Below are 72,089 nucleotides of genomic sequence, written 5' to 3'. Positions count from 1 at the left end.
AAAGAACTACAGAGTGATGGCAAAGGATAAAATAATTGTGCCAAGATGGAGGGTTCTGATAAAATTTTCCCTAAATTTACAGTTTTTCAAGATCCTGGGAATCCCTCCAATAATGGGAGTTTTTATACTGTGTAAGGTTTTTAAACCTTTTAAAGAGAGAAAGCTTTCTCTTTATTCCTAAAGCCCAATGTTTCATGTGTTTAAGATATATATTTATCTAGTTTTAGGACATTTCAGTCATATTTGGCAGCTGGGGAAAATACCTTACATAACTATATGCATAAGGTTCACTTTTTATTTATCAGCACATCCATCTGTTATCCACACAGAGTCAATATACATTTATGAAGTACTTTATTAAATCACCACGATAAGCAACAAAGAATAAAAACATGAACATTATTTTCTCTTGACATATCATTCTTGAGAATATCCAGGGTATCAATGATAAATACCATTTTGTTTGATTCTAAATCTGTATCCAATGCTGCCCTATGATATAAGGACCTTTAAAAAACATTAAAATACAATTTGGTTACTATCATTTGGTTATCCACTGCTTTTGTTGTTACCATTCTTGGTCCTTTTATAGCATACAATTGCCTACATTTGGTGTCAATACTTTCCCTCCTCCCACTCTGACTCAAATCAGGCAACCAGCTCTATCAATCTATTGGAAGACCTTTGTCAAGGTTGCCAATAGACTACCAGATTGTTACATCTTGATCAATTTTTAGCTCCCATCTCACTTAACACCCATTGACAACATTGGACACTCCCCTCATGATTCCTGGACATTATTCTTTCTTGGTTGTCCCTCTATTTCTTTGTTAGTGTTTTTGTTTGTTTTGTTTTGTTTTGTAGATCCTTCTTGTCCTCATGTCCTCTATAAATGGGCACAAACTTCAGATGCCTTCTCTTCCTAGATAATCTCATTCAGCCTCATGAAATTAAATAATATCTAAAATCATGATTCACAAATTTATTATTTCTAGCCTAGACATCTCACATAAACTTCTAACTTTTATAGCTAATTGCCTACTCAACGTCACTATTTGAATATCTATCTAGTGCTAAAACTAACTCTTGGTGAGTAGTAGCTTGCTACTATTGAATTCTTAAGATAGGCCTGAAGTTCAAGTCTTCACTATGGAACTTTGTGGAATAAATCACGGTACTTGCTCTCAAAAGATAACGGAGATCAAAGAAGGGAGCAAGATATGTGAGAATAGATAGTAGTAAAATGCTATAGGGATTCAGAGTAGACAGAGGTTAATTTTGGGTGGAGAGGTTGGTCAGTTTTCATAGTAGTAATGGATTTGAACTTAACCTTGAAGGAATGTTAAGTATTTTATAGTGAAAAATAGGGGAGAATCACCCCCACCAGGCTGTGTAAACAGGATGAGTAAAGGCAAGAGGAATTTGGCATTTGGCATGTTTGAGAAATGATGAATGATTCAAAGTGATTAAACCATGAGACCAGTCCATGAGACCAGTCATAGCTGGTAAGGTAGATTGGAAGTTAAATTCTGAAAGTCTACTGTGAAATACTGGCCAAGAAGAAATAAAGAAACTTTTTCAGATAGGTGAGAGCAATTGAATAGGCAATCCCCCTTTAAGACAATGCTATATGCTTGCTGTTCCTGATACCCTCAGATGATACCTGTTTTTATGTAGGCTATTCCCCCTTCAATTGCAAATTCCTATTTTGCACTCACTTGCTACTCCTTTACTCCTGATAACTCCACCTCTGTCTTGCCTCTCACTTTTATGTTTGTTATAAAATTAGTCCACTTGGACCATTGTTTTTCAGCTCTCTTTCACTATTACCCCTAAATTCAGCAAGAACTATCTATAACACTACGCAAAAAACGTTGAAACCCCCTTTGTACACTGTTCCAGAAACATAATGTATTTTACAAAACAGATATAGATATTTTATAGTTTCCATGGCTGAATTATTAATTTCTTAAATCTATCACATGTAAATGTAATTCCCCTTCATAACTGTCAACTCTGAGAGCTAGAATACAAAAAGTGTACTACTGTTGGAAGAGATTGTTGATTTCCTTTAAAATTAACCACCTCAACTAACCATATATTCCAAAAGTTTGGAGAGAATTCAAATTCCTGATCCAAAGGTAAAAATAGTCCCAATAAACTTGGTCTTTTATTCCAATCAGATCTTCACCTCTCCAGTGTGTTGGCTGCTTCATCTCATAGGATTCAAATATTTTGAGTCTCCCAGGAACAGAGAGCTTCAATGGTAACATATTAAGGAGACACAGATATTTCTCAAAATTGAAGATTTAATTTTGCCAAAGGATACATACTGGTTTCAATATTAATCTTTCTAGATTACAAAGTTTAAAAATACAGATGTCTATTGCACTGACACTATCTTCAAAGTAAAAGTTTATCAGCTTATGTAATAAAGAGCTGGCTTCACTTAAGGAAATGTTTACACAGTTTGAGTCACTGTCTGGAAGAGGAACGGAGGCACTCACACACTGAAAGAAGAGTCACACACGCAAACAAAAGAAATACGAACCAATGTGAAAAAAGATAATGATATAAATTGACTGAAGGAATATAGAAGAGAGTGTCAACCAATTTAAACAGGAGAGACTGAAGATTTTGCAGAGTAGTTAATTTGAACTGGGTCTTAAAGCCTTTGTGTAGGGGTTGGGGAGGTAGAAGAAATAAGTAAGGTAAAACAGGAATATGTGGGAAAATGTGGCACATTTAGGGAAAGTATATAATTAAGAATTTATCATACAGGGTGCGTTAGGAGGAGTCTAGGCAGGGATGTGCTGAACTTGGATCAACAAGTACGAGCATTGTATGTCATAAGGAAGAATTTCAACCTCATCCCAAAAGCAATAAAAAACTACTATAAGCTTTAATGCAACGAAGAAGATTTGTGACATGCAATGCAATGCAACTAGATTTGTGACATAGAGTGTTGCTTCTTATGGCAGAGACATGTGTATTAGTGGAGGTGGAAAAATCTGTAAAGATGATAAGTCCAGGCAGAGCATCAATGCAGGAGCTCAAGTATGGTGTTATGATAACGTGTAATAACCAGACTTAAGTCAATAACGAGACTTAAGTCAAATTCAAGAGAATTTAAAAGAAAGATCCAAATAGTATATGATGGCAAACAAACAAAAACTGGATGCAGTTTGTGAATAATTGCTGAATAAGCTAATTGCTCAAAAGATAAAATGGACAGAGGGCAAATATCAATTATTTCAAATAAGCAAATTTGGGGGGCACCTGGGTGGTTCAGTCGGTTAAGCATCCGACTTTGGCTCAGGTCATGATCTCGCGGTTTGAGAGAGCCCCGCATTGGGCTCTGCGGTGACAGCTCAGAGCCTGGAGCCTGTTTCCGATTCTGTGTCTCCCTCTCTCTCTGCCCCTCCCCTTTTCACGCTCTGTCTCTCAATAATAAATAAACGTTAAAAAAAAATTTTTAAAAAGCAAATTTGGTACATGATGGTGTCACTGGTGATATAAGGTCAAGTAAAAGGATCTGTATTAATGTATGTGGCACAAAGTAGGAGAAAAGAGGAAGAGAATGGAGAAATCCCGAGTTGAGCTATTTTGGAGATATGTTTGGTCAAGTTCCATAATTGTGGGAGTTAATTTATAAATAGCAGGCTGAATTTTGCTTAATGTCAGTAAAATTTATCATAGTGTTTAAATCTATCATTGTCATTTTTAGACACAGCCTACTTTGAGCATACATATAGAATTTATAAATTAAATGAATACTCAAAGAAATAATAAGGTTATGTCAGTATTTGAATTCTACCTCAGCACATAATTCTCTGACATTGATCAAAATCTTTATTTAGGTTCAGTTTTGTCCTCTATAATGTAGGAAAACAATTCTTAACATGCGTCACTGAAAGGAATAAAGAACATTACATGTAAAACTCTTAGCCAGTATGTCTAGCACAAAATGAGTACTCATTAGATAATATTTATTACTCTTAATAGAAAAGACCTTGAAAGATTTCTTAGTAAATTCTTACTGATATTTCCTGGAACTTAGCTAAATCAGAGTGGGAGGGTAAATTTTTTTCTATTGAAGGAATTAGAAAAAACAAACAATATTTTACAAGTGTTTCTTTGGGCAATGGACTTCATTATATTCTAAATTATAACCTTCCCTATCACCAAATAATACTCTTTCAGTGAACACTCAATAAATCACAGCTCACTCTCTTAAAAATGTGAATTCCAAATTTAGTTTTTTCTTGTTTCTTAATCTTTTCCATAGTATTATTTTACACACATATATGCCTCATTATTTCTACTATTCCTCAGAGATTCATTCCCTAGGATCATGGTCTTTGTTCTCTTGCCTTCTCCTTCTCTTTTAACAAGATTCTGTAAACCTTTATAGCTGTAGCTTATCCACACTTCCTTTCACACAATCCTTGCCAATTGGCTCCAAAAGTGTTTTTCTATGGCGCACTCAGAGACCAGGTTTTGCTGTGTCTCAAAATTTGAAAACCTCCCTGTGAAATGTATCTTAAGTTTTAGGTGGTCAAGAATATATTTTCATATTTAAATGGAATTCCCAAAATTTAAATTAAACTTGGTCATCACAGAAGAAAAAAGGTGATTACGTCAAGTTCATCTGCTTCTTAGAAACCATTATTATTATTATTTGAAAATAATCTGTTTCCTTTGCAGTGTTCTCAACCCTGTCTGACTCAATGACTCCTTTAAAAACCATACTATAATGCCAAATCTATTATTCTAAAATTAAATTAAAAGATAATATATGCTACACATATACATAATTTTATAACAATAGTAATGTCCTCTGTAATATAATGGGGGCTAAAAGAAAAATAATGTATAATTAAATTAAATGAACTTTAATATATAAATGCTCTGATATCACCACACTGGAAAACAAAATAAAGTGGCCACATATTTGCACATACTCATTTTATGAAAAATAGTATTAGAAGTAATGCCAATAAAAAAAGATTTATATTAGAATAAAAACTGTTGTTTTAATAAGTTAATAAAGGACCAGACTTTCTTGTGTATGGTAACAGAAAGAGGAAAAATAGCTTCATTTAAAGTAGAAATGTTATAGCAAGTTGAGAACTTTCAAAGTAGAGAAACCAAGAAATATAATGTCGTCCTAAATGACCTTATTGATAAGGAGAGTGTCTGCATGATTCCGTACGTTATGGCATAGCGTGTGTTATGTAAACAAGTCTTCTATCCTGAATTCTCACTACCTGTCAAGCATATCTTCAGATTCTAGAACTTGAAAAAATGAAAGGAAAATATTGATGAAGGGTAACAGAAGATGAGCTGGAAAGGAAAAGTAAGCTAAGAAGGTATAGAAAGTGAATTCCTCTGAACACATTTCAGAAGACTAAAATAAATAGGCAACCCCAAACAGGTGAACATTTCAATACATAATGTTCACAATGTGTATTTTTAATGTTATAATTTTTAAGTGTATTGCAATTTTACCATTATTACATTTCTTATGTTTCTTATTTAATACTATTTTGCTCAAATTTATTAAAATTGTGGTTTATGGGACTCAGTGGGTAACTATATGAATGACTAAGAAGACATTCAGAGCTATGTTAAAATTGGGAGAATTTTTCATTTTGTGACACCATCCCACTAATTTCAGTGGTGTTCCTCCAATAACTGTAGCAACCCAAATGCTTTTGCAGATTTCAAAAATGCTTTCTAGAAGAGGGGTAGTATCACCCATATTGAGAGCACAACTATATCTTCAGCTCCTTTCTGAGATTTATAACATGGAAACTTTTTTAGAAGAATAGAGACAATGTGGATGAGTCTATTATAAAGAGGCAACAAGGCATATGGTTTCCTTAAATCAGACAAGTAAGGTTCAAACCCCAAATTTCCAAGTAAAAGTCTATGATATTGGCCAAGTTAATTATCCTCACTGATGCTCTGTTCTTGGGTAACCAACCATCCTGGTTTGCTTGAGATTTTCCTGGTTTTAAAACTGAAAGACCCATGTCACAGGAAACCCTTAAGTCAAAGGCAAACCAAGCTGGATAGCTGGTTACCCTAATTTCCCCTATTGGCAAAATAGAATGTCCTCATTAGATGTTTATGAAGTTGAGTCATAAATGAGAAAATATTTGAACACTACTTAAAACAAAGTCTAGCACATACAAAGAAAATTGCACATACTATTATTATCATTATCATTATTTGATCCTAAATAGGCAATCAAGTAAAATAACTGGGAAAGTGAATATATGCTTTAATTTCAAAGCTAAAATCTCAATTTACATTTTCCTGTATATTGAGCACCTTAACATCTAGGCTAAATGATAAAATCTACAAAAGAACAATAGTAAGTGATAATTAATTAGTATTCTTATATATAGTGGAGACTCTTTTAACAAGTTTGACTATTTCATTTTACTTTCATAATTTTCTTATTTTTCTCATTAAAACAAACAGACTTAGTGATGTTAATATTTGCCAAAGATTACACAGTTATAAAACTGAAATAGGACACAAAACTTCACATTGATTGGACTCTCAATTCTTTGCTTTTTAAGCAACCTGCTCAATGGTCTCTTTTAAAATTTTTAATGTTTATATATTTTTGAGGGAGATAGAGGGGGGAGAGGCAGAGAGAGGGGGAGATATAGAATCTGAAGCAGGCTCAAGGCTCTGAGTTGTCAGCACAGAGGCCAACACAGGGTTCGAACTCGCAAACCGAGATATCATGATCATGACCTGACCTGAAGTCAGACACTTAAGCAACTGGGCCACCCATGCACCCCTCAAAGGCCTCTTTTAATGAAGGGAAAGGAAATTACAAATCGTTGAAATGAAGACCAAATTTCTCAGACTATGGTACTAAAATGTTCAGCTTCCTCATTGTCATAAATTATACATTTATATTCCCGGTCAAATGTACCTTGCTAGTGAGCTTGAAAGAAGAGAAAGCAGAATCACCACACAGGATGGGAAAAGATTCTCAGATTCAATGATTCTTTGAAAATAGTATGTATCAACGAAATCCCAGCATTTCAGGTTATATTCCACCAGTAGCCGAGTCTGTGACAATCAGTTGAGAGTGTTTAGCTTATTTAAGTGTAATCCCAAGCAACACCAAGAAAGAAGAAATGTAAGAAAGGAAGAGGACAGCCAATAAAGAATGCACTATCAAGCCCAATATCACGAGGCAACTGGAAGCTTATCCTGCCAGGGAGCGCAAGGAGCCAGTGTAGAACATGTGACAGAGTTGTCCAGCGAAAGGTGACGGAGCTGGAGCATCAATCCAACAACCATCTCCAGTCACAAGCAGAAGGTAGCTCCCAGTAGACATTTACTCTCTACTATTTTTCTTCCAGAGCAGGCTTCGGCCACCAGAGAGAGCCCTCAGACAGTTGAAAATAGGTCAGGATGCACTAAAATACACAACCCAAGGAGATCTGGCCAGGCAACAACAGTGTCTGCTACACCATGGCAGTCTACTTATCTTTTCTCAATGCTACTTCTATTTGGACACATTCAAATACATTCTATTATCTACTCGGCCAGATACACTAAAGGATTTTAATTTTCTATGTCCTTGTTGAAGCTGTCCAGTCTTTGCTAAATCCCTCCATTTCTCTAGTTGGAAAAAGCATACTCTAAAAAACTTGTCTTAAATATAACCACTTCCATCCTCCTCTCTGGCTTCTCTGAGAAAAAAAGAAAAAAAAAACACCTAATTTTTCACTTACGTTCTCTTCATATTATTCATGTCTTCTTTTTATATATATATAAACAAATTAGTATTTATGTATGTTTCTAAATCACTCAGAAGCTACCTGCCAATTTTGATCTATTTGAGAAGTTTCAAAGTACTATTCTGACACATTATATATATATGGTTACTTATACCTATACTACCTAGTACTTACCATGTGTTCAATAAAAGTCAAATTGGAACAAACATAATCATCTTAACCATTGAAATCTCAAATAATGGCTAAGTATTTTGATTACTAATGTAGATTTCTGTTCAATAAATGGTTAGTATAATATTGCCCATCGTTTAAAAATATTTACATGAGATTAATCTCAGAATAGCTTTTCCTGATTCCTAATTGTATATTTTAAAAAATTACTCATAGAATATATCTGAAAATTAATCCTCAGGTTAATTTTTCTGTATATTTTCACCTTTGTCTAGGTTGATTTACAAATATCACCATCTAGGCAGACAGTTTTTGGAATTTTCCTTTGAAAGTCTTCAGAATAAATATTTTTCAAAGCCTAAGGACACATAGGGACATACGTTTAATATTCTAAGGTTATTTTTCCGTAATTTTCAACAGATTTTTGTACAGAATATCAAACTTGTATTATGAAAGTGTTTCTCATGCCAACGCAATTCACTACTGATTTTCTTCAAATCTCAAGTCTTGATCAAAGGCAAAGGACACCACAATGATTTCCCCTTCATTAAGCAAATAATTTTCTGTAAATTTACTTCTACTCCTTCCAGATTAATTTTAAAGCTACTATTAGTTTACCTTAATGTAAGTAAGCTGTCTTTCACACTGAAATTTCTTGGTGTTTCAGAATTTATATCCAGAGGTACAATTGTAAAGGACAGGTTTATGTTTTTCTTCTAAGTATACCAAAGAGAAACAGAAACTTGGATGAGGAAGGACATGAAACATCATGTTTTGGTATAATATAATCACCATATAAATGATTTTTATTTAAAATAAAAAATTATTGGAAAGCTTTCCTAACCATTTCCACTAGATCTTTGTATCACCCTATTATGAGACGGTATAAAAATGTTAATCTATATACATTAAGATGCTTCTGACTTCAGCATGATGCATTTCATAATTTGACTTTATATTATGCATTATAATAATAAATTTGATTTCATATTTAAAAGATTAAATAAAATACAAAATTGTAGAATGTACAGCCAGAAAGATCTTAGTTCACCCCAACATTTTCATTTTACAAATAAAGAAGACGATGCCCTGAGAAGAGAAATTCTCGTAATATTGAAGGCTAAAAAAAAAAAAGAAATTCTCATCCTTCTGGTCTCCTAATCACATTTATTTCAATACGCAACCTCCCCCTGATCTTTTCTTAAGTCAAGCCAATTAAGAAATCAGTCACAGGAGATGATAAGGGGCAGTCAAAATGGTTCAATGGATGTAATCTATCAATCCAATAACCACACTCTTTTTTCATGGGGAAGTATGAATAAGGAGCAGGAAGTGTTACTAGAATTATTGCCCTAGTGCAGTGGTTCTCAAACTTAGACTCAGGAATCTTTTAGACTCTTAAAACTACCAGGTACTCCAAACAGCTTTGATTTAACTAACTTTAAATCCATTGATAGAATATAGGAAATTTAAACTAAGAAATACTTAATTTAATTAATTGTTTAAAATAATAACAAACCTATTACATGTTAAAGTATGCTTTTTATGAAAAATACCTATATTTCAAAAAACAAAAAATACTTTTATATTTTCCCATATCTCTTTACTGTCTTCTGTAGTAGATGACTAGATTCTTATCATGAGAGAATGAGCGTGGAAAAAGAAAAATAACAACTTAATATTTTGAAAATAGTTTTGATCTCCTGGATCCTATGGAAAGGTCTCAAATCTTCATGGGTCCTAGACTGCACTTTGAGAGCCAGTGCATTAGTGGAAATCTCTGCACATAGAAATTGGAAGCTCCAGGAATGCAAACATTCATTAACCACATGCAACACAACTACAGAAGCAGCTTGAGCTCTGGACTAAAAAGAATAAGATCCATAAACTCAATGACTTTTTATGAATCCCATAACCTTCCTGAAGTTGTTTTGTCAGACTTGTGATAAAGTTAATATATCAAAGGTTTATTTTAAAATACAAATGATATGATATCAAAATGCTATAAGTTTCTTAAAAATATTTTTCATAATCACTCACATTTTCTTCCTATCATTTACTCACACAGAATCTTGTACTTTTACTGCAAAAAGTCTTATAGGTTTGTCTTTGGAAACCAATTCTTGTTATTTCTACATCTATTTCAGGTACTTACAAATTGTTACTTCCACTCCTTCCATAATATCCTTGATATTATAAGCAATGACAATAATAAATGAAGTGCTAATATAACAAGACAAAAGTCTTTTCTTGCACTAAGTAAATGTTTCTTTCCATGTTCGTGGTATATTTTCAATAAATATCAAGTAGACAATAATATTAAAGAACAGAACATCATTGGTATTTGCTTTCAACTGAGGCTGTTAGCCTCATTTTCTTTTTCCTTGGAAGTTGCAGGAGTATTTCATAGTTAGGAAGGATGCCCTGAGAACTCTTCCTGCCTTGAAAGTCAAAGGATTGGAAGTAAGACTAAATCAGACCACATATGTAAGTAAACTAACTTCCATCTACTTCATTAATCAAAGAGAAGTTTCCAAAGGACCAAATGATCTCTGGCTTAAAATATTATCCTGAGAGCAAACAGTCTGGGGACTGAAAACGGATTCATGAATTGGTGGGAAAAAAGTAGGCCAATAATAATAATCACTTAAATAATTTCAGGAGAGTCCAGAAACAAGATTTCAGAAAACTGAAATGGGAATGAAAAGGCACGATAAAAGTGCCAAATGCAAATGATGGTGCCAGAACCTATGGCAGTGTGATAAGCAGGCTCAGAGCTGTAGGCTTTCCCTGGATTAGGAGACATCTGAGTATGTTCATGAGATAAGTAAAGGTAAAGACTGAAGGAAAAAAAAAATAAAAGAGTACTTAGTGGGCATATATTGTAAAAGATCTATAACACAGACAACAATGTTAGCCTTGGGAACATGGAACATGAGTCCACCCTCTAATATTGAAAGAAAGAAGGAAATAAGTCACTCCTTTAATCAAAATTTATGGAGTGCCCGCCTATAGATGTCACTATATCTTGACTGTCAGTGATCACAACAGCCAAAACTCCTTGCTCTTGGGGCTTACGTTCTAGTTGGCACAAACCACCATTAAATTATTCAAAGTAATCATTCAATCAAAGGGAAAGAAAGAAAGAAAGAAAGAAAGAAAGAAAGAAAGAAAGAGGGAGGGAGGGAGGAACTGGTGGGGGAGTAAGGAGGAAGAAGGAAAGAAAGGAAAAAAAAAAAAGCTGGGACATCTGGGTGGCTCAGTTGGTTAAGCGATTAAGTGCAGACTCTTGGTTTTGACTCAGGTCACGATTTCATGGTTAGTGAGATCGAGCCCCATGCTGGGCTCCATGCCATCAGCGTCCTTGGAATTCTCTCTCCCTCCCTCTTTCTCTGCCCCTCCCCTGCTCATGCTCTCTCTCTCTCAAAATAAATAAACTTTAAAAAATTATTTAAAAAAAGAAAGAAAGAAAAGCAGGTAGAGAAAAGAGAAAGAGAGAAAAGGAGGGAGGAGAAGAGGGAGATAAAAAGAAATGGTAAATGTTATGGAAGATATTGTATGGAATGGTGATCTAATTTTAAATAGGGAAGAGGTGCCCTTTGAACAAGGAATCTGAACAGACCTGAATGAAGACAAGGGTTAGCCATGTAAAAATCTGAGGTAAAAGAATTCCAGGCAGAGAAATGACCAGTGCAAAGTCCCTAAGGTGGGAGCATGGCTAATGTGTTAAAGCAAAAGCAAGGCAGTGAGACAGCTTAGAATGAGAAAGGGAAAGGGTAGTGGAGGGTGAAGTCAAAGTGATGATGAGGGTCTGGTTCATGGAGGATGTGACTGTCCATTTTAATATTTTTGGTTTTCATCTTGAGTGAAATGAGTAACTGTTGGAGAGTTCTGAACAGATTAGTTACACGAAAGGATTGCTTTATCTGCTGTGTGGAGAAGAGATTGTAGGGGTCAATGATAGAGTCAGAGAGACCATTAGGAGGCTGTTATAATAATGCAGGTGAGAGAAGATTGTGGCTGGAACCCAGATGGTAGCCATGGAGATGATCAGAAGTGGTGAGATTCTGGATATTTTCTCATTCTACCCTCACAGAATTTGCTGAAAGTTTTGATGTGAGGTGTGAAAGAAATAGAGGAGTCAGGAATGATTCATGAGCCTGAGGAAATTTATAAAGAGAGGGAAGAAAAAAATGGAATGAGTTGAAGTGATATGGACTTATACTTAACAGTAAAATATCTTTGAGGTCATATTCTAAGACAGAGTGTTAAGCAGTTCTAAGACAGTAAAATGTTTGAAACAGCTGCTGAGCAAAATCATATCGAAGTGGGATGAAAATTTTCCCACACTTTCTGAACTCTTTCAACCTACTCACCACTTTAGGGAGCACAGGGACATGGATGAGTCCCTTGACTGAAACCTCAGAATGATTATTCACACTACAACTCTGGGTGAGCTGGACCCAGTATATCTAATCCTTGAATACCTCCTGCCATTCACTACTCCATGACACTCATATGAGGCTACTTCTCTTCATTGACATAAACTAAACTCCATCCCTGGATGTCTGGCTTTTGCCTTCTGCCCCAACTAGTTTTTTCACGGAGGATAATTTTTTTTGAGTGATAGTAATCCCTTTCCAGAAATCCTTAAAAAAATCTAGGGAACAAAATATTTGAGAAAACCCACTGACTCGTAGTTAAAATAATTGACATAGTTAAAATAAAAATTATTGGTCAAATATGTTGTTATTATTACCTGTGCAATATAAAATGTAAATTTATTGTTAGACTGTGTTGTACAAGATTTTTCATCTCCCAGAGTGATAGATATAAATATAAACAGCTATTATATACGACCTTGATGCGGAATTTGGTTGTAGTTACTACTATTCATGTAGCTAAGTCATCTTACTTCTACTATGGGATGTAAGGCTCAGCGTTCCAAACTGTAAGAGGAACAAAGCAGACATGTTAATAAAAAAGAACAAGTTTCTCTCTCCCAGAGCCCACTCATCACTCAGCATGTGTGACATCTCTTAATTTTCAAATCTGTAGACTGTGGGAAGAGTAGGAAAGAAAAAACATTATATATTTAGTTAAAATTTAATACAAAAAGATAAAAATATTGGCTCTTACAATTTCTGGACTAATTTCCAAACACATGAATCTCCTGTATCTAATTATTGATCTCAGAATTAAAACAAATCTTCAGTAATACCTTAAAACCTGGGTATTTTCATTGCTTAATCAGAAATTAATACACAGACTTATAAAATTATGAATTTAGTTCTAAAAGGATCTTTGGAGATTCCACTTCTTGATTTTGATTATGTGGTTTATTCATGTGTTCATTTAATTAAAAAAAACTTTTGAGCATCTATTGTATACCATTCATTGTGTGAGACACATTGAATAAGTAGTGAAAACAAGACACAAGACTCTCCCCAGGAGAGTTTTAGGACCAGTAGAAGAGGCAATTAATTAGAACCGTTACAAGACATGAAACTATAGAATACATAAGTTTCAGATTAACCAAAAAAGGGGCCTGAGTCGTAAAGGAACGTGTTTAAGAGGAGACCTTTAAGCTGAAGTCTAAAGAATGTTTAAGAATTAACCAGCTGAAGGTGTGAAACAAAGCCCAGTACATGTTAGAGTCTAGATAGGAGACTCTGAAAATCAGATAATTGTGACTCTAACAGCAGTTCCACAATGTGTACCTTTCAAAATGGCAAAGATTAGCAGATACTTATCCTCCTTCAGAATCTGGAATGGCATTGTGATATATTGGCTCTGGACTCTCCTCCATTTTTTTTCTAGGTTTATTTTGTTTTACCTTGATGTTAAAGCCCTAGAGCCACCCAGGTGCCCCTGTATGTTTTTTGTTTTTGTTTTTGTTTTGTTTTTTAATGGTGAGCTTATCTGGAGAGTGTGTTGTTCAGGGTGTGTGCTGGGATAATCTGAAGAAATTTTGAGGGTCTGTGTTGTAAATACTAGTCAGCAGTATTCAGTCCATTTGTGTTTATCGTTAATGGGAAACTAATGGATTTCACTGTTTTTGTGTCTATTTTCATGTCAATGTTTTAAATAATAAACATTTTATTCCTATGTCCATAAATGATCCAAATTTGATATGACAAAATAGTCACAGGTGACTCTAGTTCTATTCCAGATCTCAATAAATACGCTTTCAGGGGCATATTTTAAAATTCCTACTTCATGAATAGGACATTACTTTGGGCTTTATCTGTACTACTGAAGCTCATTTGCAGTTCCCTGCATGACCCAGGCTTCAGCCCTCAATTTCTCTCCCCAGGGATCTTGAACCCCCAAAACTCTAATGTCTATTTTAACTTTTTAAATTCCATTCTCTATTTAGCTTCAGCAATCTTCCAGCACCATCTTTGAGTTAACTTTTCATTTCTAGTATTTGATAATTTATCATTCTTGCTTTTGAGCTTAGATATGCACTCAATTATTTTAATGCATAGCTTTCTAATATAGAATTCTAAGTGTTCACATCTTGGTGTGAGGTAAACTCTCCCAATCAACACAGTCAATCAACACAATCCTCCATATCAACATGTCAACATGATCAAGTCTGGAGACAGGAAATCCTGTTTGGAGTATTACTCAAATTCATTATATATATATATATATATATATATATATATATATATATATATAAATTCATTACTCAAATTCAAAAATATATATATATATATATGGTGTGTATATATATAATGTATATATATACTATATTCTATAATATATAGTAATGCCAAAGAATTAAAAGAAAAATTATCAGGTTATTCATTGGATTTTGAGTTTGAGAAAGAAGAGAAATTGGTCATGATTATGTTAATACTTCTGCAAATGGGATGACTGAGATGTCATTAACTAAAATAGGAAACATATGAGAAGGCTTAGGCTGGGAAAATTAGATTATAAGTTTCATTCTGGATACATTGATCTTGTTATCCCTTGAGACATCTATTCATAAACAGTTTGATATATGGTCTAATGCCTAGGAAGAGATTTGAACCGGATATCTTAAAAACTGGTAACAATCTGCATCTCATTTATAATTCAAATAAATTGAATGCGTTGAATCACCCAGCAGCATATGTAGATTGCAAAAAGAACAGATTTAAGATAGAGTCCTGCATTATAGTGACATTTAAAATATGGCAAAGAACTGGAAAAGAAAACTAAAAAAGATCATTCTTACCAGTAGGAAGAAATGCAGAAAAAGATTATGACTAGACGCCCAAGGAATAAAATTTTCATAATGGAGGAAATATCAAAAAACAGTATAAAAACTTGCAGCTAAGCAAAATAAGGAGCAAAAGCTTCCTCTGTATATAGATACAACCACTGGTGAACTTGATTAGAAAAGTTTCAGGCAGGGGCGCCTGGGGGACTCAGTTGGTTAAACATCAGACTCTTGATTTTTTTTTTTGTTTTACTGTTAATGATTTTATTTATTTTTTTTAAATATATGAAATTTATTGTCAAATTGGTTTCCATACAACACCCAGTGCTCATCCCAATAGGTGCCCTCCTCAATACCCAGCACCCACCCTCCCCTCCCTCCCACCCCCCATCAGCCCTCAGTTTGTTCTCAGTTTTTAAGAGTCAGACTCTTGATTTTGACTCAGGCCATGATCTCATGGTTCAGGAGATCGAGCCCTGCATTGGACTCTGTGTTGACAGCATGACACCTGCTTGGGATTCTCTCTCTCTCTCTCTCTCTCTCTCTGCCCATCCCCTGCTCACACATGTGCTCTATTTCTCAAAATAAATAAATAAACACTAAAAAAAAGAAGTTTCAGTCAATCCTTAAGCAGTGAACTGCAAATTGCAATGGGATGGGGAAACAGAAATTTGAATTTGTGTAATATGAATTAATATTTGTGTAATATGAAAATGGAAATTTTTATTGTGGATAAAATTTTAATTTGTTAAACAATTAAAAATTAAGAGGACTTAATAAATGTTGATATATCGTAAGACTGAACATTGTAAGAGTTAATTCTCCTTAAACTGATCTATATATTTAATGAAATCAGAATAAAATTCTTACTAAGTTTTGTATTCTATGTAGAAATTTAGGAAACTCAATGTACAATTTCTAGAGAGATGCAAAGGAGCTGGAAGGGTCACAATGAACTTGAAAAGGCTGGATAACTTACACTATTAGACACCTAACTTAATAAAACAGTAAGAAGTAAGACAGTGTATATTGGCACAAGATTGTGTCATCAAACAATGGAGAAAAAATAGAATTCCAAAACATACTCAGATTTTTATTTATAACAAAGGTGATGAAGTGGCATAGAAAGGAAGGGATGAACTTTTCAATAAATGGTGGTGGGTCAATTGAATATCCATATGGAAAAAGAAAAAACAAATTGCCCTTACTTCATAGCATTCACAGAAAATCAATTCCAGATGTGTTGTAGATCTAAACATGAAATGTAAAACAATAAAGCCTTTAGTAAACACTTAGAAGAATATTTCCATGACTTTGAAATACTCAGAATTTCTTAACTAGTACTCAAAATACATTAATCATGAGAGAAATTGATCAATTGGACTGGCATGGGACCCAACCCTGTATTTAATTTGCTAAAATAAGTGCCCCCTGTCCTGAAGAAATATTATATGGTATCCCATGTATGTGGATCAACTGCTTCAAATCACCTTGAATCGTAGTGCTGGCTGTGGACATGCAAGCAGAAAGGCAAATCCACACTCAAAATCCATGTCTATGTCTATGACAATGAACTGCTGACTCTTCCAAGATGGAAGGACTTGCAACCAACTAGCCAGGTGCCCCCTCAAGGAATAGTGACATATTTGTAATTCAGTGCTAGTCTCTGTTCCTGCAAGGTTCGTTATTTGGTAGCAGTGGTAACTAGGTCAGCCTTGGAAAGTGAAATCCCATGTCATGGAACCTATGCATAGCTACAATCTCTGCCATCATGGCTACTTTCATTGTGTACCCCTTGTTCCAGCATTGGAATAGTTGATGGCAAAGACTGGCTGGTCAACTGGCATTTTTGGGGGGCCTATATCATATTTAGTGCTTGTTCCATGGTTTGTGCCTTCTGGGTGGCATATGTATGCTATACAGATTCTTCATTCTTTGTTCCCATTCTCCTATGTCCATTTATATGCCTTTACCCCACACTTCCTTTTTCTCCATTTAAAAATTTTTAATTTTATTTTCTTCCAGGTTTCTGACGAGCTCTCAATACCATTTAGCACTGCCCATGAGTCTATATATATTCCAATCTTTGGACACTTCTTCCACACAAATAGGATGGCAAGGGCATGACCTGAAGTTCTTCCTCGAGGGAGAATTATTCTTCACTAGTCTCTTTCATGGCCACTCCTGAATGAGGCTGTGCTTTAGTTACTATCAAAGTTACTATCAAGTTTCAAACCAATCTTCTGTCAACTAACTTTGTTTATTTTTGCTCCCTCCTCTTTTAGTTAGTTACAAGAAACTCCACACATGGCTATGGTATAAGTGGAGGGAGGGACACTGGTGCAGACGTGGGATTCTTGGATATCTGCTCATGTTGCTTGCTTGGGCCCTCTGTTCCTGCTTGTGCTTGATCCCAGATAAACAACTTCCATTTTACAATGACTTATGTCTTGGCCCCTCAACTTTATGGAATGATGATTCTGACAGGATTCACTTCCTGATCACCATTAAGTGATGGCAGGGAACAGAGGGCAGGAGCCAACTTGTCCCTAATTAGGAACCATTGTTCTAGAGCAGCAATGATAACCAGCAATAGCTATTTGGTCCATTTTTTCATTGTTATGCTTTTCCTGCAATACCTGAGTCCCTCTCTTCCACCAGTCACATTCGCCCAGTTCACTACAGGTGAACATTTCAATAATTTGGCCATGGCTTTGTACCTGGGCTTGTCTGTGTTCTACCTATCACCAGTAAGGAAGTCTTCATGGCCAATCAAACAGTAGTGATCCAGTGCTGAAACCCCATTTTATCTCCTGTTTTCTTGGTACCAACTGTCACTGGTTGGGATATCTGGAAACAGACACTGAGACAAGATGTTTATTAGGCATCAGTATCTGTTAAGGGGAGGGGAAAGAAGCATGATTGGGAAGAGGGCCTAAACTGTGATGCAGGTCTGACATAACCTCAGCAAACCATGGGGAAGTGGGATATGGAGTGAGTCTTGCCCTTCAGAGTGTCCATTATTGGAAACAAATGGCCAGGCTTTTATACTCTGACCCTCAGCAGATGGAAGCTTCCTCAGAGAATATGTGAGCTCTCTAAAAAGTGGATCCCTGCAACCAAGGCAGACCCTGAAGATACTGAGAGCTGGAGGCTGTCTGCTGACCATACTTCCAGCAGCTGGTCAGCAGTTCCTTCCTTGAAGAATATCTAGGTGGCACATCTCCACATTAACTATATACATACTTTTTTTCCACAAAATGGAAAGCTAGCTATACAGGAGTACAAATGAATTAGCAATTGTTATATGAAACCACATGAATCTTGTAAGTATAACACTGAGTGAAGAAGACCAGACCTTTCTGCAAAAAGGAAGACTATATACAGAATGAGTCTAAATACGTGCATTTCAAAATTGGCAAAACCAACAGACATCGTTGAATGTCAATATAGTATTTATCTCCAAATGGTGAAATCCTAGGGATTATATGAGATCTTTCGGTGCACTGTTTATCTTCTATTTCTTTATCTGGGGGTGCAGATTACCACAACTAAATTCTCTTAATGATTGCACGTTTTTCTCAGCACATATAATACTTAAAAACTTTAAGAGAGTGTTAAAATATGGCTATTAAGTAGATGATAGAAATAGTATAGTAATTATGAATTCCTGTACTTAAAAGTCTTATTAGTTTACACTTCAGTGTTATAAAATTTCATAATGAAAATCACGGTACATCATTTAAGACTCAGTCATAAATTACATAGACCACAAACAATGGCTTAAATAAATGAAAACTTTATTTCTATCTCCTGCAAAAAGTTAGAGGCAAAAAGTTCAGAGGTGCCATATTAGCTCTGCTTCCCAGAGTCATAAGGGATGCAGCTCATTCTAGGTGATTATTTTCCATTCCTAAGGTAGGGACTTGTCCTCGGGCACATGATAATGGATAAAATTGTAATAATAATATCCTATTTTATGCACTAAGACTGAGGAAGAAATAAAGAGAAGGAAATAGGATATGAGTCAAATGTGATTTAAAGAAAGTTCTAAGAAACTGCCACAAGACTACAACCATACCTTAGAGATATTGTGGGTTTAGCTCCAGACGACTGCAATAAAGCAAATATCACAATAAAGGGAGCCAAATGAGTTTTTTCGGTTCCCCAATCCATATAAAAGTTATATTTACATTATACTCTAGTCTATTAAGTGTGAAATAGCCTTATGTCTAAAAACCAACATACATTACTTAATTATAAATACTGTATTGCTTAAAAAATGGTAAACACCATCTGAGTTTTCACCAAGTTGTACATAATCTTTTTGCTGGTGGAGGGTCTTGCCTCGATGTGGATGGCTACTGACTGAATTGGTGGTGGTTGGTGAAGGCTGGGGAGGCTGTGGCAATTTCTTAAAATAAGACCACAATGAAGTTTGCCACACGGATTGACATTTCCTTTCACAAAAGACTTCTCTGTAGCATGAGATGCTGTCTTATAGCATTTTACACACAGTAAAACCTCTTTTAAAATTGGAGTCAATCAGCTCAAACTCTGCTGCTGCTTCCTTAACCAAGTTTATGTAATATTCTATATCCTTTGTTGTCATTTCAACCGTCTTCACAGAACCTTCACCAGGAGTAGATCCCACCTCCGAAACCACTTTCTTTGCTCAACCATAAAAGCAACATGAGATTTTTTTTCCCACAAGATTGCAGCAACTCAGTTCCATCTTCAGGCTCCACTTGAAATTCACCTTCTCTTGCTCTTTCTACCACATCTGCAGTTTATTCCTCCACTGAAGTCTTAAACCCCCTGAAGTCATCCATGAGGATTGGAATCAACGTTTTCTAAATTTTGGAAAATCAAAATATCACGTTGATATTTTGGCCTCTTCCCACATGAATCACAAATGTTTTTAATGGCACCTAGAATGGTGAATCCTTTCCTGGATGTTTTCAATGTACTTTGCCCAAATCTATCAAAGGAATCACTATCTATGGCACTTACAGTCTTATGAAATATATTTCTTAAATAATAAGACTTAAAAGTTGAAATTACTCTTTGATTCTTCGGTCGCAGAATGGATATTGTTAGCAGGCATGAAAACAACATTAATCCCACTGCACATCTGCCTCAGAGTTCTTGGGGGACCAGATGCATTGTACATGACTGGTAATGTTTTGGGAGTAATCTTTTTTCTGAGCAGTAGTTCTCAATGGTGGGCTTCTAATACTTAGTAAGCCATGTTGCAAATTGAGTGCTGTCATTAGTGTTTGTTGTTCCATTTCTACAGCACAGGCAGAGTAGATTTCACATAGTTCTTAAGAGCCCTTAGATTTTCAACATGGTAAATGAGCACTGGCTTTAATTTAAAGTCATCAGCTGCATTAGCCCCTACCAGGAATCAGCTTATCCTTTGAAGCTTTGAAGCCAGGCATTGACTTCTCCTTTCTAGCTAGGAAAGTTCTAGATGGTGTCTTCTTCCAACAGAAAGCTGTTTTGTCTATATTGAAAGTCTGTTCGGTGTTGCCACCTTCATTAATTATCTCAGCTAGATCTTCTGGATAACTCGCTGCAGCTTCTACATCAGCACTTGCTGCTTCACCCTGCACTTTCATGTTATGGAAGCGGCTTCTTTCCTTAAACTGAATCAACTAACCTCTGTTCACTGGGGTAGCACTTTTAATTTCCTTCAAGTACTCTTCCTTTTCATTCACAACTCAGCTAACTTTTTGGTATAAGGGCTCTCTAGCTTTCTGCTTCAAATGGCTTTTGACATGCCTTCTTCACTAAGCTTAATCATTTCTAGTTTTTGATTTAAAGTGAAAGATGTGTGATTCTTAGAAACCATTGTAGGGTTATTAACTAATTTCAATGTTGTTGGGTCTCAGGGAATAGGGAGACCTGAGAAGAGAAGGAGAGATGGTGGAATGGCTGGTTGGTGTAGCAGTCAGGACGCATACATTTATCAGTTAAGTCTGCTGTCCTAAATGGGTGTGGTTCTTGGCACCCCAAAACAATTACAATAGTAATATCAAAGACCACTGACCACAGGTCACCCTAACAGATATAATAATAAGGAAAAAGTCTGAAATATTGTGCGAATTACCAAATTGTGATACAGAGACCCAAAGTGAACAGATGCTGTTGGAAAAATGGGGCCAATACACTTGCTCAACGCAGGGTTGCCATAAACCTTCAATTTGTAAAACAACAACAACAACAACTCCACAATAACTGCAAAGCTCAATAAAACAAGGTATGCCTGTATTTCTATTCATGCCTTTGGTCCCAAATTAGTCGCATGCCAATCACTTGGAACAAAAAGGTTTGGGAAATAAAAGATTTACTTTGAACAGTTATGTGCCCATTGAAAAACTGAGAGTTCTTTCACTCTGGAAGAAGGAGAAAACAGCTGTTTTTGTTCAGCCATCAATCTCTACAGCACAGGAGAAACTAACAATTTTTATGTTCCTGCTTTAAAAATAACAGTAGTGAGCTTTAAAATGTCATATTCACCCCAAAGAACTTTAGGAAAGAGTTAGCATGAATTATTCTAACATCACTTGGGAAAAAATGATCACCTGAGTGAAAGTGAGGTAATACAACATATAACTATGACCAAGGACTATGTCACTAATAGACTGTTATTAATTTTTAAAAGCACATTCTGTCACCAGCTGATTGCAAACATTTCTGAGGAGTGCCAAAGTTTCAGGAAACACAAAGTAATAGGTAGAGGAAAGTAGATGTTCTCACAGATATTACATTTCATTAGTTTAATCATATTGGAGAGTGCCCAAGAAAGTATACTTCCTTTATAATTTGTTAAGGTGAAAAAGTCATGTTCACCGAAAATTGCTCCTGATTTAACTCATCCTGAGATAAATATTCTGAAAAGCAGGGAAATATTTTACATTTCTCAGTTGAATTATAGCCACATGCATCGCACACATATAAGAAATGTAAATGTGGTGTAATGAAATGTATTTTTGAAATATGTAAGAAATTATTTTTCCATTTCTATAAAATTATACTTGAGTATCCTCCGCAATCGTCTGTCCTTCTCTACCTAGAATTTTACCTCCATTTCTTTAGAACTATATTTCTTGAAAATGATGACTTTCAACACTATTTCCACATCCTTACCTATCATTTGCTATTTCTGATTTTACAATCTGGTATCTTACATACCAGTGTAGCACATCAGCTCTCACAAGTTCACCAGTTAATAATCAAATCTATCTGGTATTTTTTCAGCCTTTATTTTACAGATTAACTGTAGAATGTTTGATACTATTGACCACTCCTTCTGATCATTTATTCTTAAAATCCTGATCTTCCCCCTACAAACATCTCATACAATCTTCTCCATTTCACTTAATGGTGACTCCAAAATTTTGGTTACTCAAACTAAAATCCTTGGGAGTCATCTTAGATTGTCAGTTTCTCTTACACTCTTACTTCTAAGCCATGCAGAATTCCTCCTGGTTCCACCTTACATTTCATTCTCTCCACTGTAACCACTCCAGTCCATGGACAATACCTCTCACCTGACTGATTGCAAGGGCCTCCAAGTTGGTCTCCCTTCTTCTTCCTTTATTCTGTTACATAACTTAGCACTCAAAAAGTCTTCCAAAACATCGATCATACAACACCTCTCCTCAAAACCCTGAATTGGCTTCCAATTTCACTGGGAATATAAGTGAAAGTCTGTACAATGGTCTACAAAGCCCTGCAACGTCTGCCCCCTATTCCTGTTGCCTCTCTAAGCTTATAGCCAAACACCTTTGCATTTTTTTAGTGGCCAGCAAGCCTTCCTGCTACTATTAAAATATTGTGTTAGATTAATGTATTAGAAAACCCATTTTGATTGCCAGAAGGGAAACTTACTGACCAACCAAAGATCAGAAAATGCTAGCATGCTAGTGGTCTCCAGAGCAACCAGAACAAATATTTAATGTTACCAGTACCCTTTCTCTCAACATGCCTTCTTTTTTTTCACATTGGCTTCATTTTCTCAGGCTGCCTTTCTCCACAGGTGGGAAATACGGCCTCCTGGCAGATGCTACACTCAGACCTTCCCAAGTTGAGCTCTCATGTGAAAAACTCGAGGAAGACCTTTGACCAGTGTTATGGACTTCATATTTATATCTCCCCAAAATTCATATGTTAAAACAGCATTCCCGGTGTCATGGTATTTGGATACGGGTCCTTTGGGAGATAATTAGGTCATGAAGGTGGATATCACATGATAGGATTGATTAGTGCCCTTATTGGATACAGGAGACAGCTTGCTTTTTCTCCATGTGTCCATCATGTGAGGATACAAGAAGATGGCAAACCAGGAAGAGAATTCTCACCAAAAACAAATCTGCTGGCATCTTGACTGCTGGCACCACAGTTTCCAGAACTGGAAGAAGTAAGTTTTTTGCTTAAGTCACCCAGTCTATGGTAATTTGAGCTCTCCAAACAGACCAAACAACTAGGTTGGCTTGAAACATAGAAAGAGACTGAACTCAGGAAACAAATTCTTCTATTCAAATCCCATCTCTGTTACTTATTAACCATGTGACTTTGGAAAGTTATTTAATTTTTCTGGACCTTATAATTCCCAGTAGTAAAGTGTGGATAATAATAGTGCCTATCCAAAACAAATGTCATGAGATAAATGAATCTAAGTAAAGTGCTTAGAAATGCTATTAATCAACTGTGCAAGATTTTCCATGTCTATAGAATTGTATGTTTTAAATGAGAGAGGAGTATTTCCCAAAATTAAAAGGAGTTTCTATGCTCCAAAATTAAGAGTACAAGTTAGAGAAAAAACATCGACGGCTCTGAGAAAAATGTTCAACATTATATATTTATAATATATCACCATTGATGTCCTGAGATCTCACATAATCATGGTTTGGCACAAATTATAAATTGTGATTTTTTTAATTTTTAAAGATTCACAGAAGAAAGAACTGATTTTCTCTATTGATAGTAATAATATTTGTTGCAAAATCTTGACTTTATATGGGAACCATCTGAAAACACTAAAGGCTAAATATATGTCTGTGCAAAGGAAAACATTACTCAAGTGAGCACATTAACAGATGTCAGTAGTGTCTTGGAAAGCCTAAATCCATGGAGCTAGATCACTTAACAAATGACTGCTCAAATACTTAAATTATGCCAGCATAGCACAAAAGAAAGGGATTGGTGATTCTTTCATTGTCAGAATTTATAGTTAGCTGATTGGAAAGATTCAGGAGCTCCTGTTTGCCAGCAGTACAAGTATATTGTACTATGCTAAAAAAAGGTACAATAGTAGGAATAACGTAGGGGCTTGTGAAGCTCTGCCATTTGCCAAAAATTTATCATTCTCATTTTAGAATTCAAATGTTTACTGCTTTTACATTGTGTCTATTATGTAATAGTGTGTTAAAATCTAAGATTAGTTTAATTTGTTTCTCCTTGTGATTCCAACATAAAATGCTTATCAACAAGGCTCTCTACATGGTTATAATCTGAAGTAGCCAGATACCAGCAAGATATTTAATCTAAATACTGTACATGGAATTGTGGTTTCAGAGTAACCACCAAAACATGGGATTTGATATTATGTATGAAAAGAATATAAAGATTTCAGATTATTATAAAGTTCATAAAGGTCATTATGGCTTTACTAGACCCCCTTAAATTGAATACAGAAAATCAACACAGGAAAAATGAGTTGATTGAAAACATGTACATGTATTTTCAGACGTGACAAAAAGGAATTCTGAATATTTTCAGCAATATTATTCTGTTTGTGTTTGTGTGTGTACAGTACATGTAGGAATGTGCTTTCACACCTGCATAAATATATATTTAAAATCTCAGAGATGTTGATGGCTTCCACTAAATTAGCCACAAATATCAGGGTGTCAATTCCTTGTGACTGACTCTACATATTTTCAAGATGGCTATAATGACATATCCACTCTATGGAATAGAATAGGTTTTATTATGAAAATTAAAAGGTTAATAACAATAATAATAATAATAATAATAATTTTGTATTCCGTTTTCACTGCATATTTTCAATATGTCTCATTCAAACAATAACAAATACTTACTAGATTATTATTTCTATATCTGTAGTAACTTGACTCATTATCTCCTCTGTTGGACAGTAAGATCCACAAGAATGAAAAGTCAATGTTGATTTTGTCCCCTTTTTACCATAGATTCATAGAGCACAGCCTCTGATTCAATAAATATCTGCTAAGTGAATAACCCTCCATGATATTGTCAATTAATTAATGATTCCAAAATAAAAGTAGCCTTCTCATGGACCCATGGTTATAAATAATCAATCTGGGATTAAAAGTCAGATAAAACTGAATACAGAATTAATGTTGTTTTTTTTCCCTACATAAACCCAAATGTATATGGTGTTAAAATATATAAAAATCTAACAGTTTTACCATTTAACGTGTGCAATTCAATGTCATTTAATACATTTACAATGGTGAGAAATTATCACCACTATCTAGTCCCAGGATACTTCATCATGTGACAAGGAAACCCATTCCCATTAAGCAGTGACTCCCAATCCCATCCTCCCCCAAACCCCTGCTAGTAATCTGCTTGTTTTCTCGATGAATTTTTCTATTCTGGCTTTTTTTCACTCAGCATACTTGCATTGTTGATCCAATTTTCAACATTTATCAGTGTTTCATTTATTTTAATGGCTGAAATAACATCACATTGCACGGATGTACCACATTTTATTTATCCATTTAGCAGTTGATGGACGTGGGTTATTTCCACCTTTTTTAAAAAATTTTTTTTAATGTTTATTTATTTTTGAGACAGAGAGAGACAGAGCATGAATGGGGGAGGGTCAGAGAGAGAGGGAGACACAGAATCTGAAACAGGCTCCAGGCTCTGAGCAGTCAGCACAGAGCCCGACACAGGGCTCGAACTCAAGGACAGTGAGATCATGACCTGAGCCGAAGTCGGATGCTTAACCAACTGAGCCACCCAGGAGCCCCTATTTCCACCTTTTAATTATTACGAATAGTGCTGTGACAGACACTCATGTACAAGTTTTTTTTTTTTTTTTTACAATAGTTTTTAACTCTTTGGGGCATATACAAGGAAAGAATTCCTCCTGAGTCCTGTGGTATTGATGTCTAATGTACTGTAAGTTCTAGTGATCTGCCGTACAACAGAGTATCTATATTTACTAGTAATGTATTGTGCACTTTAAAATATATGAAGACGATAGATATGCTAAGTGTTTTTTTTCAACAAACAAAACAAAAAATACACACAAAAAAAAAATCAAGGAAAGATGACAGATACATTAATTATCTTGATTATGGTAATGGTATTAAGGATGTATGTATATATCCAATGTCATTAAGATATATACATTAAATGTGTCCAATTTTGTATATAAATTATACTTCAATAAAGCATTAAACAACACTAGTGAGGATGTGTGTGTGGGGCACAGAAATGAAAATTTTCACAGATATGAGGAAAAGTATGCCTACAAACTAAGATAAGTAGGAGAAAAGGAACATGATTTTAAGAAAGAATATTAGACATTTTTCCAAAAAAGACTTACAGATGACCAGTAGGTATATGAAAAGATACCCAGCATCACTAACCATCAGGGAAATGCAAATTAAAGCTGGGAGATATCGCCTCACATTTGTTAGGATGACTATTACCAAAATGACAAGAGATAACAAGTGTAAGGGTGTGGAGAAATGAGAACTCTTTTACACTGAGTTTGGAATATAGATTGATATAGCCATTATGGAAAAAAAATATAGGGTTTTCCCAAAAAAATTAAAAATAGAACAACCATAATATCCATCAGTCCCACTTCTGGTGTATATCAAAAATTTTATAATTAATATCTTGAAGAAATATATTCACTTCCACATTCATTGCAGCCAATATTATTCACAATAGCCAAAACATGCAAACAACCCAAGTGTCCAGCAGCTGAATGGATAAAGAAAATATGGTATATACATATATAATGGAAAATTATTCAGCCATATTAAAAAAAGTAAATCCTGCTATTTGCGACAACACGGATGAACCTGGAGGACATTCTGCTAAATGAAATAAACCAAACACAGAAGGCAAAGTACTGTACAATCTCACTTACATGTGGAATCTAAAATCAAACTCACATAAGCAGAGAGTAGAATGGTAGTTGCTAGGGGCTGGGAAGTAGGGGGGTGAGGAAGTAGGCAGATGTTGGTCAAAAGGTACAAACTTTCAGTTATAAGATGCATAAGATCTGAAGATCTAATGAACAGCATGGTGACTTAGTCAATAATACTTGTGTACTTGAAATTTGCTAAGAGAATAGATATTAAATGTTCTTAGCCACACACAAAAAATGTCAACTATGTGAGGTGATGGCTGTGTTATTAGTTTGATTATGGCAATCATTTTACAATGTATATGTATATCAAATCATCGTATTATACACCTTAAATACATGCAATTTTATTTGACCATTGTACATCAATAAAATTGGAAAAATAAATAAATGCCTTGGTTAATTAAAAAATATTAAAAGTGAATCCGACTAAATTCAGGGGTCAGGAAAAAAATTACCTAAGGAAGTAGGCTTGAACTAAAAAATAAGTGAAGTGAGGAGGTTGAAAGAAGAATTTTCTAAGCAGGGTCTCCAACCCGTGTAAAAGCCCTGTGCAAGGATCTGAGGAAGTAAAAGGAGGCCAGTACATCTCATGTTCAGAGAAAAAATTGGGGTTGGTATGAGATGTGGATGGATATGCAGAGTCCAGGCATAACATGGAGAATATGCTTGAGACACAGCTTCATTTGAGACATTTACTTTTTATCCAATGAACGATGACAGTTTCTGAAAGGTATTAAGTGTGGAACAGAGAGTAAAACCAACTTTGAGATTCTTAGAGATTATTCTGGTGATAATCTATAAGACAGAATATAAGTAGATGAACATGGATGCAGTGAAATTAGTTAGAAATTTATTATATGACAAATTATGAATTGTGCCTGTCTGTACTTGTACCATCACAGCAGTGATGTGGGAAAACAAAATATGCACTATTTGGTGATTACTTGTAAATAGGGGCTGAAGGGAAAATAAGGGAAACATCCAAATAAAGATGCCGAATTAAGAGTTAAATCTATTACAGTTCAGAAGAAAGGCATATAAAAAGCTGGAAGTCTTTAAAATACAGAAGATGACTGAAATCAAAGGTTTGACTAAGTTTAACTATGGAGAGAACATGGACTAAGGAGAGCCTTAAACCAATTTTTGTTTTTATATTTCTTTCTGTCATCTTCAATTTCTTTTCATAAGTGTTCCACGGTTTTCAGAGTATAGATCTTTTACCTTTGTATTTAGGTTTATTCCTAGGTATCTTATGGGTTTGGGTGCAACAAGCTTTTGCTTTTAATATTTAGTTACCAGTTAGAGGAAAATGAACTACCAACTAGAGGTTGACACAGAATTCCCAGACGATTAGGACTAAACCTACCAGAAAAGCACAGCATAATGAAAGCTTATGGGAGGAAAATAGACCAATTTTGAAATCAGTCCTTTGGATTTAGCAACATAGAGAGGGTTGTTAACTTTAGGGAGAACTACTTCAGGAGTAGTAGATTAAGAAGTGAGTGAAGTAAGAAAAAACATGAGAAGAGTTTTGTTTTTTGTTTTTTGTTTTGTTTTGTTTTGTTTTTAAGTATGGTTGTGAAGGGGAAATGGCGATTCAATGTTTTAGCAAGTTAAGGACCTATTGGTGGAAAGGATTCAATTGAGAGGGCATTGATATTTGGAGGAGACATGTCTAATGCACACTAGAGAGATTATCTTTCTATAGGAGAAGAAAGTAACGCATGCATAAAAGTAAAACATGCTATGACGGTAAGATTTTAGTAGTTTTGTAGTGGTAAGCAGCAAATGATAGCTTCATTTTTTTTTTTTTTTTCTTTCTGGAAAGTGTAATGAAAGACCATTTGAAAGGTGCTGCGAAAGGTAAAGATTTGCAAAGAAGGAGAGATCCCCAGGTGTGTCTCAATCTCTAGGAAACCTTTGCAAGTAGGCGAGGCAAGCTGGTCGCTGTAATCTGGTTCAATAGAATCACACTGGCGTGGAATTTTCCCATTTGAACACTGCTTTCCTAAATGTCATGTAATTAATACCAGTCAATTTGTTAAGTTAGAGCTCTCCATTTGCCGCGATTTTTTCTGACGGTTGCAAGTCCCAGATAAATTCTCATTTTCACGGATAACAAGCATCTCAGATACGGAGAGTATTAAACAAGATTAAAGGGCATGTGGACCCTGCACCGGCCAAGGGGCTGCCTTGCGCACCTCGCTGCGTGAGCACCCGTCTAGAGCCAGCATTGAAGCTACAAGATGGCTGACCAGGACCCGAGGGGAGGTAGCCCCTCCAACGAACGGTGGCCTCAGGCACGGGGGTTGTGATCACCTCTCGCTTCAGGACACCCGCGGATGTAGTGAAGGGACCCTTGCGTCTCTGCGGCCCTGGGTGGCCAGCAAGCCGATGCCCCCCTTGCCGACTCTGGAGCCTCTCCTGGGCCAAAGTACCTCCTGTACTGCGGTGGTGTCTTGGAGCCCCTGCCCCGGTGCCCACGCGGTGCCTGGTGTGCCGCCGGTTTCGGGACCCACTCCCTTCACTGGCACCACGGATACCTTCATGAAGATTGTGAGACACGAGGTCACCAGCACCCTGTGGAGTGGCCTCCCAGCCCCCACCGTGGTGACTGTGCCGGCCACTGCTGTGTAACTTCCCCATCAAAGACCTTTCCTTGTGGTCCGGCCCGGACTTCTGACCTCCCCGCACCCGTGGTGGCGGGGGCACTAGGCTGCGTGGGTACCCTGACTGTGATCAGCTCCCTGGAGCCGGTGAGGACAAAGCTTCAGGCTCAGCGCGTGTCACAGCATGGCTCGTGCCTGTGTTAGGGCCGCTGTGGCTCAGGGAGGCTAGCGCTCAGTGTGGATGGGCTGGGGCCCCCCTGCCCTTCGGGATGTGGCCTTGGCCTTTTCTGCTCTGCACTGGTGCAACAATGACTGGGTGGGCTCAGACCAAAGGACCAGGCACCCGTGGGCGCCCACTGTGTGGCTGGTGATGTCTCAGGGATGGCGGCAGCGGTGCCCACTCTACTCTTTTCCACGGGGTGGAGACTCAAGGCCAGGTCGCAGCGGGAGCGCTGGAGGCCGTGAAAGTGACACCGGGCAGGCCCACTCCACCTGACTGCTGCCGCTGCAGAGGACCCAGCTGAGTCAGGCACTGGGGAGCTCTAACAGCTTCCTCTGGAGGATGAGGATCTTCAGGGCCACCCCCTCCTTCATGTGCCATCATGATCAGCTCTTTCGAGTTCAGTTTGGCAAAAGCTTCTTCCAGGGGCTCAATGGAAAACAGCCTGTAGGTTCTTAAAAGGAGCCAAGGTGCAAGGACCGCATCTCTTCTGAGGGTGAAGGTGCGGCAGGAGATGATGGAGCCAAGTGCCTATTCTCAGTACTGAGAAGAGGGGCCTCAGTCTCTCAGTTAGGAGCACCGAGGGGAAGGGGCTGCCCCTCTGGGCCTGCCCAGGCCCCCCAACACAGCTTTATTCCTAGTGGTCCTCATTTCTGGCCCCAGAGAATGATCACTTTTCCAGCCAAGTTCAAGACCACATCTACTAACTGTCCCCTTCCCTCCACCATTTCTCTGTGTATTTGCTGTAACTGGGTCTATCCTCAAGAGACACAAAACCCTGGGCCTGGTGTAGTCCACACCCACACTCCTTGAATCTAAAAATGATGAATTTCTAGAAAGAAAGAGAGAGAGAAAGAAAGAAAGAAAGAAAGAAAGAAAGAAAGAAAGAAAGAAAAGGAAAGAGAAAGAAAGAAAGAAAAAGAAAGAGAAAAAGAAAGAAAGAAAGAAAGAAAGAGCGAGCTTTACCTTGAACATCCTTCCTTGTCGTGTTCTGTTGGGAGTGTGTTCTCCCAGGTCTTTGCCTCTGTCTGGCCATTTCTGGAAAGACTCTACCATCTCAATCTTTAGGAATCTACTTTTAAGAAAAAGGAGATATTTTCCTTGTCTACTTCATATGCTTCATAAGTGACCAATAATATTCTCCATGATACATTTTGTATTCCTTTTTGTTACTCTGTTTAGTGTCAGAAGTCCACATACACCCTTCCAAGCTTTAAAAGATTCCAAGTAAAGAGTTGATGTAATATCTAGAATAACTGGCCCCCAAATATTTAGCCAGTTTTCAAATATATATATTCATATGTATTTATATAAATATATTTATATTTATATAATATTGGCCTAGAAGTTTCAAATAAATAATCTGAATTTTTGGCTGATTAATTATAAAGCTAAACATCTTCTTTCTTTAGAAATAAACTAGTATTAAATTTATACTATGTTATTCTTGAAGTCTAAGTGGGAGCAATTTTTTTAAATTTTTTAGAGGACCTAAGAAATGGAAATGGAGAAAATCATATTCAGTTCTCATTATGTAGCAAAAATATGTAGCTAAAATGGCTACTCATCTCTTAGAAACAAAATTCCTTTATTAATTATATGCCAATATTACAGTAATGCTTTGCTAACAGAGAAAAGAGTTTTGAAGCCAATAAAATAAAAACTACAATGAAGCTCAAATTTAAAAAAGATATGTGCACATGAAAATATCATCCAAATAAACGGAAACAAATTTCATGAGTTACCTATTATACTGTCACCTTTTATAAATAGGTTTTTCATGTTGTAACTCAAAGTTCAACATAATAATCTTATTTGGAGGGAAAATAGAGAAATTTATTCTATAAGTATATAAAACATTATCAGGAACAATTTAGAAAATTGTTTAGTGTTTAAGATGTGTTTTCATAAGTACCGAACTATCTCTGTGACAGGGATTTCCTTTTTCTTATTTATTTATTTGTTTATTTAGAGAGCAGAGGAGAGGGGCAGAGAGAGAGAAAGAGAATCTTAAGCAGGATCCACGTTGAGCATGGAGCCTAAGCAGGGCTTCCTCCCATGACCGTGGGATCATGACCTGAGTCAAAATCAAGAATCGGATGGTTAACCAACTGAGCCATCCAGGTGCCCCAGGCAGGGATTTCTTAATATTAACATAATATCATGGTAATATATTCTCCACTACCTACTTATAGTAAATTTTTTCATTCCTCAAATTATCTAAATGGGAAACTGATATATTTTGTGTCTAAAAGAATGGCAAGAAAAGAAGTCCTATACATAAAATCAAGACTGTGGTCAGTGAACTAAGAATTTGCACCTGTGTATGATGTTGAGAAGATTTTGGAACCAGTGACTCCAGTTTCATATACCCCTTTCTATAGCACACAACTGGGTATAACAGTACTTTGTGAGGGTTTCCTTTCTTCTTGGAAATGGATCTATATGTATCATCATTCAATCAATGCAACACGCATGGCATTCACTATATACTACACACTGTGTTGAATATTACTCAGAGTGAAATTAGACATAGTTCTTGTCCTCCAAATTTCACAGCCTAATATAGTAAAAGTATTTCTGGGGTCCATTGTCCTCTGTATCACACATAGAGAGTGGCCTCAATGATCAACTGGAATTCCTGAGTCATCTTCATGGTGCTTAATGCTCATTAAAATAATTATGTCAAGTGTTATGACTTCCCACTGTAAATAAGAAATGATAACATTGGAGAGATTAAGGAAACTACCAAGGGGGAAAATGCCAGTAAGGAAATATCCAGGATTAGAAAACAGGTCTTATGATTCCATAATCTATGGATTACCGATTGTCAACAAATTCAGTTACCTTCATACAAGGATACATGTTACAAAAACTTCTGTCAGTATCTTTCCTCCATTCCTCTCTAAATCAATCTTACTCCTTATCAGGGCTCCTAGCCTAAAACCACACTAACTCCAAATCCCAGCCAGCCTTCCTATTATCACAGCATTCTTGATCCAGGCTGGGAGTAGAGTCAGCTGCATGTAAGTTTTCATAAAACAAATTCAGTTTAGTATAGTGTTTCAGGAATCTAAAGACCTCAGGGCCAGCTTTGGTCTAGAGGCTATTCTCATTACCATAGCAAAGTATGATCACAAAAGACCAGTAAATCTTATAAAGCATTTAAAAGAATAATAGACTGCCCCCCCCCCACCAAATAGATATAACCCTAAAATCCCCTATCTCCACATGTAGCCATGGAGATCACAAAACAGAAATGGGATTGAATTTGCCTTGGACAGTCTGTTTACACAAGGAAAATTTATTCAAGACCTGGAACTTCTCTTGGCACCTGACTGAGATTCTAAAATATTTTCCCTGAGCTCTGATCATGTACAACACTTCACACATGGATGATCATACGATCACACAAAGAGCCAGATCTCTCAGAAACCCCTGGAATGCCTAAAACCCTGTATGTGTATACATGATAAATCCAGAGAGTCTGAAGACAAGGTCCCTTAATGCAGACTAGTAAATCTACATGGGGCTTAGTGAAATGTTTTGTCAATGAGATTTTCCTATGCATTTTTCCCGACCTTTTCTATTGCAAAACAGAAAACCCAGGAATATTAATATCTGGGCAAAATATCTTCAATGTAGGTGTAAAATTAATAATGGTGGGAAAGGCAAAGAAAAAGAGAGAATGGAGAACATATGCTTAGCCTCAGCCTCGTTTGCTTTCCCAAAACATGTTTTCAATACGATGATTCCTTGTGCAGCCTGAAAAATAATTCTGCAAGCTTTTTAACATCCATAAGATACAAGTTCTAATTGAGATAAAGCATAATAATATCTAGGAAAAGCATCATGGTGGTATTGCTTTGACAGTGCATTTGCCTAAACATTCTTTGTGCCCAAATGGGGATTTGATGTCCTTTTAGGTTTTCTGAAAGCTAGACTAATTAAAAGCATATATTAATTCAAGCCATATTACATATAAAATGTTCCAAATCTGTCTCTCAGCCCTGAAGGAGCACAATAAATTTAATCCTGTCTGCATCTGTGGGTGTGTTGTTTTGTAGTGATTCTGTAAATCTAAGAGGCAGCCTGTGGCTCATCTGTAATAGTAAATACCTCATTCACAAGGTTTTTCGTTATGCATAGTTTGTCTCCTGAAGGCATTTCACACAACAGGAGCCGTCTCTGATGAAAATACTTAATTCCTTAAAGCACCACAGTTCATAATAGTATGGGGAATTTTAACTATACAAGCTATAAAAATCTTAACAAATTGCCAGTAGCTACACCCTCACTGATGCATTTATTTCTTTACTTTCCAGGGTCACCCTGGTTAACCTAACCATTTAGATCGAAACATTGTATGGTAGCTGATGGATGACATGTTCCATTAAAGATGTTATGGGAAATAAGAAATAATTAAGTGCTACTCCATTCACCATAGTAGCTGGTATTAAATATTAGTACACCTGACCAAGAACTGTTCACCTAAGAACTTAATTGTAACAGATAACTTTATTTTGTGCATGAAATTTTGCTCCTCAAAATATGAGGCGCAATATCCAAGAAGGCTAAAACTGACCAAACACAGATGAAGTCAGAAAAACAAATACTACTTTTGGGTGAGACTAAAAGAGTATGCATTGCTGAATGTCAGAAATATATACAATCAGTTTTCATAATGGTGAGTTTATGGGTCTTTCTTTTGTCAAAGGACCACTGCATGACAATTGAGTCTTCTCTTGGAATTGCAAATACTGGTGTTGTCACTGAGAACACTGATACCCAGTCTTGCTATTATAAACCATGAGTATAAATTCTGCTCCTGGAATTTTGGTAAGCTTTCTGAAATGTGATCTGATTCCCTTCAATGAGCAGTTTTCAGCATGTTTACCTTCTGAGTTTTAATCTTGATAATGATCTAATTTCTTTACTCCAGATTCTGCCCAAACTTTCTTCTTTGGCATATCTAGTTTGCCCCAACCAGTTATTCATGACCAGGAGCAGTATTCCTTTCCAAGGACATGTGACAATGTCTGGATATACTTTTGATCACTACAACTAGGAGGATGCTACCTGCATCTAGCGAGTGGAGGCCAGGAATGCTGTTAAATAGGCCACATTGCACAGGATAACCTCCCACATCAAAGCGGTATTCCGAATTTAAAAAGAAAAGGCAATAATGCTGAGGTTGACAAACCCTGATCTAGAAATGAATTTCCCCATTCTCCTGCCAAAATGGTTGCCAATTAGGAACAGGTTTATAATAAGAAGATAAAAAAGAAGAGATGTATAATACACATTCTATTATATTTTTTATTTTTTATTTTTTTTTATTTTTTATTTTTTTTAACTTTTTATTTATTTTTGGGACAGAGAGAGACAGAGCATGAACGGGGGAGGGGCAGAGAGAGAGGGAGACACAGAATCGGAAACAGGCTCCAGGCTCCGAGCCATCAGCCCGGAGCCTGACGCGGGGCTCGAACTCACGGACCGCGAGATCGTGACCTGGCTGAAGTCGGACGCTTAACCGACTGCGCCACCCAGGCGCCCCTCTATTATATTTTTTAAACCCAGTATACTGTAGGAGGTCAAACTTTACAAGTAGGCAAATCTTATTATTAATTTAAATTTTATTGAGGTTAACATTCACAGAGAAAAGTGCACAAGCCATAAATGTGAAGCTACCCAAAATTCCAAAGTAAAACATCTAGGTAACCATAATCCTAACACAGAATGTTACCAAGACCCTAATAATGTCCTCTTAACTTTGAATATTCACCCGTGGACTCATTTCTGAGTTATTTTTTAATTAATTTTTAATTTTTTAATGTTTTTTAAATTTATTTTTGACAGAGAGAGAAAGAGTGTGAGCGGGAGAGGGGCAGAGAGAGACTGAAACACAGAATCTGTAGCAGGCTCCAGGCTCTGAGCTGTCAGCACAGAGCCTGATGGGGGGCTTGAACTCACAAGCAGTGAGATCATGACCTGAGCCGAAGTCGGACCTTTAACCGACTGAGCCACCCAGGCACCCCTATTTATTTATTTTTGATAGAAAGGGAGAGAGACAGAGCGTAAGCAGGGGAGGGTCAGAGAGAGAGGGAGACACAGAATCTGAAGCAGGCTCCAGGCTCTGAGCTGTCAGCACAGAGCCCGACGCGGGGCTCGAACTTGTGAACCGTGAGATCATGACCTGAGGGAAGTCAGTCGCTCAACCGACTGAGCCACCCAGGTGCCACTATGAGTTCTAAACTTACATATTCAACTGCCTCTTGACATAATGCCTTTCTACCAATTTTAGTGGAAAGTTGGAGAAGACATACATAATTTTTTAGCACCATGTTAAGTCAGACAGGTTTATTTTAAAAGTAAACTTAAGGATATGGGGCGCCTGAGCAGCTCAGACAGTTAAGTGTCCAACTTTGACTCAGGTCATGATCTCGACATTTGTGAATTTGAGCCCCTCGTCGGGCTCTGTGTTGACAGCTCAGAGCCTGAAGCCTGCTAGTATTCTGTGTCTCCCTCTCTCTCTGCCCCTCCCCTGCTCATGCTCTCTCTCTCTCTCTCTCTCTCAAAAATAAACACTAAAAAAATTTTTAATTAAAAAAATAAATAAAAGTAAACTTAAGGATAAAGAGAAAAGTAACATCAAGTTAAAACACTATTGCACTACCATTTTTTTTAAAACATAATCACTGACATATATTTAATCCATAGTTTTTGTGTCACCATAAATTATATTGTTGGATATATATATATATATATATATATAATCAAAGTATTGTACATTTATCTTTTTAATGGATATCAGATCTCTCTCCAAAAATGCCATATCAATTCCCATTTAATTCTACAGTGTAGAAATATACTTTTCCTCTATATTCCCACCAGTCATAAGTGTATCAATACATCATACTTCACAATACTATTCCATGCAAACCATACTTAGTTATATCTAGTGAATTTCAATGATACGCTGCTAAGAAATATTCTGAACGTATATAGCATATGATCCATCTATTGAAAATAAATTCAAGGCACATATGGGTATACATAGGGATGTAATTACTTAAGTTTAAAGTTATAGGAGAATACATACCAACTTACTGAAATCAGTTCATGAAGTAATGAGGGAAGAAAAGAAAAGTAGGCAGTGTGGGAGGTGGTGGTCTTAGTGTTTTTAGAAATAACTGAACAAATGCAAGCAAAATGCTAAAAATTTCAGCAAAAATTGATTGGTAAAAAAAGGAATATTCCAACACAAATTGAACGAAACATTTGTAGAAAGATCTGGAATTGTATTGGAATTCTCTTCCTAGTTAGACCCACTGGTTAAATATTGTTACAAATTCCTTAGGGAAGAGAAATAGGAGGCTGCCACCAGAAGCCACGTTCTGCCCTATATTTTTAGCTTTATATTAGTATCTGTTGTGCTGTGGGGTGTTATTATTAAAATATGTACCATAAAAAACATCCAGCTGCAGTTTTGTAGTCTTAGCCCACAGAGAGCACATAGATCGTGTCTCAACTCTTTTAATCCATTATTCTTAGTAGGATTCATGCGTTCACACAAATGTATGGAGAGATCATTCATTGCAGGTCGGCATTCCCGACATATTTGCCCCAGACACTAGCTGGAAGCTGGAAAAAAGGGTTCTCTAGGCAGATCTGCTTGGGAACTCTGAATGAAACAAAACTAAATAGATGGCTTTACTTTAGAGCTCTAATAGGCAATGTCTAATAAAATCCCCTAAGGGGAAAAATATGGAAAACTTGTAGTCCTCTTTTGAAGAAGCAGATATATGGAGATGGGTCTTGTGCTGACACAGCAAGACATTCGAGGTGCAGAACCAAACCATTAGAGCACTGAGATGTGCCTTGCTGAGAAGCCTTATAGAGTGGCAGGAGTTGTCTCTGGGTACTGATAAGGTTAGGGATATAACACGTGGTGAGTTTGCTGTTCTGGCTCCTCTGACCTGCCAAATGCTTCAATCCATGTGGGCTGCTAAGACCAGTGACCTAGATGTGCCAACTGGAGGAATTAAGAGTCAACAGCTATTTACTTCTCCGCTGCAACTTTCTCCTTATATTTACCTTTTTCTCCTTTACTAGTTGTTTCTAGAGCAAACCAAAAGAAAGACAACAGATTTGGGGGCCCAGCAGGGACATCTCATAGATTTTAATATGCTATAGTGGATCACAGATTTCCAGGAAAGGGAGAATGTATACAGTACCTTACAGAATTTTTAGGAAGTTTTATTTATTTGTTTTGAGAGAGAGAGAGACAGAGAAAGAGGAAGAGAGACAGCATGCACGAGAGAGAGAGTGAGGGAGAGGCAGAGAGAGAGAGAGAGAGAGAGGGAGAGAGAGAATACTTAGCAGGCTCTGCACTGTCAGCATGGGGGTTGTCGCAGGGCTTGATCTCACAAACCGTGAGATCATGGCCTGAGCCGAGATCAAGAGTCCCATGCTTAAGTGACTGTGCCATCCAGGTGCCCCAGCTTACACAATTTTTAACTACTGGATTTGTTAAGTCAGCCATACATTTCAAGGGCAAGCAATCATAGATCACATTTTATGAAATAATGCCAAAATATAGTCAAATAATGTCTAAGAGTATTGCAGTAGCACAGGAGACCAATAAGAAAGCAGTGTTGGGGTGTCTGAGTGGCTCAGTCATTTGAGTTTGTGACTCGTGATTTCAGCTCAGGTCATGATCTCATGGTTCATGACATCAAGCCTGAGGCTATGTACTAACGGTGCAGAGCCTGCTTGCGTTCTCTCTCTCCCTCTCTCTGCCTCTCCCTCACACATTCTCTCTCTCTCTCAAAATAAAGAAACTTAAAAAAAATAAAAGTGTTGATGTGACTGGAAAAATATTTGGAAGATAATATTCACAGGACATACTATTAATAGAAAGGGAGAAGTAGGAATAGAATTTATGTGTTTGGTTTGGAAAGTTCAAGGTCAGTAAAATAGATCTTTCCGTTTTAATTTTTAATATATACTATTTATGCAAGACTAAAGAATACTTCTTTTCTTCCTATTTTGAATGATTTCTTTGACACATTATGATTCTACTTTTTAACTTAGTTCTGATATGGTCAAATGAAGCTGAAAATTTTTGCTTGCAGGGTAGTTAAATATAAATTAAAGCACCACACATCTGTATCATGCTTCCTTGTTATTTTCATCAATTTTGTGTTATTTGAGGCTAGTCTATACAGTCAAGTGTCAAGCCTGTCATTCAAATTTAAACATTTATTTCAGGCCTCTAACCCATATATTACAGTCATGCTTTTATTCTTTATAAAAAGCACCTGCAAAAAAAGGGTCATTGTAATAGATTTTAGTGTTAGTAAATTCAACTTATATGTGGAAGGATGAACGTTTGCTAAGATATGGTGTTGGTGATGGGTTGAAGTTAAGTGCATTAATAGAATATTCTAGAAGTCATTTATTATACAAAAGATCTTCATGGTTATTAAAACCTATAGGAAACCAGTAAGTAATCTTACATCTGTATATTTTTTGGCCATGAATTTTTACTAGGATAAATTTATTTTTATTTTGACCATGATATTCAAAAAATGGTGTTTAGATCCCCATATTTGTTAACCACTCTAAATATGAATATAGCAAGCCTGAGACCTCAACACCAGTGCAGAGTTTTGCTTCTTAGAATGGGAGAACATGCACAATGGAACTGGAGGTTGCAGCTGGTTAACACAAATCAGTCCTTAAAAACCAATACAATGAGAAACCATCAACAAAATTAAAAAGCAACCTACTAAATGGGAAAATATATTTGTAAATCATATATCCAATAGGGGATTGATATCCAACATATATGAAGAATGTATACAACCCAATAACAACAACAACAAAAATCCAAATGGGTAAAGGATATGAATAGACATTTTCCCAAAGAGAAATGGCCAAAAGATGGCCAACAGACACATGAAAGGATGCTCAACATCACTAATCATAAGAGAAATGCAAATAAAAACCACAATGAGATATCATTTGACACTTGTCAGAATGACTAGTATCAAAAAGACAAAAAAAAGAAAGAAAGAAAGAAAGAAAGAAAGAAAGAAAGAAAGAAAGAAACCCACATATGTTGGCAAGGACGTGGAGAAAAGGGAATCTTTGTGCATTCTTTGTGGAAATGTAAACTGATGCAGTCACTATGGAAAACAGTGTGGAGGCTTCCCCCCAAATTAAAACTGGAACTATCATATGATCCAGCAAGTCCACTTCTGGGTATTTGTCCAAAGAAAACAAAAACACAAATTCAAAAACATATATGCACCCCATGTTCATTGCAGCATTATTTGTAATAGCCTAGATAGGAAAGTCATCTGAATACTCACTGATGGATGAATGGATAAAGATGATGTGGCATACATTCATTCAATAGAATATCTACTCAGTCATAAAAAAGAATGAAATCTTGCCATTTGCAACAACATGGATGGGCCTTGAAGGTATTACAATAAATGAAGTAATTTGAACAGAAAAAGACAAATACTATATGATTTCACTTATATACGAGCCTCCCCCCCCCCAAAAAAAAAAAAAAAAGATAAAAGAAGGAAAAAAAAAGAAAAACCAACAAAACAAACTCAGATGCCGATAACAGATTGGTGGTTTCCAGAAGAAGGTATCTGGGGTGTGGGCAAAATGGGAAAAGGTGGTCAAGAGGTATAAACTTCCAGTAATAAAATAGATAAATCATATGGATGTAATGTACATCTTGGTGAATATGTTCGAAAATATTATATTGCATATTATGTACCTTTATATGGTAAGGAATCTAGACTTCATGTGGTAATTATCTTGCTGTGTATACAGGTATCAAATCATTATTTGTACCTCCTGAAACTAATATATTGTGATAGGTCAATTATATCTCAATTAAAAAAAATATGAGACACCCCCTATGATGTCTTAACTTACAAGAGAAACTATATCCCATGAAGAATTATTTTGACTGCTACAATGGGGTCATCAGATCAAAATCCCTGAGAGAAATCATTCTTACTGGGGTTTTCTTGAAGCAGAAGGCACATATTATAGATCACTGATTGCCTCGATGCCTTCTGCCTACTAGAGAATATTTTGGACTTCAAGAAAACTCAAACTCCTACGGGAGAGATATGCACACTTACACATTATCAACATCAAACTCAAATCACTATCAACGTGAATATTTTTCAACATGTGTATCACTGTCATGTTACTAGTCCATTAAGTTAATTCTTTTGTTTAAGAGGTATTCATTGAGTATTGACTGTTTCCCTGGCCTTTTGAAGGATATACAATGGTAAGTTTCTGACTTCCTAGAGCTCACCTCCTGAGCTTAGTTGATTAGACAAATATTATAAACTTTAAAAATAAATAAATCATGAGGTACCTAAGTGGCTCAGTAAGTTAAGCGTCGTCTGACTTTGGCTCAGGTCACAATCTTCGGTTCAGGAGTTTGAGCCCCGTGGTCATGCTCTGTGCTGACATTCAGAGCCTAGAGCCTGCTTCAGATTCTGTTTCCCTCTTTCTCTCTGCCCCTCCCCCACTCATGCTCATGTGCTGTCTCTCTCTCAAAAATAAATATTTTTAAATATTAATTTAAATATAAATAAATCACGACACAATCTTCAATGAAAGTATAGACATATATAGGAAGCATACGATGAAGAAATAGATAAAATAAATGAGCGGGTATCTTTTTTATTTTGTGTGATTATGGAAGTTTTTTCAGAAGCAGTGAAATTTAAACCAAAATATATAATATGAAGGAAAAGTGGGTGTTTCAGAGGGAAAGACTGTGTATTTGAAGAATTTAAAGCAAATGTGGTTAGAGTATAGTGAGGTAGGGAAATAGGGCATGAGATGTTCAAGTAGAAAGCAAGAGTTAAAGCAAGCAGGTCATGTTCATACTTAGTGGAAAGGGAATACTATGAGTTCATTTTAAGAATGGGAGTAATATGAGCCAGACATATGTACATGAACCTTTCTGACTGCCTTGGGGATATTGGAATATTAGAAAGTCAAACATAAAAATCCAGAAAACAGATACCCTAAACAAACAAGGCAAAAGATCTGAAAGACACTTCGCCAAAGAAGATATATGATAAACACATGAAAAGACTCAAATTGTAATAACAAAATAAAAACTACCCAAATGTCCATCAACTGATAAACGGATAAAGAAGATGTGGTATATATTTAATATATGTAATCTTGACATTTGCAACGACATGGATGGAGCTAGTGTGTATTATGCTAAGTGAAATAAGTCAGTCAGAGAATGACAAATACCATATGATTTCACTCATATGTAGAATTCAAGAAACAAAACAGATGAACATATGAGGGCGGGGTAGAAGAAAAAACCATAAGAGACTGTTAAAAATATAGAACAAACTGAGGTTGATAGAGGGAGGTGGGTGGGGGCTGGGCTGGATGGGTTATGGGGATTAAGGAGGGAACTTGCTACGATGAGCACTGGGTGCTGTATGTAAGAGATGAATAAGTGAATTCTACTCTTGAAACCACTATTGCATGTATGTTAACTAACTGGAATTTAAATAATCATTTGAAAACAGAAGAAATGAAAATTAAAACCATAATCAGATACAGCCATACACTTATTAGAAAGGCTAAAATCCAAAAAACCAACAAGACCTAATTTGGACAAGGATGTAGAACAGAAGGAACTCCCATTGAGTGGCAAAGGAATGCAAAATTGAATAGCCACTTTGGAAAACAAATTGGCAGAGTTTTGTTGTTTTTATTTTTAAGTTGTGCATAGACTTATACAACATAGCAATCATAAACCTAGGTATTCATCCAAATGAACTAAAAATTGATATTCACACAAAAATCTAAACATGAAAGTTTATAGCGGCTTTATTCATAACCACTAAAAACTACAAGCAACCAAATTTCTTTCAACAGAGGAATAAATAAGCTAATTGTGGTACATGCACACAATGTAATACCATTCATCAATAAATGGGAAAGAGCTATTGATTCATTCAACATGGATATATCTTAAATGCATTTTACTAAGTGAAAGAATCTGGGCCCAAAAGGTGACACATTACATGATCCCCCGCCTTTTTTTTGTATGACATTCTACATAAAGCAAAACTATAGAATGGAAAGCAGGTCAATGGTTGCCAGGGATTGATGTGGTGGGGAGGTTGACTATGAAGAGGACAAATATGGGAACGTTTATTTTTTATTTTTTATTTTAGTTTTTATATAATTTATTGTCAAATTAGCTAACATACAGTGTATACAGTGTGCTCTTGGCTTCGGGAGTAGATTCCTGTGATTCATCACTTAACATAAAACTCCCAGTGCTCATCCCAAAAAGTGGCCTCTTCAATGTCCATATCCATTTTTGCAAATATCCTCTCCCATTCCATTAGTCAGTTGTCTTTTAGTTTTGTTATCTCCTTTGCTGTGAAGAAGCTTTTAATCTTGATGAGGTCTCAATAGTTCATTTTTTTGCTTTTATTTCCCTTGCCTTCAGAGACTTGTCAGGTAAGAAGTTGCTGCGGCTGAGGTCAAAGAGGTTGTTGTTTTCTAGGATTTTGATGGTTTCCTGTCTCACATTTAGGTCTTTGATCCATTTTGAATTTATTTTTGTGTAGGGTATAAGGAAGTGGTCCAGTTTCATTCTTCTGCATGTTGCTGTCCAGTTCTCCCAGCACCATTTGTGCTAAAGAGACTGTCTTTTTTCCACTGGATACTGCTTCATCAAAGATTAGTTGGCCATAGATTTGTGGGTCCATTTCTGGGTCCTCTATTCTATTCTACTAGCCTGTGTGTCTGTTTTTGTGCCAATACCACACTGTCTTGATGATTACAGCTCTGTAGTATAGGCTTAAGTCCGGGATTGTGATGTTTCCAGCTCTGGTTTTATTTTTCAACATTACTCTGGCTATTCGGGGTCTTTTGTGGTTCCATACAAATTTTAGGATTATTTGTTCTAGCTCTGAGAAGAATCCTGGTGCTATTTTGCTTGGGATTGCATTCAATGTGTAGATTGCTGTGGGTAGTATCAACATTTTAACAAGATTTGTTCTTCCAATCCATGAGCATGGAATGTTTTTCAATTTCTTTATGTCTTTTTCAATTTCTTTCATAAGCTTTCCATAGTTTTCAGTGACCATATCTTTTACCTCTTGGGTTAGTTTTATTCCTAAGTATTTTATAATTCTTTGTTCAATTGTAAATGGGATCGATACCTTGATACCTCTGTCTGTTGCTTTGTTATCGCCATATTGGATAAAGGGTTAGTATCCAAAATCTATAAAGAACTTACCAAACATGGGGACTCTTAGAATGATGGCACTATTCTGTATGGTGTTGAGGTTGGGACCCATGACTGTATATGTTTATCAAAACCCAAATGACTTTGCATACAAAAGTGAAGTTCGAGGTGTTAAAAATAAATGTAGACACACACATGCATATACACACTAACCCAGGATGCAGTGCAGAATGTTTGACCACTGAATCTAAGTTTTAAATTGTATGACACAACTTCATTGAAATAACTGTGGTGGAAAAGGGCTGACCTAAGGAACTTTGAAAGACAGTTTGATTGGGAACTGAAAGGGTAAAGACAAAAGGAACTGCTCATGAAGATTAGTCCTAAGAGCTCCAGAAAGAGTATATTTAAAAACTTTTTATACACTCCATAAAGTCAAAATATATTATATTTCTAAGGGGCACATGTTACTTTTCAAAATCAGTGAATTGGATAGGCAAAATTGGATTTATCGTATTAACAGAGTTAAGATACCTCAAAAATAAATATACGAGGCACTTAAAATTTGTGTGGTGCTGTGATTCAGTTTATTAAATAGTTTGAGATATTAGAGGTTGATACTGTCTAGATTCATGTAGACAGCAATGGAAAGATGGGAAAGTAATCTACAGGCACTATTTTAGGCACACATATCAGAACCTGGTAGACTACTGTAAATTCAAGAATTAATAAGTAGGAAGATCCAACAATTGAACTCAAAAGATATTCTGTGACATGAAGATAGAGATTATCCTAACACTACAAAGTAAAACGAATGTTGGATAAATATTTACAACAGAAAACCAAAGAATAATCTAGGTTGTATCTGCATTATAGAAAAAAAAAAAAAGGAAAAAGAAGGAAGGTGGTAAGAAGGCTGGAGGGGGGAATATCAAATAAATGTGAGTTGATAAAACAAAGGAATCAGGTAACATAAATGGTAGCAATGAAAACAATATGAAAAGGGATAATGAGGGATAATGAAAAGGGATAATGAGGAAAATATTAAAAAAGAAAAACTATAGCCTATATTAAAAGCAATAATGATAAAATTTGAAATACAGACATTGAATTAGCAAACTAAAACCAAACTAGAAAAGATCTCAAGATAAAAAGAAAAAGAGAATCAGAATGAATATTTTAAAACAACAAAGGAAATGATAGACAGTCAGGCAAATAAGACAGTCAAACCAAATAAGAGGTTGTCTAAGAAGGAACCAGATTAGATTTAAAAATGCAATAGAAGTCATATCACTGGAAGAAAGAACAAAACATTCTTCAGGTTCTTGACTAAATTAAGTATTAGAAACTTGTAGCAATTTGTACTATATCATCAACACAACATACCATTTTTTTTATACCTAAACCACTTTGACAAGAAAAATGGAATATATTTATGTCTTTACTACTATGATTAAAATATATACTGGTTTATAACATAATAATAGAAATTGAAAGAGTTCAATAATAGCTGAATGCTTCTAATGTGCCAAGCACTGCATTACCTTATTTGATCTTTCTTGCAAAACTAAGAAGTTGATACTTACTATACCTACATTATACATGAGCTATTAATATTTAAAGAGATCACTAACTTTTCCATGGTAAAATGACTAACGTGTAGTTAAGCCGCAGTTCAAACTTGTCTACTCTTAAATCAGAGCTTTGAAATTCTACTCTATACTGTTTCTTGTATAAACTCTTTAAATATTAAGTACATTATCATTTCTCATTCATACATATAAAAAGCTATTACTCAGGTTGCTGTTTGGAATTCAGCTTACGTTTTTTAACTATATCAAACATTTTTATTCAATATCTTACATTGTATTTATGACTAGAAAATCCCTTGCCATCTGATTATGTTAATATCCATGTCAGATTTTGGGAAATATTTTAATATTTTATGCTGTAACTTATTTAGAAAATCAACCTGACATTTGTTCCAATGTATGCTGTGAAGTTGGGATATAAATTAATTATTAATCATGGATTAATTTTTCAATACTATTTATTTTATCACACACCCATTCCCTACTAGTTAGGAATTCTTGCACATAATTTATCAAATATTTTACACACTAGAATCGATAGAATCATTGATCAAAACACTTACTGGTGTGCTCCAATAGCTGTGTAATGTACCTTTTCAATGTATTTGAATATCTAGAAGACACAGTTATACTTCTCTTTTCAAAATATTATGAGCTTACTGATCTGGTTTATTTTCCCAAGATAGATCTGTATTAAATCCTGAAATAGACCCTAACTACAGAACTAGTACTCTTAAACTCTTTATTACGTTGCTGTTTCTATGAGATAGATGATAGATAGATGTAGATAATAGATAAATTTATATTAATATATAACATATATTCCAAAAATGCACAAAATATATACACAGCTAAATGCATTATTGCAATTGGAATATCTCTATTGTCCAGGAACCTTTCTTGTGCCTCTTCCCAGTAACTACTCTCTCTTACAGAGAAGTAACTACTATCACGACTTCTAAAGCTGTAGGTTAGTTTGGTCTGATTTTTGACATTGTATACCTTATCTATATAAAACATATAATCTGTGTTGAATTTGTTTGGGCTTCCAAAATAAAATGCCATGACTGGGTGGCTTAACCAACATATTTTTTTTCTCATAGTTCTGTAGGCCAGAAGTCCAGGTTTCTTTTGAGGTCTCTCTCCCTGGCATATTGATGGCCATGTTCTCACTGCATGTCCTTGCTGCATGTTCTCATGTGTCCTTGCATGGTTTTTGTCTGTGGTGTGAGCATATCATTGGTATCTTATATAGATATTTATATATCTTGTTTAAGGCTTCCTTTATTTTATATCTGGCTTCTTCAACAGATTTATGAAATTTGTAAATGTTTCTCTTTGTAGCTTCATTTAATTCATTTTTATTCTTGCATATTATTCCCTTTTATTAATGTACCATTCACTTTTTAAATCTATTCTATTCGTAACACTTGGGTTTTCTTCCAATTTGGGATAATAAGAATATTTCAATTATGCACTTCTCATACAAGACTCTGGGTATGCCTGGGTAAATTTCTTGTTGAGTTTATACCTAAGATTGAAATTACTGAATCACAGATGACATGATCAGCCTCAGAAGATAAGCCAAACTGGTTTTCAAAACTGTAACAATTTGCATTCTCTCCAGCAGTACATGAGGTTTCCTGATATTCTATTTGTCTACCAATACTCGGTACCATCATTCTTATAATTAGGCAGTGACTCAGTGGTGAGTGTGACACGTTATCTCATCCATCTCTCTTTTAATTGGTATTTCCCACATCTTCTTCTATGTTTATTAGCTAACTGGAAGTCTTCTTTTGTTGAAGAGCTTGTTCAAGTATTTTGTGATCATTATATTGGAAGTCTTTTTTTTTTCTTATAAATCCATAGGAGTCCTTTTTCATGTTGGATACAAATTCTATCTATCACATGTATGAGTTGTAAATGTATTGTTTGCTTAGTAGCTTGTAATTTGACTCTCTTAATGGTATGTTTTGATGAACAGGAATGTAATTTAACTTATTTAATTTATCAACTTTCCCCTTTATGGTTAATGTTTTTTGTGAACTTTTAAAATGTTTTTCCTAATTCAAGGTTGTGAGAATACTTTTCTATGTCTTCAGAAGTTTTTTTGGCCTTTCACATTTAGAACTATAATCTGTATAATTCATTGACACAGTACCATTCACTAGAAAGGTCATCTATCACCTCTGTTCTGCAATGCTGCCTTTGTCATAAGGTAAGTGCTCAGACAGCTATCAAGCCACAAAAAGACACCGATGAATCTTAAATCACACTGATAAGTAAAAGAAACCAGTCTGAAAAAGCTGCATACTGTATAATTCCAATTATACAACTTTCCAGTAAGGCAAAAATATATAGATAGTAAAAAGATCAATGGTTCCCAGGGGTTGATGGACGAGAGTGAAATACAGGAGATATTTTAGGGCAGTGAAATCATTCTGTAGCATACAAATTGTAATAGTAAATAAAACAAATCAAACATTGCTACAACCGCAGAACTTTATAGCATGAGTGAATTTTAATGTATGTAGAGTTTAAAAAATTGAGTACATCAGGGAATCCCAATATGGAATTCGGAATAAAAGAATCTACATGTGTTACAAATGTATGAAACAACCTCACTGAAGAGGGTGGGGAATAAGGTGTTGACCTCAGTACCTTTGGAAATGAGCGGGGTTTATAAGACTAAAGCAAAAGGAAGAGAATGTAAACATTTTACTGTAGGTGATAAAATTTTTCTATCCTATGGTTACTGTTTAACAATTCTGAAAACAATGTAAGTCTACTTAAACTGAACAATTAAGTAAACAGTAGATGGTGGGAGATGGGTTTTTCACTGGTGCAGTGGGAGGTTAGAGAAATCCAAGAGGAAGAGCTTAGAATGATTCTTGAAATAACGATTTAGAGTTTGATACATCAGTGTGAAGTCATGCTCAGCTTGACATAAAGATAGTTTCAAATGGAAGTATTTAGATATATGAATATATACAGAGGCCGGCACACACACATATACATGTCCTTGCTCTTTCAGCTGTGAAGGCCTGGAAGTAATGATACCCTAGTCACAACAAGTCCACCAAGTGCCCAAATACTGGTGTCTGATACTACTTATTCTCCACTAAAAGAAGCCAGGGCTCCTTGGAGAAATGGACAATCTGAGAACTGGAGTAGGAAATATACAAGATGATCCTGGAGCATCTTGTGGTGACAGAAAATAGGAAAGTTCCAAGAAACAAGCAAACATATGACAAATAATAATGGAGTACGTTCAAGGGACAAAGGAATCAATGGAAAGAGCTCCCATGGTCCCAAGCTGGAACAATTTAAGCAATCACATAAAGCAGTACTAAATTTTAACCTCAAGTATAAAATACACACCCATGAGTCCATACTGAAATAAACAAATGATTTAGTAAATTAATAAATGGGAAGAAGAGAGACATCTCCCACTCGGAAGAATTTCAAATCATTGATGTAAATAAGTTACTCTCGATAAAAGACCATATAGCTCCTCATTCCTTAAGAGTGGGCTGCACATAGTGATTTTTCTCCCAGATAGCAGAGTGGGGGTAAGTGAAGGAAAAAAGAGTAACTTTACAGTGCAGAAATCTGATGAACAAACACTACCTCAACCCAGGTGATCAAGGTTAACATCAACATGGCAAGTCATATTGATACGAAGTGATGAGAATGATAATTCACCTCTCTGGTCTTCCTATTCACAACCTATAACCTCAGTCTAATCACAAGCAAAGTTTCAGACAACTGCCAATAAAGGGACAGTCTACAAAATACCTGACCAGTACTCCTCAAAACTGTCAAGGTCATCCAAAGCAAGGAAAGTCTGAAGAGCTGTCACAACCAAGAGAAGCTTAAGGAGACACAAATACTAAAATGTAATGTGGTATTCCAAATGTAATCCTGGAAGAGAAATGGACATTAAGAAAAAGCTGGAACACTTGAATAAATTATGGACTCTTGTTTCTAATAATATATTAATATTGGTTCATTAATTGTGAAAAACGTACTGTACCAATGTTAGATGTTTATAACAGAAGAAACTGTATATGGGTTTATAGGAAGTCTGGTGCTATCTTCAATATAATTCTACAGATCTAAAAACATTCTAAAATTAAAAAAAGTATTTTTTAAAAAAGAAATGAAAAGAATGAGGAAGAGATCTGATAAATGAAACAGAATGATTTCCAGGAGATATTTTTATGTGAAAAGGCAATTGCAAAATAGAATAGACAATATTCTATATTTTGGTTAAGGAAAGAGATGGGGCTCCTGGGTGTCTCAGTCGGTTAAGCATCTGACTCCTGATTTCAGCTCAGGTCATGATCACACAGTTCATGGTATTGAGCCCTGTGTCAGGCTCTGTGCTGACAGTATAGAGCCTGCTTTGGGATTCTCTCTCTCCCTCTCTCTCTGCCTCTCCCCTGCTCATTCTTTCTTTCAAAATAAATAAATAAAAAAGAAAGAGAGAGAAGCAGTAAATAATAACCATACTTTCGCCTGTCTCTATGAAAAGAAACACAAAAAGGATACAGCACCTAATAGTGATGTCAGTCACCTAGAAGGAGTGGGGTTGAAAAAGTGGATAAGAGTGAGTGACACTATTTCAAATTATTTTTATTTTTAATAATGTTGACTCTTGGATGAATTCTACTGATATTTTTAAAATTCCAGTAATAATAGGAAGAGGAAAACTACAAATGGAAACAAAGGAGCAAATGAACCCAACTGTATTTCAAATGAATAAAGATACCCAAATGGAATTAATATAAAAAAAAAATGAATTGACACAATGACCTCGGTAAAAATTAAACAAAAAATGTTAGTGATTTTAATCTTCTAGCTTAATTCTACTGTTAAGAAAGAATTTGTGCTAAATAATTTCAAGTTTAATTTATACTATGTTCAGAAATTATACTTGATGAATTAACTCATCAGGAGTTTGTTGAAACTTTCTTAGGGCCCAATATGTTCAATTTTTCGCAAAAGTTCCAAAACAATATATATTATATTATGCATTAAAATTTCCTGAATGATTATGGATGGTTTTATTTCTCTAATAGTTCTTTGAATTTTTGCTTTATGTGAATTATATCACTTATATGTGAATAAATTATAAATTCTATATTATAAATTACAGATAAAAGTAAATGTTCATATATACATATAACATTTATATGTTATATATAATTCCATGTAGAATCTGGCATTTAGAATTGTTATAGCTTCTTGGTAAATCCATTATTTATTATGCAGTGGCCCTTAAAGTCAGTCTCCTTTGTCTAATATTAATGTAGAAAATAGCAGTTTTCTATGGTTAGTGTTTGCATGGGCTATATACTTCCTTATTTTTTCTTTCTTAAACTTTTAACCTATGGTCACGTATAGTGACTTTCTAAGATCATATAGTTGTTTATTTTTAATCTTGTTGGACAAATTTGCATTTAATTGAAATAACCTATTCATGGTAATTGTCATTTGGGATACTATTGAGTTTAACTCTCCATTTTACTATTGCTCCATATTTGTACCAATTATTTTTCTTGCCTTCTTTTTCACAGATTAACTTTGTTATAACATTTTCTTTCTGTTAGCATGGTATCTATATACCTTGATTATCCAAGAGGTCATAATATGTACCCATGCTTTATTAATTAGTGCAAGGGTTTTAGAATACTTCAACCCTATTTTTTCTTGATTTTATACTATATCTGTCATGTATCTCAATTCTATGTCCATTTTAACATCCAGAAATTATTATTATCATTGCATTATTAGTTAATATCAATTTATGTTTACCCATATATTTAACACTTATATTGTTCTTCATTCCTTCCTGTATCTCCAAGCTTCTAAATGGACTCTTTTTCAGACTCTCTGGAATGTAGGCATGCTTATCTAATGGAAGTAAGAACCCAGAGAAAGCTTTGATTCTCTTCTTTTTTCTGTGAAGCAAATATGAAAGTACATATTATGCATCAAACTCCAACCCCCAATAAATATGACCCTGTATGTATCAGATTCTCACCAAATGAGCTACCCAACTAACAGGTGGAGAGTTTGAAATTTCCTCCCCCAGCACTTCATCCAAGGGTATAAAAATATGGATAATATTTTTTCAGCTGTATTGAGTCCAGAAAATAGAGACAAGAAGAAAGTTCTCTTCTTGACATTGTAATGTAATTTTTATTACTGTATGTATATTCTTTGAGAGGAGAAACTTTGCTTTATTTATATGTATAAATTATTGATGCCAAGCTCAAAATAAAGAGATGAAAATACCAGTAAAAACAGCATATTCTTATCTTATTTAATTTACATGTAGGAACAAGCAAAAGCCCTCATTTTAAAAAGCAGTTTCTTTTTTGTTGTTTGTTTTTGGTCATATTTAATAGTCAGCATGTCTGTGTCTGGATGAAATTTCTGAAATATTAACCAGTAACTTTGATCTCTGCAGTCACTGTTGTTCCTGCTTAGCTTAACATTCCCAACCCATTGAATCACAGGTGTTCATTGCTTTGGGAAGCGTAGGTTATAGACCAGAACAAAAATATTTGTTGAGTTGAATGGATTTTCAACTCACATCAGACACAATAGACTGAAGGCAATTTCTGATTTGCAATAACCAGGCACTTCAGAAAAAGAAAAGTTTGCTTTGAATTTCAAAAAGGGCTTGGTTTGGCTTGGTTTGACACCAATCGGCTCATGATGCAGAACCTGAATTTTTGGATGATGAGGCTATTAACACTCATTGAAGAACACAGACAGGGTATAGGATCAGTTTTCCTGCTGCCTATATATATATATATATATATATATATATATACACACACATATATATATATGTATATATATATAGCAGTTTTCCTGCTGCCTATATATATATATATATACATATATATATATATATATACACATATATATATATATACACATATATATATATAGGCATCTATATATGACTCATCTGGCATCTATATATGACCCTTCTATAGATGACTATAGTCATCTATATATGACTCAAAAAGTGGCTGAGTTGATAGAATATGAAAAAGGAGAAAGGGAACTGAAGCAATAGTGACTTGATATGGTCTTATCCTTAGCTCTCAGATGGTATTTAATTTTTTACTATGAGGTCCTGGATTATAGAGACTGACCTGAGAGGTTCAGGAATTTACAGGGAAAAAGAACTAGGCCCCCTTTGCCCGGAACCCTGGAGGTATGAAGACCTTCAATGGGCCATGCACCATGTTGATATGGCCAAAACAGAGGAGAAATTTTGGTAAGGTAGGTCATGAAAGAGTCTGACATTGTATCTACTCCTCCTTCATCCTAAAGTGTCCCCTGGATTCTATATTGTGTGAAGGGTATCCAAGGGTTCCCACATGCCCTGGTGGAGGAGGGAGTCCCAGAGTCTCCTCCCAGAGATTCCTCCCAGGGACTCCTCCCAGAGACTGCTGGCTCTCAAGTGCCTCTGGGAGCATGGATTGATGGGAAAAGTACACACTGTTTTGTGAAGGACCTATGCTTGCCTGAGTTAGAGATAGATTGGGGATAGATTCACACCTCCAGAGGCTTGTGTCACTACTGTATGTCAAGGCAGAGGCTTAGTCAAGTGACACACAAGCAGGCGGAGATGGCCAAGCTCCCAGGAACAAACATCATGAACTGACCTTGCTGACAAGTATAATATTAAGTTATAACAGCAGTGGGTGCAGTGGTAACAAAGGCAAAACTAGGCAGAAATTGTCCCCATGATGCTGGCCATAAAAATGACCAAGAAAGAACACGTGACATCACATGACATTGCCCAGTAACTATAATGTTACATAAGCTTCTGCTGAACACAGGTTCCACCAAAGGCAAGGAAAAGTAAGAATTAGGGAAAAAAACCTAAAAATGCTACTTACTCCAAAGAGACCCAGTTAATCTGGAAGTAACCAAGTCATTTATAATAAGCTAGTTTAATGTGATATTGCTGTTGGGAAGAAAATGGGGTTCAGGAGCTGCATGAATAATACAGAGAAATAAACAGTTACATTTTTGCATATTTGAGTGTTGAGACAATGAATTATCAATCTTCCCTAAATCTAAATGGAAGAACTAGCAATAATTAACTCATTATATCTGTACTAGGCATATCATACATAAAAATGTCCTACAGCTTCTATATTGGAACCAATAGTAGAACATGACTATTTATCTTAAAATTGACTTTCAAATTCAGGATAGCCTCACCTAACTTCAATGAGAAAAAAAAAGGTAATTTATTCTGTTCTTCCCTTTTTTCTCCACTATTGCAGAATGCAATATAGTCATATGGAACCGTCTGAAAATTACAGTCAGGATTGCTTAAATCTGTATTTTGTACCTACATTTAAACTTTTATTTAAATTTTTGCTGTATTCCTTGATAAAAAAAAATCTATTATACATGCTTGTTAGATTTACCAAAATTGAATTAAAATATTTAAAAAATAATAAACATATAGCCAGTATAACCAATTCAAATATCTTTTCCACATTCACCACTAAGCAGTGAACACTGAATCAGCAGTAAATTTATGTCTCTCAGATCATTGCTCATCTTTGATTATATGTCACATTCTCTTTTCTGATTCCTGCAACTAAGACTTTACCATTTGCCTGTCCACTTCCCTCATTCATCATTCTGATTTTTACTTTTTATGTCTACTGATTTTGATTCAAATTTGTTCCATACCAAATGACATTTAAAGCCTGAAACAGAAATTGATCATACGAGACATGTATCATTTAATTTACTTTCAATAATCCCCACACTAATGGCTCAAAATAAGTTTACAATAAAAATTAAGGTAATGCTTGAGTATTAAGTGTTAAAATACACTTCATCATAAACCAACTTAAAGATAATTTTTTGAAAATAAAATAATAGCAATATAAATTTTAAAAACTAAGCTTTCCACACTTTCACTGACTGAAGATAATCAGTGACGTTGTAACAAGTCAAGGTTAGAATCTTTGACAGAAGCCTATGCTTCCGGGACACCTGGATGTCTCAGTTGGTTGAGCATCTGACTTCAGCTCAGGTCATGATCTCAAGGTTAGTGGGTTCGAGTCCCACATCGGGCTCTGCATTGGCAGTCTGGAGCCTGTTGGATTTTCTCTCTTCCTCCTTCTTTTGGACCCTCCCAAACTTGTGCTCTCTCTCTCTCTCTCTCTCAAAATAAATAAATAAAATTTAAAAATAAATAAATAAATAAATAAATAAATAAATAAATAAAAAGAGGCCTATGCTTTTAGGGCTCCTGGTTCCTGACTTCAGAAGATTCACATTCTTTAGAAGCTATTTAATAGGATTTAAATTTTGTTTTTAAAACTGAGATCACCAAAGAAATTGCTACCCTACCTATGCACAGAGATAGGCTTAAGATTACAGAAAAGCAGACACAAAAATCTGCTCAAGGTGAAACTTTGGAGCTTCACCCATGTCTAGATAAGCAGCTGATGAAGACCTCAAGGTCTATTCCCTATAGAACAGCATTTCCAGTGCCTGGTAACAGAACATAGTAAGTGGTTTCAATTAACAGGTAAGAAAGAATAGCAGAGAGTAACAAACTTTTCAATCAATTTGAAAGAGAAAGAATAAAAGATGGAGTAGTAGCTTGAAAAGGGTTTAGGCCCCAGGAAAGGTGGTCTGTTAAGAACCGTACTAAGCAAGGCTAAGCTGTACTACAATAATGCAAGCCCAAATTCTCATAGGCTTAGTACCACAAGGACATTTTTTTGTTCACACTACATATCCACCCTGTTGGCTCCTCAGAGACTCAGGCTAATGTAGCAACTGCCTTCTTAAAGATCTCTAGCTGCTGGGTCACAGGAAAAAATAGAAATCTGGCAATAAAATGCTCATCAGGTAAGGCCTTATTTCACTTCTGCTTGTCACTCATTGTCTGTAACTCATTACCTGGCCCAACTGAACCAGCAAGAAACACAAAGTGAACTCCTGTATTTAACCTGGATCATGGAGAGCTAGAAATATCTGAAGACAGCACTAGGTGTTACCACTAAGAACTTGGAAGGAAAAAAAGACAATGGAGAGAAAATAAAAAATGTGAGGGGAATTTTTGTTAGAACAAAGTACAAGAGCAGGGGAAGACATGAAATTTAGTGTCAAGATAAAGAGGTTGTCTTTCTCAGAGAGGACAGAACACAATGAAGAAAAAAACTGAGTTTAGAGGTGGAAGGGTTAGATGTAGAGAATATCTTATCTTAACACTCTCATGTTTCCTATGAAAGAAGTATTTGACTTAGAATAAAGGGAGCAATTAGGAAATAAGTCACTTAAAATACTGGTAAAGGTTTGGAAAATTGGTAAACACTGATGGGGTAGAAGCAAGTAAGAAGTGTTAAACAATACTTAGTATTGGGGACCCAACTGAGGTTTGGGACCATACCTTCCTTAGGCTGAATTCTTCAGTTTTAGGATAAGTGGCCCAGAAGCAGAAGCAAAGAAAGCAGCAAGTTATATTTATTCAAGGCTCAAGGCTGAAATGGTGAAAGCAAATAACATGTGAGGGTTGGGGTGAAATGCTTTGAAATTATAGACCATAACTGCCAAGGTTTTGGAAAAGAAAGAGAAGAATGGGAGATGCTTAGAGATGGAACACAGAAGAAGATCCTGAGATTGAAGGTTTCAAACAGATCAAAGAAAAAGGTTTCTGAGGGCAAAAAGGGCAAGAGTAAAATGATGGAAAATCATGATTCTTTTACATATATATTAAATTCATCATGATAATAAAGTTTGCCTAACAAACAGCTCCCAAATTTTATGGCTTAACATAATAGACATTTTCTTCCCTTACACACAATGGTTAATGGTGGGCTTCTTAAGTGAGACAGAATTCCTGGGCAGCTTTCTCTAAGCAGTGAAGTAAACGGGTCCAGGCTCCTTCTTATTTGTGACCTGACCAATTCATAATTCTTTGCTTTCAATAATGAAGGCAGGGAAGAGAGAGCACAGAAGATCACAAAGGCTGATTACTAGGACAGGTCTATATACCTTCTGCCAATAATTCTTGAGCCAAACCTACTTATCTTCACCTAAAAATAAATACATTCAGAAATGTCATCTTCTTATTTTCTAAGAAGGAAAATGAAAAATGGTATTGTAAACTTAGAATATTTTCTATTCCATGTCCTCCCATCTGGTCATAAACCATGTAATAGCCCTTCCTACATGTAGAAGACACTCACAATCTTCCCAAGGAGACACCTCAAGTCCCCATTAGTCCCCGTAGCCAACTCAAAGTTTAAGATTTCTTATTTTTGCACAAACTTTCACATCAAGTTTACATGTAGTTCTTTGTCCATTAATCTAGAAACTTCAAAGAAAGCTTATTTGCCCATATCATCCCCCATGTTCATGAACATTCACAGACTCAATACACAATGGTGGAGTAGGGACGAATCTACTACAATAACATTTTCATTTGGAAAACTAAGACTGGAAGACGCATTGTAGTTATTGGTCTGGATACTTATGAAATCCTACTGGGAAGACATCAAGAATGCCCCCTACCCTGAAGTTGAGGATGCCTTATAATAATGTTTTGATTCTGCTCATTGGAAGGAACATGTTGACCCATTGTTCTCAATGACTCCTGGCCCTGCCCTGAAATAGGATCCTTCTTGTCCATTATTTTCCTTGGTCATATATGATATGTGTGTGTGTTGGTGGCATCTTCACCTCAGGACCATGGAGTTTTCAAAGCCTAAAGCTACTCATGGAAAGTTGCAGGCCTAAGGGATTTTTAAACTTGAAGAATTAAAGGCCTTATTAAATCAGGTATACATTTTTTTTTTCTTTTGCAGTATGATTCACTCACACCTACTGGGCTTCTAATCTATTTGCTTTTAGTCTCTGCCATGTGCGGGTAACCACACCCAGAGTTTTGCTTAGACCTTTCCAGACTCCCAGTCCTGACCCCCTTTCCTTTCTACTTTCATACCCTCTCTTATTAGCAGCTATCTTGTAGTTACCTGGAATAATAATTAGGAAGCCCACAACTTTAACTTGATCTTTTCCCTGAGTCACTTTATTAGCTTGTTTAGTTAAGATGGCTTACCTAGCTTTTGTTTCACAAAGCCTTTTAAAATTGTATTTCTTAATATTTAAGGCCTGAAAGATGTTGATTCCTTAACCCAATGAAGCTCAAAATGTCTATACTCTCTCTGTGATCTTTCCTGTCTGCCTCTAAACTGGTTAATTATCTCCCAAGTTCAAGTCTTGCCTTTATTAACCTACCAAATGTAGGTAGTAATAATCAACATACATTATTCTGTTTCTTTCTTACCTAGGGTTAACAGATAAGTACCCCTATAACCTGCCTCTCGAATTACTGCAGGCTACAATTTTGCCAATATTGTTTTCTACAGTCTCTACTATGAGATGGCGATTTTTCCAGAATCTGCTATCAATGTTCTTGCTGTTGTAGAAACACACTACTTCAAAGTACCAGTTTCTATAATTCTTACCAAAATTAATGCCTACCCAAAATCTCAGTGACTTGTCATAAGTAAAAGTGTGTATATATGTGTGTATGTATATACATGCACACACACATATGTATACACACATAATACATATACACACACACACAGAAGCACACACAGGTTCTTCTTAACCAGTACAAAGTCCAATGTGGTGTTTCTTATTGGATGATTCTCCTGCATAGCTGTCTCTCAAAACGTAATGCCAAAGATTATTGGGTTTGTTTTTTTTTTACCTTTTCTTGAGACCATCCACTAGGTAATCACACTCCTGAGCTGGATCCCATGCAGCTGGCCAGCCCAGAGGAAAAGAAAAAGAAGCACAGAAAATCGTGTGGGGATTTTACAGACAGAATGAGAAGTAATTACATCACTAGTAACCACATTGTACTGCCCAGAAATATTTATATGAGTCACCTGGATAGAAGGAGTCTTGGGAAATATGTCTTTATTTGGTCTCAAGAGGAAAATAAAATAAAGCATTAAACACATAGCAGTTCCCCTGGTACATATATACATATGATATACATTTATGTAAATATGTTTTGTTATAAATCATTTAAATATTCCCTAGTTCTTGCCTCAAAATATCACAAAAGTCTATTTTTAATTCTAATTCTTGTTAATTCTACTCAAAAGCTATTTTTAATTACTACTTCAGTTAGCATGAATTGCCTTCTGTATAGGAAAATTTTTAAAAAATCATGATTTCATTATTTTATATAATTTTACTACATAATTCAAAAAGTAATTAACGTATGAAAGAAGCAAAACATAAGATGAAATGATAGCTTAAAAAATGGAAGTACAGAATTTCAATGACTTGTCCACTTTGAATTTACTTTTTTCTTCACGTTTGCTCTATGGTGATACTGAATCAACTAATTTGCCCCATCTCTTTTCACAGTTCAATTCGTACTGCTGATGCTGGTCCTATGAAAACAGATTAGTGTATCTCTGTATCAACAGTAACAAATTTCTGAAACCTTTGATACAAATAGCTTTCCATCTGTCCTGGGAATGACATGTTTTTATCCACGTCCATGTAAGAGATAAGAAAGAAGCTTCAAGAATCCTGGATCATGTTGCTGGTTATATGGAATGAATGAGGCTGACTACACTATCTGAACACTTTTATTTTACAGGAAATGGGGACCAGAGGAAGAGCAGGCGGTATGCATTTCTAAAGGCTTTGTAATAAGCACATTTATATGTACTTGCAAATATACTCGATTGCACTGGCAAGCCCCGAAGAGTGTAGAATCAAGATGAAATGACATCCAATCAGACCATGTTTAATTATTACAACATTTTGATCTCTTCCACTTTATCATGAAATGACAGAATCTTTCAAGTTGAGTTTCTTCTTTCAAGAAATACCAGAAGCCTCTTAACAGACTTGCCTGATTTAGTCATGCCTACCCAGGACACCCTCCCTTTTGATTAACTCAAGGTCCATCTAGTTTTGGACTTCAGCAGCATTTAGACTAGACTGGCAGAGCAGAAAGTTAAGGCTGGACAGAGAAGGAATAGAAACAGAGGAGAATGGATGAATATGGGAAAAATAAATATGGCAAAGAATTAGAAACACAGGCATGGGATGCCTGGGTGGCACAGTCAGTTAAGTGTCTGACTTCGGCTCAGGTCATGATCTTGCAGTTCGTGAGTTCTAGGCCCACATCGGGCTCTCTGCTGTCAGCACAGAACCCGCTTCAGACCCTCTGCCTCCCTCTCTCTCTGCCCCTCTCTCTCAAAAATAAAACAAACATTAAAAAATAAATGAATAAATAAAATAAAATAAAAGCACAGGCATACCTCATTTTATTGCACTGTGCTTTATTGCCCTCCATATATATTGTGTTTTTTTACAAATTGGAGGTCTATGGCCATCCTTCATCAAGCAAGTCTATAAGCACTATTTTTCTAAAAGCACCTGATTACTTCATGTCTCTCTGTCACATTTTGGTAATTCTTGCAATATTTCAGACTTTTTTGTTATTATTATATTTGTTCTGGTGATCTGTGATCAGGGATTGTGATGCACTGAAAGCTCAACTAATGGTTAGCATTTTTTTGCAATGTTTTTAAATTAAGGCATATACATGTTTTAGACATAATGCTACTGCACACTTAATAGACTATAGCATAATGTAAACATAACTTTTATATGCACTGGGAAACAAAAAAATGCATCTGACTCACTTCATTGCAATTTCTCTTTATTGCAGTGGTCTGTAACCGAAACTACAATATCTCCAAGGTATGCATGTGATGAGAAAGGAGAGAGATGGGGAAAGATAGAGGGAAATGCTGAAGTGATGTCTTCAGGAGGCAAGAAAAGATAGGATTCAGAAGATAAATTAAGGACTTGGCCTTAGATAGAAACATAACCAATTCATCATAATAATAGCAGGAGCATATGGACATAATAATAATAATAGCTGAGCATATGGGCATCATTATAGGTAAGTGGGTAGATGTGGTGTGGGGGTCTGAGGAAGTGCTCTTTGGCAAGGTCATTTTTTAGACAAGGTTTTCCGAAGGTGGCAAGTGTCTAATTAAGGAAGTGCTCCCAGGAGAAAGCTGTTGGGCGTTGGGGATGGAGAACAGAGAAGAAACAGCCAAGCAAATGTGCAATATTGGCAGTGTTCCCAAGAGTAGCTTCAGGATGATCCCACAGGGAAATGCTGCAGGGTAAATTTTATTTCAGAATTTCTGATGGTGAAAACGTCATGTGTGTGCTGTTTATACTCTTTCTTTTGTTTCTGTTCTTTCTGTTTCTGTTGGCAGGCAAGGTCGCATGGGCTTCATATATATATATATACTTAGCAGTGTTAGCAAAATCCAAGAATCCAACACTTTGTGGCTCCATGGATGTCCAGAGCACAAGGCAGCCAGGTGTCTAGTGTGGGTTGTTACAGGAGCACTGAGGGACTAATGTGACAGGAGTGATGGCAGCCTCCTGGTCATGAAGAAGCAGCAGCCACCAGGGCTCCCGCCGTCAAGCTCTGGAACGCGGAGTAGTGCTCCCGAACGCTCACCTGACTCCACTTCTCTGGCCCACCCACTGGTTCTGGAAGACTTTTAATCACTTGTGGGGCATCTGGGTGGCTCAGTCAGTGCAGCATCTGATTCTTGGTGTCTGCTCAGGTCACGAGCTCGTGGTTCCTGAGTTTGAGCCCTGTGTTGGGGTCAGAGCTGACAGCAGAGAGCTGCTCGCTCTCTCTCTCTCTCTCTCTCTCTCTCTCTCAAAAATAGACAGATAGATAGACAGACTTTTTAAAACTTATTTAAAAAGACTCATAATCACTTGTAACAAATCTTTAACTGTTTATCTTGGCCAAAATGGATTCAATTCTCTAACAAATACAGATATTTGTACTAGAATCTGCTCCAGTGATATTATAAATAGTATTATCTTTCACTTTTAAAAATATTTTAATTTGGATGGGAAATTATATCCTCGACAAAACTCATATTCCTCAGATTCTTCAGTATATACTTGTTAATTGACCAACTGTGTATCTTTACTGAACATGTTTCAAGGATTATAACAGCAAGACTGGGCTTTAGAATATACTGGGAACTTGGAGTGCCTGAGTGGCTTAGTTGGTTAGCATCTAACTTTGGCTCAAGTCATGATGAATTCAAGTCCCATACCGGGCTCTACATTGGTGGTGTGGAACCTGCTTGGGATTCTCTGTGTCCCCTTCTCTCTGCCCCTTCCTGCTTGTGCATGTTCTCTCTCTCTCTCAAAATAAATAAGTAAACTTAAAAAAAAAACAGAATATACTGGGACCTCAAACGTTGGAGATAGAAGGGAGAGCACACCAAAATGTTTGATTCCAAGCCTGAGAAAACAATCAGAAAAAATCAATTCAAGGGAAATTCAGCAAAACAAAACAAACAAAACAAAACATAAGCTGTCCTGGACTCTAAAAAAAATACGAATTTCAGGAACTATTTAGAATAAGAAGATCCAGGAAAAATCTATATCAAAGAGACCAGTGAAATATGACAACTAAAAGAAGGTATGATGCTGATTAGATTCTGAATTATTTAGATCATAGTAAAACAATACAGGTTTAAGGATATTACTGAGACAAATACATTGTAATGTGAGCCCTATTTTTGATAATAGTATTGCACCAACATAAATTTTTTAATATGGTAAATATACTGTTTTGTTGTTTTTAGGAAATATATACAAAATATTTGAGTGAAAATCTTCATGTATGAAACTCACTCTCAAATATATACACATGCACACAGACATGTACAAACACAGACAGTAACCTACCCGCACATTCACACACACACACACACACACTCTCACACAGTGAAAGTTCAAATAAGAGGAATATTGCTAAAAACTGATGGGTGTGGGTAAGGAGTATATGTGGTTCATTGTACCATTTATCATAATTTCCTGAGCTGTTAAAATTTTTCAAAATAAAACACTGAAGAACAAAGATAATGTAAAAGGTAGCAACTCTGTAAAATTAAAGTCACAAATAACTACTAGGAAATATAATCTATAATCTTGTGTTTTATGCAAAGTAACACCTGAAGAGTACTGGATCTTTGGTTCTCAATTATCAACCCAACTAATAAAAGTTATTTTAATAAGTGACAATTACAAAATTACTTATTTATATCAGTTTGAGCTGGGCAATAAAATAAAACAACACAAAAAAAAAACCCCTGGCATAACTTAACCAACAAGGCACAGTTTCTGTTTACTTATGTGAGTAATGAGAGATACTTACCTTGGCTTCCAGAATTCATTGAGAAATTATATTTAAAATGTATCTATGCTTGTTATCTGGGTTTGGAGTGCAAGTTTTCATGTTACTTTTATTCTGAATATACTATGTATATCAATATATGTATATTAAATAATAACCTACTGATGTTATTAATACATTTATATTAATGTATAAATAATTGTTTAAACAAATATTATTGTAGTACAATTATGCGCATCATCTATCTTAACATTCTTCCCGTTTTTTACATTGACAAAACACAAAGTATTAGAAGATTCTACTTGTTCTCATTTTATTTTTTCTGAGATTATGTCCTATATTTCACTACATTTGAAGTTCTTTGTTTTAAACAATTACATGTATTTAAAAATCACTTTAAATTGAATGTTAGACTTTATAGACTATGATGAGAAGTATAGTGTGCATGTGATATTTTCATTAATTTGCTTAAAAGCCAAAAGTGGCACTGGATTATTTCACTAAAAAGTCACTTGCATTTTTTTCTTAAACTAGAAACACAATAGGTTTCAAGTCCTTAAGGGAATCTTAAGTCTATAAAGAAACTAGAGATATTTCTATGGAAACAAGCTTTAGCTTCTGGGAAAGTTGTAAATCAGAGTCTTTTGTGTAGAAAGATAGATTTGGATTTTGCAACACACAGCTGTCAGGTTACCAAAGTAGCTGATTTTTTGAAGTTTACAATTTTGACAGTATCAATTATTTTGCACTTTCTACTTCTCTCAAACTTTTATATTTCTATCCTTTTTTATCATTATTTCTTTTAACAGTGAGCAATTCTATAGCACTTCCATTTTGAAAAAAAACTGGCATCTATTGTGTAAAATTAACAATTTTCTCTCTACAGCTCTTCCTCAATTTACCACTGTCATTGATTTTGAATTGTTTTAAGAAACAGCAGAACTTTCTCCACATTTGAAATGGGTAAATTTTTGATAAGCTTCAGAATATTGGATGTTGTAGCTGTTCAAACAGGAGCAGAAAAGAATGTTCTCGAAAGTACTTTATTAGTTTGCTTTGTGAAAGAAAGTAACCAGTATATATTAAGCTCACATGTTTATTGTGAATTGAAACATCTATAGAAATAACTACATTCTGTTTTATTGTTTTGGGGGGAGGTTGCCTTTTTTTCTATTTCTGTAGATTGTTTTCGAAGTAGTAATACAGAAAATCTCACATATAATTTGTTGAATTGCATTCTGTTTAAGATAGCACTGATAGGGGCGCCTGGGTGGTTCACTCAGTTAAGCATCTGGCTCTTGGTTTGGGCTGAGGTCATGATCTCACGGATGGTGAGTTTGAGCCCTGCATCGGACTCTGCACTGACATTGCAGAGCCTGCTTGGGATTCTCTCTCTGCCCCTCCTGTCCTCTCGAAAGAAAGAAGGAAAGAAAGAAAGAAAAGAAAGAAAAGAAGAGAAGAGAAGAGAAGAGAAAAGAAAAGAAAAGGAAAGAAAAGAAAAGAAAAGAAAAGAAAAGAAAAGAAAAAAAGAAAAGAAAAAGAAAAGGGAAAGAAGAGCAAGCAAGTACTGATATTCTTTCGCATTAACCAGTGACTAAAAAGATTAACACAAATCTAAAATCTGGTAAGAGGCTTTCAGGGAGTGTATAACAAAGCTAAAATAAAACAAATACTAGGATCTGTATTTCGTAATAACAAGAACACTACAGGAGAGGACACAAAATCACAGTCAACAGTTAAAACATCTAAAAAACCTAACTATTTGTGTGTACATCCCCAATGATGATTTATGCTCCAAAATAACCACTTAATAAATTCAGGGAAATCTATTTTTTCTTATCTCTGAAAACCTTCCCCACCAGCTGATCATGCAGACTACCAAAACATTCCCATGTTTTTAATTGTGGCCAAAACAATAATAGGGATAAAGCAAATTTAAAATATCATTAAGGATAGAACTAAGGAATAGAAATAAATTAAAACAATGAAAAGTGTAGAGAAGTGAAAGAACAAATAGTAAGAATAAGAGAAAAAGTAAAAATACATGCTTGTGTCAAAAATAAGTATTCAACAGTCAAAGATATAGAGATTAAGCCAGTGAGAGGAAAAGCCACTTAGTGGAAGTATATTAAAGCCAGGGCGCCTGGGTAGCTCAGTAGTTTGAGCATCTGACTCTTAATTTCAGCTCAGCTCATGATCCCAGGGTCATGGGATTGAGCCCCACATCGGACTCCATGCTGAGTGTGGAGCCTGCATAAGAATCTCCCTCTTTCTCTCTCCCTCCCTCTGTCTCTCTCTCTCTCTGTCCCTCTTTGCCCGTCTTCCCAGCTTGCATGGTCTCTCTCTTTAAAATAAATAAAATAATTAAAAAACAAGCAAACAACAATAGCAAAACTAATATAACAAGGTGGTTAAGGCACAGCAGATGAGGACCAACTGTAAAAGAACCAGTTCGTCATTTAGTGCCAAATGTGCTTAGACTAAAAATACTCCTTGTAATCTCTTTCCAATAATTATTTGCTGTGTGAACCGGCTCTTAAGATTGCTACTCTATTTCCTTTTGTATTTTGAAACACAGAATCAAGGGATCACCTTTCTTAATTTTTCTGTTCTCCATTGCTTTTAGAACAATGGCACACATTAGTAGCAAGACCACCATGACCCTGAATCAGTGGGACTTTACCTAGGCTCATCTCTCCAGACATCCTCACCCAGGCCACCTTGTCTTTGGTGCTCTAGTGGTTTGATTTCACCTCCTGAGTCACGCCATGTTGATGCTGAAAGTGGGGCTTTTGCACATGTTACCTATGTCTGCCATTTCCTCTGTTCCTCCCCTCATGTTTTCTAGTTAAATCCAAACTGTGCTAACATATCACCTTAATAATCTTGACCCTGAAGTAGTCACACCATCTCATTAAACGTTCTCATTTCAAACTAAATTTCTGTCATGACATTAATTGTACTATTACAGTTAATTGTGTAATTCTCTAAGATCCAAAGCACTGAATATTCCAAGATTAGGAAAAAAAAAGTGTATATATTCCTCTTGAAATGGTAGTATGACAAGAGCAAGAACATTTCTGCCTTTGCTTACCATTGCAACTTCTTTTTTTTTAATTTATTTTTTTAGTGATCTTTACCCCAACATGGAGCTTGAACTCACTACTGTGAGATCAAGAGTTGCATGCTCTTCCGAATCAGCCAGCCAGGCACCCCTTACCCTTGTTACCTTAATGCCTAATCCAGCGAGCATCCAGTTCTTGGATCTGTGTTGAAAGAATGTCTCCATCACAAGTACCTTTTAGATTTTACCAAAAACAAACAACACTTGACCCCTATGTTTAGATGTCCTTCCAAATGTGCCTTTATTTTCTTTCTTACATGTATACATAAGTTTCAGTTTACGTTCATTATGATGTAAAGATAATGATGGCAAATTGGTTCTGTCCTAACAGGGTTCAGAATTCTGGGTAACAGAAAACGCTCTAGCTATTCTCAGTACAAATGCATTTAGTTCTGGTAATCTGGTGTTTACCCACCAACATTGTTCGTAGGACTGGAGCAGTTTCCAGGTTCCACTGTCAGATCTTATACCAGAAGAGGTTCATGTAATGAATTGTTATCTGGGCTATAGTCAGGAAGTTATGATCCCAGTGCTGACTCCAGGTTACCTGAACATCACACCCTGATGAACAGAAGTCACCCAGCTACCTTGACTTCTAGTCACTCTGCACCTTCAAGATTGTGTTATATCTGTCAACACTCTTTCCACTGATATCAGTTCCACATTCAAATCTTGCACAAGACATCGGGAGCCTACATCAAGGGATTCTGGGAAATGCAGATGTAGTTCAGAGTTTTCTGGCCTCTATGGTACAGACAAGGCAAGAGAGGAGGAGACTTCAGCAGATGCTGAACAATCTAAAACATAATTTGCTTTGAGTTTCCTTGGACAATCAAAAAACAAAGGGGGGACCAATTATAACACTTTTAAAAATAAAGATGAGATTTTGAAACCTGGCTAAGTATTTTTCAAATACTCCAAGAAAATTTTTGTTAAGCATACTTAACGCAGACAGACATTTATATTTTTCACTTTGCCTCTTCAATCACTATTTAGGGTTATCAAACACAGGGAAGATTACTCTTTTCTCTTTTTTACATTGTCCCATACTTCATCTGCTATGCGACTATTTAAGGGGAAGTTATTTTGTCCTGATATACATAGACTCAAATCTTCTTTTATTACTATGAAATACAAATACAAATATAGTTAAAATTTTCTCCCTCCTTTCTTTTTTCCTTCATCCCTTTATTACTTTGTTCTTTCAACAAATATTATCTGAATTCTATGAGCCAAGATCTGGGCTAAGGGCTAGAAATATAAAAAGGAAACAAACACAATTCTCTTTTTCTGCAATTTAGTCTAGCAAGGAAAACAGACTAAATAAATATGTGACTATAAACAGACTAAATAAAAGTGTGATTGGTAATATAGATAAGGAAAGTATAATATAATTATCAGTCAGATTACTGCCAGCAAAACAAGTCCTATGAAAAGCAACCCAAGAGAGGGACTTTAATATGGGGAATTGACCACAAAGGTATTAGAAAGGCTGAGGAGGCAAAATGCAACTGTGAGTCAACCGAAAATGGGCCACAGCAGGAAGCTGCTATCACCCTAGAATTGGAAGGACTGATGGAGCGAAGGGAATTATAAGGGCCTATGGCTGAGCCAGCTGGTAAGAACTAACTGTGGTCTTGTAAGAGACATGCTCAGAAACACTGCCCAGAGCAGAGAGGAGGGGGAGGATAAATACCCTCTTTCTTCCTCCAAGCTTCCACAAGAGCCCCTATCAGCCAAACCCAACTGGGAGACTTTAATAAACATATAAATTTCAAGAGTTAAGAGCCTTGAAATACACACTGGAACAAGGGATGGACCGAAAGTGCATCTGAAAAGAAAGATGCAATTAACCAACACAGGGTATTATGAACGCATAGAAGTGGTCGAGGAATTCAGTGAGTGTCATTTAAATTGAGACCTACAGTTTGAATTTTAAATGTATCTAGGGAAGACTTGGGGAAAGAATGTATAGGGCAGAGAGAACACCATATCCAAATGCTTGAGAATAGAGAGTGGGGTACTATTCTCTCCTTCCAGTTTTAAAATCACATTTCAGAGAATCAAAATATACTTTATATTATTAGAAGGAATGAGGCAAAACTGGTTCTTTTCTTGTCCATGCATACTTACATCCATTTTATTAGTGATGATAAGTAACATGGAGATTATTTTCTTAGCCCCTATTCCTTGAAGAAGCAAAAGAGAGGAAGAAGAGTGACAGGGAGAAGAACAAAAGGAAAGTGAACCTCTTTTCAAATCCCTTAAAATATATATATTTAGCCTACATTTGTATGTAGAACATACATATTCTTTGACCTCTTTTGTGTTTACTAATGCATGATAATCATTTCCAAGTCGTCTCTGATGTTCTCTTTAAGCATCTAATTACTCTGAATCTTCGCCAATAAATTTTTATCATTTCCCTCAGGAAATAAATAAGGACTAATTAAAATGTGGTAACTTATTCTATCGATTATTTTTACTACATTCCTTCTTTACATGCAATGGCAGAGGCGGTGATATATACATATAGGAAAGTGACTTCCATAATAAATAGTAAATCTCATCACAGTAGACAATTTAGAATAGCAATTGTGCTTTATGGAAGAACCATAAATCCTTGCCTATAGTTCCCAGATAGAGTGATATTTTAAAACATGGTTTATCATCATCCCCAAATGCATGTTTTTTTCCAACTATCATTCATAAATTTTAGGTTTTGAAGTCCACAGCATAGAACTAGGAATAATAAATATGCATTCATACATGGTTAAAGAATGAGGATGCTTTCTTATTTCAACATGGGCTTTTATTGCATATGATCGACATAAAATTATTTCTACATTACTTTCCTTTTTACTAGCCTTAACGTCAAAGTTTGAGTGAGTTACTCAAAACTTGAACAAAGGATTCAGTAGAGTCCCAAAGCAGTTAGCTGTGTTGGCAAAAACCGTTCCTTTCATGAACAATATTCTTGTCTGATGCTCAAAGCACAAGGCAATCAGCACATCTCCTGAGAACTCCATCAAAGTCAATCACCCTTTCTCCTCAAAAAGAGAAAGCTACCAAAAGGCACATAGCTTCTCTCCCAATAGTAAAATGGAACATTTCTCTAGATGTCACTTTTACCATATTAAAAAAATCAGAATATGGGTGAGTTGAATACTAATGAAGAATTTTTTTGTTGTTTTTAGGAAGTTCCTCATGCCTAGAAAAACCAGTATGACAATAAACATGATCCTGTGCCCCAAACGGAGAGCACTTATGAGAAGAAATAGAAAATATAACCTTTAGTTTAGGGGAAAACAAGTTAATAATGTTTGTTGGCAAGCCCATATAAAAACTGGTATTAATCATTACAGATGGCGATTTAAACTAGAATAAGAACATTTTCTCCTAGTTAAAAAGAAACACAAGCAAACAAACATAACAAAAACTTGTGTAAGAACTAAAAACACTCTAGCACTTACTTTGGTAACTAGTCCAAAGAAAATTATAAAGAATCAAAACAAAATTCACAAAAAGTAACTTGGGTGAGGAGAGCTGGCTGTATGGTGCTTTTAGCTATGCTATTGCCTTTCTTGTTTATATTTCTATACTGAAGTAAAACGGGAGCACACAAAAATGCACAAATCATGTAACCACCACCCAGATTAAGAAAAAGAACATTTACACCACACCATCAGCTCCCCATTTACCAATCAGCACCATGTTCATTTTTCTGATTTTCAACTTCAAAGATTAGTCCTCGAACTACAAATGGAGTTTTTGTGTATTAATTCTTTCACTGAACATTGTGTCTCTATGTTTCATTCATGTTTTGTTTGAATACATAACATTTGTTCTTTTTAATTGGATTGAGTATTCAATTCGCTGGGCATGCAACAATTTATTTATAAATTCTAGGCTTTATAAAAATTTGGGTTGCATATAGTTGGGGCATGCAGTGACTTTTAACAAATTACAAGCTTTATAAAACCTAAGTGTCCAAAAATACGCCAATTTTAAGACATAATTAATGGATTCTTATGCAATCAGAAATATATATATATACGTATACACACATATGTATACACACACACACACATATATGAAATCTGTGTAGCAACATGGAAAATGTTAAGAAAAGATAAACCAAATACTAAATGGAATCTAACTTATGATTATAAATACATAAAATATGTGCTCAAATTAAAATAAACCAGATTATTTATATAAATGGAATCACTTAATTTGTTAGCATGTTTAGGTTATATGATATGTAGTAAAAGTCCTTCTAGTAGTTGTCTTTTCAGTAAATACATTTTAAGATTTAATCAACTTTCTTCAGATAAAATGTATGCACACTAAAATTCATCCATTTAAAATATGTAGTCAAAGGGACACTTATCAAAAACAAACTAAAAAAACAGAAAGTCCTGCTAAATCCCCCAATATTAGTAAAATAAAATAAAAGTAAAATAAAATAAAATAAAAAGAATAAAATATGTAGTTCAAAAGATGTGACAGATATACAAACTGGTATAACAACCACCAGAATCAAGATATAAAACATTTTAGCCAACCAAAAAAAAAAATCCCACTCCTGTATCAACACAAATTTTAATCACAACATCTAATCATATTAATCAGTTTGCCTGTTCTGAATCTCATATAAATGTCTGATTTCTTTGATTCAGTATGTTTTTGAGATTCATCCAAGTTATTGTATGTGTTAATGGGATGTTCGTTTTTGTTGATTACTATCCTGTTTTAGTAGATATACAACAATTTATCCATTACCCATTGATGGATATTTGGTTAATTTTTGGACCTTTAACAAATATGAATAAGGATATTTTAGACAATCATGTAAAACATTTTGGTTGGACATGTTTTATCTCTCCAAGTAAATCTTAAGAGTGGAATCTCTGGTGGTTTGAAGGTAAGTAAATGCTTAATTTCACAAGTAACTTCCAAAATACTTTCCAAAGTGGCCATACCACTTTGCAATCCTAATGATATATGAGTTCTAGTTGTTTACATTGCTGCAAATACTTATTATTAATCTTTTAACATTAGCCATTCTTATGGGTTCATACCGGAAAAGACATCTCCTCGGGGTTTAGATTTTTAATATTTCTCATATTAATGAATGACTTTGAAAATCTTTTCATGGTCCATTTTTAAAATGCATTATTTGTCTTATTATTGCATTGTAAAATTCCTTTATATATTCTGAATAAAGTTTTTTGTTACATGTATGTATGGGAAATATTTTCTACCTCTCTGTAGCTTGTCTGTTTCATTACTCTAATGGTAGTTTTTGAAATGCAGAAGTTTACGTTTTTATAAAATGCAGTTCATCGCTACTTTTCTCTTACTGATTTTCCTTTCGTGTCCTGAGTAGGAAAGCTTTGCCTTCTCTAAATTTTCTTCTAACTGGTCTCCTTAGTTTTAGGTTTGCATTCCGTTTAAAATTCTTTCTTTTTTTTTTTTTTTTAGAGAGAGAGAGAAAGAACAAGCACAAGTGGGGAAGAGGCAGGGAGAGAGGGAGAGAAAGAATTCCAATCAGGCTCCATGCTCAGTGCTCAGCATGGAGCCCAATGCAGGGCTCAAACCCACAACCCTGG

At 35.6% G+C, this 72,089-nt stretch overlaps 1 pseudogene; it reads left to right on the top strand.

The window, feature by feature from the left end:
- The first annotated feature begins 29,580 nt into the window (after nucleotides 1–29,580).
- On the top strand, nucleotides 29,581–31,048 carry LOC125924945 (probable mitochondrial glutathione transporter SLC25A39; annotated as a pseudogene).
- The last annotated feature ends 41,041 nt before the right edge of the window (nucleotides 31,049–72,089 follow it).

This window comes from Panthera uncia, chromosome F2, assembly GCF_023721935.1.
Source record: "Panthera uncia isolate 11264 chromosome F2, Puncia_PCG_1.0, whole genome shotgun sequence".
NCBI lineage: Eukaryota > Metazoa > Chordata > Mammalia > Carnivora > Felidae > Panthera > Panthera uncia.
Note: the sequence above shows the minus strand (reverse complement) of the source record. Positions and strands in the feature narration are given on the sequence as shown.